Source organism: Carassius gibelio, chromosome B17 (genome assembly GCF_023724105.1).
Source record: "Carassius gibelio isolate Cgi1373 ecotype wild population from Czech Republic chromosome B17, carGib1.2-hapl.c, whole genome shotgun sequence".
Classification (NCBI taxonomy): Eukaryota; Metazoa; Chordata; class Actinopteri; order Cypriniformes; family Cyprinidae; genus Carassius; species Carassius gibelio.
The window spans coordinates 7,067,068-7,139,156 of NC_068412.1; the positions used below are offsets into that span (position 1 = coordinate 7,067,068).

General features: G+C 36.0%; 4 protein-coding genes across 6 annotated transcripts in view; 2 read left to right on the plus strand and 2 right to left on the minus strand.

The window, feature by feature from the left end:
* Positions 1-9,746: 9,746 nt before the first annotated feature.
* LOC127976111 (STAGA complex 65 subunit gamma-like) lies at positions 9,747-17,052 on the minus strand. The gene is made up of 5 exons (XM_052580273.1): positions 16,935-17,052; positions 16,057-16,524; positions 15,091-15,415; positions 14,742-14,979; positions 9,747-10,128 (listed from the first exon to the last, which is right to left on the minus strand). The coding sequence occupies exons 1-5, from the start codon at positions 16,952-16,954 to the stop codon at positions 9,869-9,871; spliced, it is 1,311 nt and encodes a 436-aa protein (XP_052436233.1). The 5' UTR covers positions 16,955-17,052; the 3' UTR covers positions 9,747-9,868.
* A 214-nt stretch (positions 17,053-17,266) lies between these two features.
* LOC127976106 (kanadaptin-like) lies at positions 17,267-25,218 on the plus strand. Of its 2 annotated transcripts, none has more exons than XM_052580261.1 (14): positions 17,267-18,089; positions 18,817-19,012; positions 19,610-19,738; positions 19,813-19,873; positions 20,098-20,237; positions 20,635-20,795; positions 20,866-20,935; positions 21,031-21,223; positions 22,070-22,172; positions 22,273-22,480; positions 22,724-22,822; positions 23,014-23,084; positions 23,594-23,663; positions 24,350-25,218. In XM_052580261.1, the coding sequence occupies exons 1-14, from the start codon at positions 17,280-17,282 to the stop codon at positions 24,397-24,399; spliced, it is 2,361 nt and encodes a 786-aa protein (XP_052436221.1). In that variant the 5' UTR covers positions 17,267-17,279; the 3' UTR covers positions 24,400-25,218. The 2 variants fall into 2 exon arrangements, with proteins under 2 accessions (XP_052436221.1, XP_052436224.1); XM_052580264.1 differs by having other exon boundaries at positions 22,073-22,172.
* Positions 25,219-27,840: 2,622 nt separating this feature from the next.
* On the minus strand, positions 27,841-53,854 carry LOC127976112 (uncharacterized). Of its 2 annotated transcripts, XM_052580275.1 has the most exons (6): positions 53,728-53,854; positions 53,242-53,465; positions 39,999-40,080; positions 37,640-38,115; positions 34,421-34,474; positions 27,841-29,650 (listed from the first exon to the last, which is right to left on the minus strand). In XM_052580275.1, exons 2-6 carry the CDS (start codon positions 53,308-53,310, stop codon positions 29,525-29,527), a joined length of 807 nt encoding a protein of 268 aa, XP_052436235.1. In that variant the 5' UTR covers positions 53,311-53,465; positions 53,728-53,854; the 3' UTR covers positions 27,841-29,524. The 2 variants fall into 2 exon arrangements, with proteins under 2 accessions (XP_052436235.1, XP_052436234.1); XM_052580274.1 differs by having other exon boundaries at positions 53,242-53,828.
* Positions 53,855-68,139: 14,285 nt separating this feature from the next.
* The window catches only part of LOC127976119 (39S ribosomal protein L33, mitochondrial-like), a 4,554-nt gene continuing 604 nt past the window's right edge, over positions 68,140-72,089 (plus strand). The window contains exons 1-4 of the mRNA XM_052580280.1: positions 68,140-68,287; positions 68,577-68,595; positions 69,011-69,117; positions 71,575-72,089. The exon at positions 71,575-72,089 is cut by the window's right edge and continues 604 nt beyond it. Of these exons, the coding sequence (XP_052436240.1) occupies positions 68,266-68,287; positions 68,577-68,595; positions 69,011-69,117; positions 71,575-71,624 (198 nt within the window). The 5' untranslated portion in view covers positions 68,140-68,265 and the 3' untranslated portion in view covers positions 71,625-72,089. The remainder of the gene's footprint in view (positions 68,288-68,576; positions 68,596-69,010; positions 69,118-71,574) is intronic.

Sequence of the window (72,089 nt, forward strand, 5' to 3'; positions counted from 1 at the left end):
ACATCACCTTAGTGTGTCAGTATCTTGGAAAAGACGAAAAAAAGGAGAAACATACACGCAACAAACTATCCCCGCAGCATTTAGGCAGACATTTCCAATGGATTCAAACAGGGCAAAAGACATCACTGCGGCGATTGGTAGGCCTCATTTACGTTATAGCAGCGGATATGAGACCTTACTATTTATCATTCATTCTAGCATCACCATTATAGCTTACAGGGAATCCAAAGTGCACGCAAACACCAGACCTGTTGGTTATTGGAGGATCTTCTTTTTCTGGTCTTTTAAACGCATTAGCCATTTTGCAACGAGCCTTCAGCACATACTGAGTGAGTGAGCGCCTATAGTGGAAAACGCAGGTTTTAAGAACATGCTTAATGTAATTGTGCCCCGTTACAATATTCCTTCACGAGCCCATTTCAGCCAGACCGTAATTCCTGCTTTGTTCCAAAAAACATAAGCCCTATAGAGAACCAATTGAGTAAAAACACACTCAATATAAAGAGTTATAGAGTTCCATATAAAAAGTTACATCTTTGTATTAGTTCATAACTACTACACCAATATAACATTTTATTTTTTTATTTTTTTATAAGGAGCTGTTTTTGTTTTATACAGTATGCTGCTAAGAAAACACCATAGAAGATGGGTAAAGAATAGCTCCATCATTGTTCAATGTAAAAAAAAAAAAAAAAACATACTTTGTTAGTTTTAATAAATAATTTTTTTTTTTTAAATCAAGGAAATTTATCTGCAATTTTTTTCATTTTGCTGTATCTAAAACGTACCGAACCAAACTGTGACACCAGTGTATCGTATCGAACCGAACCGTGAATTTTGTGAACCGTTACACCCCTATATATATATATATATATATATATATATATATATATATATATATATATATATATATATATATATATATATATATATAATATTATTTTTATTATTATTATTATTATTATTATCCATTGCCCTTGCTTTGTGGCACAGAGGTGTTATAAATGTATTTACACCAGAATCATGATTGCAGGATTATTCACAGCTCAAAAGCTGATTCATGTACAATGCCTTGCTCTGATTGTCATGACAACTAGGTTTACAGTGCCTTTGAGAGAAAATATCATGATCTTTGAAGTGAGCCCAAAAATATTCTCTCAGACACCATAGGAATAAAGGCAGATATTTACTAAAGTCTGAGTTACCTTATTAGCTAGTTAGTAGAATAGCATCATAATAAGTTTTACCATCATTCACCTATTGCCATTAATATTATATGGCATTTTTTATTTATTTATTTTTGTATATAAAGAATGGTGCTCCTGTGAAGAGACTGCATATTACAAAAATGTATTAAGTTTGCCTATTATTATGCACATTTTTATATTTTCTGGTGTATTAGCATTTTATGTTTGATACTTCCTGCAGGTTTAGACAGTTTTCACCTAAGTAGATGAAGAATACAGTGAAGCTTCATGTCATCTAAAAATATTGGGTTATTGTGATCTTAAATTATCATGCTTTTTTCCATGTCTTTTTTTATGCAGTCATTTAGCCAATTAACCAATAAACCAATCTATAGCATTATATTGGATATTGGTAAAATTTCTGCAACTTATTTAACAGTTTAAAAGAAAAAAAAACACTTTCCCTGAACAGCTCAAAATACACACCAAGCAATTTTCTTGAAATTTGAAAAATAACATTTATGCAGCAAATCTACTGCCCTTTTCAGTCTTCCAGAGTAGACTCTTACTGAAGAGAACCTTAAACAAGTGGTGGAAAATACCTCAAGGACCATACTGTCAAGCAGAATGTGATGAATCTTCTTTTTTTTTTTTTTTTTCAATGAATGTATCAGAAAAGAAGTCTTCATCTGAAGCCACTATGTGAAAAAATTAAAATACCTCTATGCTACACTAGACTTTAGAAACCAAACAACATAGCCTTTCTGCCAAATCAGCCTTGCATGCTACAAAAAGTGATAACCTTCAGTTGTTGCTTTAAAGAATTTTTTTTTTTTTTTTTTTTTTTTTTTTTGGTAGCACTTTATTTAACAGCCCTGTTTCACATGTACATACTATGTACTATTATTGTGATTTGATTTTGGATGTTTTAGGGATATTAAGTAGCCTAGATATTATACATAAAACCAGTTAATTCTGATGTTACCATTTTTCAGTGCATGGTTTATTGTGCATGGTCTAAATGTTATGAGTGCATATTGCTTTGGCTTTAAAAAAAATATTGCTGAAGCAGTTTAACATAGTTTGCAGTAGTATCAACTTAAAGTTGCCTAAAATTGTAATGATTTTTTACATACATGAGCAGGGCTGTAAAATGAATGTGGATAGCATTCTTTGGAATCTAGACAAATGTGTGCACAGTTTATGACATTGTTGAGATGTAAGATTATAAAGATATCTTTTTCTCAAGAGAAACATCTGAGAAACAGGAAAAACAGACATATGTAAATGTAAATATCTTTGTAATTGGTGAAGTGCTCCAGTCCTTTAACATATTGTGCATTGTTGCCTCTCCATGAATCATAAATCGTCGTCTTGGCAGGCATTTAGAAATTCCAATGAATTAATTTGGATCATATACATCATTATTATATTTCAAAACAGACTTCACTACCTTTCAGTGTAGCAGCAAAAGCAGGTAACCATGGTTACAACTGATCAGACGATGTTTTTTATCCAGCCTACAAAAGCAGGTGGACTGAAAAATGCCGCTGCTCTGCCGAAAAAGAGCAGTGTCCCTAGTCCTGTCAGAATCCACATGACTGTTCATTTGTCATTCATAATAAGCAAGCCATCAAATCTTGAGGCTTTTTTCCACTAGGACTTTCTTAAGTGGATAATGAGTTTCCTGTATCTTTTTAGCTGTTACTTAATTATACAGTGTGTGTCATTAAAACACCCAGTGGAAACTAGGCAATTGAGCTAAAAACCAAAGGGAATCTATAGATTGTGCCATTCTTATTGATTGCTGAAATCCATCATCTGTAACCAATTTTAGCCTCCATATGTTGTCCACAGAACAGTTTCCAAGGGAAACTAAGGTTAATGGCATCACACAGGCGTTCTTTATTTTATTTACCAGTAAATTGTAACTGTTGCATTTACTTCTGTTATATTAAGTTTTGTACCAAACACATTGCCTTGACTTTGGCAAATATTTACTATGGCTCCATCAGTGTTCCCACATTTTCTATGAGCAGTGAACCTGTGTTCAAAAAGTGGCATAGTACTCATTGCTGCACCATAATGGCAACAACAAAGAAGGTCAAAGATGGAGAAATACATTCTTCTTTGCCAATTGATCTCAGAGGAAGGAAAGAAAAAGAAAAAAAAGGGATGTCTTGTGATCATTTGACCCAAAGACACAACAGATATCTGCCATTTACCTCCTACCCCTCTGCTCGTTGTACCTTCTGATAGGCCTATATTGTACACGTCTCTTGCAGTCTATCCTGCTCGATAGTGACAAATGCTTACACTTTGTACAAATATCATAAACCATTTTTAAATCATGCTGACATCCTGCTGACAAAAAATGTTAGATTGAATCTCCACACCAGGAATATTGGAACTCTTACTATTAACTAACTATTAACTATGACTTTTGCCTCAATAAAATCCCAATTTGCTGCTTATTAATATTTAGTATATAGAGTTAGTAAGGTTGCTTTTAAGTTTAGGTATGGGGTTGGAATAATTGATCTAAAATATGGTTATGTGCTTTATGAGTACTAATAAACAGCCAATATGCTAGTAAAAAAAAGGGGGGTTACCACATAAATATAATTTTTGTTTTTATGATCTGCATTAACTTACTGCTCACAAACAAGCCGAGAAAAGGATTCATGTATTATGAGTCTGGACTTTTATTTGAACCAAATAAGATCTGACACACTGAGTATTTCAGTTTTAAGGTCCAAGTGTTATTCGCAAGGTAAAATTGCAAGGCATGCATTTTAATTATTCAATCTTACCACAAAATGCGAACAGCCAGAGAAAATTCAATGCAATGTACACTAGCACTTTCCCGCTCTACTAGTCACATAATAGAAATCCTAAGCCACTCAATTTACCCCAATGATTGAGCCAAGTTCAAAATGTCTGCACTTCATGTCAAGCAGCCTCTGAAAGTGATGAATTATCCATATTGCAAATGTAGTTTCACACAAAAGCCATTATAATTCTGTAGAGGTGGAGACTGACATGGATTTTTAAAGATCTGTGGAGAGGTTCTTGAGGAGCAACTCTAAACTCTTAGTTTTAAATAGAGGTAATATGGATCAGATAAAAAAAAAAACTGCACGTTTCCTCACAGTGGGAGACACAGTAATGTATTCCATTGAGCTGGAGGGAAACTTTTCATGTGAGAGGGCAAATCATATGATTGTTATTCAGTGTTTGGCCATTTAAAGTGTTTCCCAAGGGGTGGGGGATAAGAAATTGTACTAGCAGAGTTTTGAGCAAATACGGAAGCCTTTAATGTAATGGAGTATCAGGTCATCAAGTTCATTGGGAAAATGATGGGGAAAAAAACTATAGAAACGCTAAGCAAATCAAATCAACTCTGCAACTTCATTGAGAAAGAAAACTGCAGTAGCCTTTGGACCCTGGTCATAATGGCCACATAAAATCAACCATTTTAAATGAGAACTCTGGGGCTGCTAAAAGTACTTGTGCATCAGCAACTTACTATTAGTACTTTCCTGCGGTTTTGATCATCTGTCTAGAAATACCAGCTGGGGAGGAACTCAAAGTTACTGTGCACAGTTCAATGAGAAGGCAGAAATACTCAATGCGGTATGACCTTTTGTCAGCACAAACGAAAGTTTCTCTTATAGTCTTTTAAAGGTTAATGGTAGTGATACCGCCCTTCAAATAGGCTACAATGCAGCTCTACAAAAGAAGCCAATGAAAACATAACACAAAGTGAGTTGAAAACGTTTTAGCAATTAAACATCAAAAGTGACACATTTTGTTTGAAATGTACAAAGCCCATTGAGGTTTTGATGCTGAGACTACTCACGGAAAAATCATTCCCCCTATGATTTTGAGTCTAATGCAAAATCAGGCAAACTCCAACTTGCATTTTGAAATGATAAACACAATTTTGTGTCAAACCTGTGTTGATGTATTTCGTATGAATGTATTTTTGAGAAACCTAAAATAGTTATGAATTGAGTGTTTTGACAAAGATGACTGATGAGAGTTGAGTGACTTGCTAATTGCTAATGTGGTCTTAAGGGGGGAACACTTCCATAATAGGGAGAATTTTGCAGCCTCAACTGGGCTTGTCTATGATGCTGTGTCTCTGAACGAAGACCAAGACATAAAGACATTGCACTTTATTACTTATGGATATTACTTATGAATGAGAGAAAGTCCAACATTTCATTGGTGGTTTCAAATATAAAACTTAATTGGTAAACAGCTGAAGAGAATTTGATGTTTCCCTTTCAAAGATAGGAGCTCTACTTCCACGACTGAAATAGATGCCAAAAAGGAATTTCAAAGATGGCCACTAGGTGAAATGTCTTGTCTTAAAGGGACATTAATGAAGATAAGGAGCAAAGACTGCAATGAGTTGTGTTGACAGAGTTTGATAATTCAGAAAAGATGTCTTAAAGAGTTCATTCGTAAAGAACTACACACGTCATTTATGCACATCCAAGCATATGTGCACCTTGTTTAGAGCAGTAATAATGTGATTAAGATGTGTACATGTCTGTTTATTGTGATTAAAAGCACCATACACCACAAGGTTCTACGATTATGAGCTTACATTTATAAATACATTTTTCAAATCCACAACAAAAGCTAGGGGACATGAACTGACCCATAAATGTTAACACAACTTCTTAGGTTGGTCCATTGTCCATGTGCAGTCCTAAGCATGCAACTTAGGACAGTGACTGTTTCTATGACATCCAGAGCTTCTATGAATTAACTTTAAAGTATATAAGTGCCATCCCACTTCTTGAGTGACGTTTGTTCCAGAATAATAAACATCTTTGTTAAAGGGTTATACAAAATGAACCAAGCCAACAGCTCCAAGGAGAATCATAAAATTACAAACTTTTCTTTCCAAAAAGACAAGTCTTAGATTATAAAGAGTAAAAAAAAAAAACAGCCAAAAATCATTGCAAGTGAAAAACACAAAATCATTTATTTAAATATTTATGTTTATTCTATATATAGAATCAATATATTTTAAGTGTATTGCAATACATAAATATTCAAGTAAGTATCAAGTATTTTGACAGCATAGCAAGACTGAGTTGATTACCTCACATTACATCACTGGGCATTCCCTGCAAGCTCTTTTGGCTTGATTTATCGGTACTCTCTGATTGGTGGCATTTTCTGTAAATTTTCATGGGTGATGTAGTTTTTCGTCATGAATTCAGCTGTTAAACACATCTAGTTCAACCTCAGAACTCACAGTAGGTCTGTGGTTAAACACACTCTAGGTTTATGAGTTATCATTAAAGGAAAATGCCACCGTTTTTCCATATTCCACTGTTCTTCCATATTCCACTGTAGTGTGCGGTGCCACTATGTTAGCGTTTAGCTTAGCACTATTCATTATTTAGGATCCAAACAGGGATGAATTTAGAAGCCACCAAACACTTCCATGTTTTCCTTATTTAAAGGTTACACAAGTAAGTATGGTGACACAAAATAAAACATGAAGATTTTCTAAGTGGATAAAAAAAATTATAACTATAATGTATGACAGAAGAGCACCTCACAACAATTCGACCTCGGTGCAGTAATATCATCACTACTAAAAACTCCTCACATTGGTTGTATTGATGGAAGTTAGAGGGAGAGGGAGAGGGGGAATATCATTTTCAAGAGTGATGATATTACTTTGCCGAGGTCAAAGTGCTGCGAAGTGCTCTTCCACCATACATTATAGTCATCATTTTTATCTGCTTAGGAAATCGCCTTGGTTTATTTTGTCACCATACTTACTCGTGTATCTACTCATGTAACCGTCTTTAAATAGGGAAAACGTTGAAGTGTTTGTGTAACACTGTTTGTAGTATGGGAAGGAGGTGGGAGTTTCATATAAAACTTTAATAACAAAATAAACACAAAACAGCATGACAGCCCCTCGCGGACGACTGCCGCATACAAACAGAACCAAAACACAAAATAAAATCCAGACCTGGTCCTCTCTCACCCTTCACTGTCGTTACTCCTCCTTTTATCCTTCCAGAGCTCCTCCGTGGGACTCGAGACCGGTGAGTGGTGAAGGTGTCGCTCATTTTCATTTACTCCACTGGCCCCCGCCCCACTCATCAAAGTTTGGTATCTTCTAAATTCATCCCTGTTTGGATCCTAAGCAATGAATGGTGCTTAGCTAAACACTAGCATAGTGGCACCGCGCACTACACCAATTTAGGAGAGGTGTGTATCAACTCGTTTAAGTTGAGGGAAGAACAGTGGAATATGGAAAAATGGTTTTCCATTAAACATCAATTTCCAAAGTTTTGCTTTCGGTATCTGACTGTTGCACTCTATTGGTGATTGGCTGTTTTAATTAGAAGGTGGGGCTCATCACTATATACAAATTAACCACTTGTGAAAAGGTAAAGGTAGTTGAAACATTTGAACCCCTGAATCATTGGCAAGGCTTAACATTTACACAAACTATGTAAATTCATCTGAACTACAAACTGAACTTTGATTTGCTGACTGCTGGACAGGTAACATCACCCACAACACTGAAATTACTGTTTACACCAGTAAAAGCCAAAGTGACTCTTCACTCACAAGCATATATATTTGTAAGCATCGTCAAGCCTCGTAGGTGTAATTATCTGCTGGAGTTCTGAACATGTTTCCATTTAGTGAAAGGACTTAAAGGAAATCATAACTGCCACTAGAGATGGGTAAAATGGATTACTCTATGTGCTCAAATACAGCTTGTTCACAAAGCAGGAAGCTCAATAAAAGCAGACACAGCCCAGTGGAATATGGAACACTTGGAATGATGGTGAAACTGCAGTGTGGAACTGGATGAAAATGTGATGGTGCGATGCACTACTGCCCCCTGCTGTTTCTTTCTTCAAAACAGTATCCAGCAACAACAACCAATTAAACTGAAGGTAAGGTTGGAATGAAGAAAGGTCTTTGGAGACGAATGAAATGAGCACAAGGACGGGAACATATTACTTTTTTTTGTTGTTGTTGTTGTTGTCTGGAGATTACGGAGAAGATCAGACGAAAAAAAAAAAGTGCATTACAAAAAATTCTCAAACAAACAGGTTCATAAATGGTGTTTTATTCATTACAAAACCACAGCTGTGGAAAGAATCAATTTTAAAATAAGACGTATTCTTATTTGTCATTTTAGAAGGCCACACACTCCAACTAATTTTAGGATGATTCTAAAAAACAAAACAAAAAAACTAACTAAACTAAACCAGATTAAACTATTTTCACAATTTGTAAGATTTTTCATTTACCAAAATTACAGCAATGTCTGTATACATTTAATGTGTTGTATCTAACTTGTTCCAAAAGCACCACTCAAAATGTGTCTGCCAGAGAATTTTAAACTCCATATTAGGGGTGCATGGGTCAAATGATCATTATGTGAAAATGATCATGATATTGCAAGTACTGTAAATAAATGTTGTATGTACAGTACTACAATAATACAATTATAATGAGAAATATCAAGAACACGGAGAATTACAAATAAAATCAAAAGGAAATGGCCAGGGACTTTACAGGGACAACAGTTTGGGGTAAAATGTGATAATTCATCATGAAAACATTGTAAAAATGCAGCTACAAATAGAACTGTTAGCAAATTAAGAGTTTTATTTCTTTGGGGTTTGTGGCGAGTGGGGCGGGGCCGAGAGGCGTGGGAACGAGGAGTGAGGCCAGGTGTAGTGATTGGAGATGAGCTGCACCTGAGCCCCACCGCTGGTATCGAGTCCCACGTAGGAGATGGAAGGATATAAAACTGGAGCGACTATAGTGAAGGACCAGGCCTGGGACATTATTTTATGTTTTGGCTTTTATTTGTGCGCGTCAGTCGCCGTGAGGGGCTGACGCGCTGTTTTGTGTTCATTTTGAATAATTAAAGTTTCATTTTGTTTGTGTGCCGGTTCCCGCCTCCTTCTTCCCGATGTATATGGAGTTTTAGTATTATTACAGGGTTTTTATGAGATATGAACAGATGTGTTAGCTTGTGGTGTGAAGTCACTTTTTCGACTAACTGAAATAAAAAACCCTTTAAAGTGGCCACTGAAAGACCATACCCATTCATTCAAAGACGCTATCCAGTCTCGGTTCCTTTTGATTTGAGTCTAAGAATGCATTGCACTGTTACCTGGTAAGTGTGACGAGCTAAATTTACACTCAACCTGTATGTGTTTAGGAAAACGGTTTTGGTGCAGGTGGCTAGGAGACAATACCTCCACTGTGATGCCTGCGAGTGCACAGGTAATGAAATGGCCTGCTTATTTAACATGCAGATTTATGCATGCTGTAATTAATTTGCCATTACTCCTTGATTGATGTCCCGGTGTGTTTTGAAGCAGACATCAGGCTATAATTATTCCCCATGTTGTGCTCCCTCCATTGTTTCGTTACAATAAACAGATGCTAATTTTACCACAGCAAACAAGTAATTGTCCCGTTCAATAATTGGGTAAAACAGTGACCGTCTGCCATTTGCTTGGGAAGCATTCAAACTCGCACTTTATTTGTCAGGTTCATTTAATTTCATAAAAAACTTCCATTCAAAGGTAAGACATCTAGTCTCAACACAAGGTAATACTATGCATCACAATGACTGTGGAAGTGCTTTAAGGTCTCTTTATTTATACTTTTCTCATCCGCTTCTTTGGCCGCTGAGTGAAAGGGGATGTGCCCATGAGCGAATCTGGTGAATGGGAAGTGTAACTTCCTTCTGAACCTCCAGGAGATGGAGGGATGCCAGCCTCACTCATGGTTGACATGGGGCCCTCTTCAAAGACGTCGCTACCCAGAACCCCATGAGCCGATACCTGGCCCTCCTCACTGTCCTGAGGTTCCATCTTCACCTGGGCTAAATGCCACAAGGGAGAGCCATTCCCTGCTCCTATTGAAGAAAACAAATAATAATATGGATTATAACAAAGTTATGCTTGTTTTTAATTCTGGCCATTATGCAAATCATTGCTTTTTCCCTTAAAAAACAAGCACAACCAACCACTTGAAATACAACAGACTAGCTGTATTAAGCTTTCCTTTCAGCAAAATATCACAGTCAAGATTGTTAAACCTGTTGGTAAACATGTTTGCTGTTGTTTTCAAATGATCAACACTTGAAGCGTGCTTGGCTGACAGATTGGGAAGATTAATTAAAACACCGGGCACAAAATGCATCCATTTAAGTGAAAAGCTGATTGAGGGATTTAAACTCTTGACCTCCAGCAACCTCAAGCTTCAAAGCTTGTGAAGGCTTGTTACCAGTCCAAGATAACGCAAATGTCAGATAAATATGAAATGTTGTTTAAATATCACAGACGATTATGCTTAATTGAATGAAAAGAAGAAATCGTGATCACGATTAAAATACAATTTATCATGTAACCCTAGAAAGGACTGCTTGCAAAATAGAACTGTTATTTATATATATTTGCAAATGCTGAGACATTTTTCATTGTTCATATTTACTAATGCGCTTAACTGCTGTTACCATATAGAATGTCACTGTAAATTGTACCAGTATTTTTAAGATAATGATATTAAAAAGACTGCAAAAACTAATACCAGCCTAACTAATGCACATAAAAAAGATCTTAAGATATTATTTAAGAAATAAACATTTAGAAATTAAAATAAATTCTAATATATGGAGGGGGAAAAAAGATAAGAAAAGCCCTTACAGTTCAAATGTAAAACAATCAAATATCAATTAAACACTACTTGGTCTTCATTGTATTAGTTAAAACGCTGATTCTTTCTCAATCATTTACATTTATTCAGTCATGAGAGCAGGGCAGTTTTTTTTTTTTTTTTTTTTTTTTGCTGTCACTTTAAGACCAAATGCACAGATCTAATATATTAATATTCATGTTTGCATTCACTTTAACACAACCAGCTGTGTTCACATGAACACTTGTAGTGAGTTGAGTTCTCTTTCACGCCCTATTGCACTAATGCATTTATTCATTAGTGTTTACAGTCTTCCAATTAAATGGAATTTCTTCAACAAACCAAAGCTTTAACCAAACAGACCTGAAAACACAGTGGCTGCTCACACAGAGGTGCAAAGCAGACATTTTGCCAAAGGTAAAGATAAAACATCAAATTGTCTGAAGTGAGCAGTGTTCCTGTTATTATGTATAATTCACATGTTGATTTAGGAGCTGTTGTGGACAGATCAAAGGACAACATTTTTCTAAAGTCTGTTGTTGGTGTGCTGCTCACTCCCAAGTGTCTGGCAGAACAGACAGTCGAACAAACAGTAGAAAAAAGGGCTCAACACATGGCTGGATGCCTGCATTAAATAATTCTAGTCTAAAAGTTAAAGGGGGGGTGAAATGCTATTTCATGCATACTGAGTTTTTTACACTGTTAAAGAGTTGGATTCCCATGCTAAACATGGACAAAGTTTCAAAAATTAAATTGTACGTTTGAAGCAGTATTTTTGTTCCAAAAATACTCCTTCCGGTTTGTCACAAGTTTCGGAAAGTTTTTTTTCAAGTATGGCTCTGTGTGACGTTAGATGGAGCGGAATTTCCTTATATCGGTCCTAAGGGCACTTCTCCCGGAAGAGCAGAGCACTGAGAGCACAGACATTCACTGATCAGAGCGAGAGCGTCGCGAAATGTCACAAAAGGAGTGTGTTTTTGGTTGCCAGGGCAAGACAACCCTGCACAAATTACCAAAAAAAAAAAAAAACATTAAGGGACTAGTGGACGGTGTTTATTTTTACAGAGCATCGACGGAGTTGTGCAAGTGTTTTTGTTTGTTCCCTGCATTTCGAAGATGCTTGTTTTACAAACAAGGCCCAGTTTGACGACGGATTTGCGTATCGTTTTTTTCTAAAGGATGATGCAATCCCAACGAAAAAGGGTCACGATCGTGTGTTGGAACCGCAGGCGGTGAGTAAAACTGCTTAAAATATCTCTGCCTCCTTGTTGAGTGCGTCCGCCTCCCATGCCGGAGACCCGGGTTCGAGCCCCGCTCGGAGCGAGTCGTTGCTGCTGCTGCTCTCGTTCAGTTTCAGCCTCGGGATCTGATTCTGGATCATAAATATACGCTGAATCTGACTGTTAGCCATGGTTTGTTTTGGATGATGTTTTTTTTTTTTTTTTTTCATGGTAATGTCCAGTGTTGTGGGTAACGCGTTACAAAGTAACGCGTTAGAGTACTCTAATTACTTTTTTCCTGAAATTTGTAACTTAACGCGTTAGTTTCGTGCGTAAGTAATCAGTAACTTCGTTATTTTTTTTTAAAAAAGTAATCCGTTATTTTAAGGAAAGGAAAATCCCGACTGCAGCCTGGTTTTTGTCAGACAGTAGTCCTAGGTCTACTGTGCCACCTGCGGATGTACAGTATCAGCGGAGCCGAAGCTCTGTGATCGTAAAGTCAATGGCTGTGATGCGTCTGTGCCCTGCGCCTGACCCTGTGTGTGTGTGGGGTTTTTTTTTTTTTCGAACTCCCGGCAAGATAGCAGAGAGGACAGCGTTTGGTTTATGGAAGTACGCACATTATTTTCAATTTGTCAACGAAAAAGAAAAGAACATAACGGTAAAATGCACACTCTGCTTTGGTGAAAAGCTTCTGTCGACCGCCAAAAATTCTACCTCAAATTTAACGCTACGTTTTAATCACTACTTTGAAGAGTAAATGTAAGAGGACTGTGTTAAAGCGAATTTAGGCTTGTGACTGTGAGTGACACTTTAATAATAATTAGTTCGGCTATTAAGCGATTTGTCATTTGCCTATGTGGCAGTGAAGGATTTAATTCGGTTTGTTATCATTTTTGTTTGACAGGCAGCTGTTAATTTCTGTTAGATCATTGGCTGGCTGATTGTTCATCATTTCTAAATGGATTTAAATCTGCAAGCCTGTTTAAGGTTGTGTTTTCAAGTAAGCATACTTGTACTTTGATAACTGCATTATTTAAAGTTAAAGAAAAATCAGGAGTTATCTTGTGGTGCTCATAATATACAGTAGCTACCCAGGCTGGGTAGGTGCGAATTTTGATTAATAATATGTCCTGTGATAATAAATAAATAAAACGCCATGTGGAATAGCCGATTGCTGACTGTCTTTCCTGTTATTGTTATCCTGCAGTGTTAATTTAGTCGGATGACTGACGTTATTCATTGTCGGGAGTCACGACTTCTAGGTGCATTTAAAGGGGCCGGAGGCTGTGTCTGTCATGTGTGAGCCGCTGCGAACTGCTTTTAATTTTTGGTAACGCATGAGTACTCTAACGCGTTACTTTTAAGAATAGGTAACGCTGTATCATAACTGATTACTTTTAATTGATGGTAACGTTGTAACCTAACTAACTACTTTCCAAAGTAACTATACCCAACACTGGTAATGTCACAGCTTCCAAACGCTCTCAACTCAAAAGCCTACTCGCGCTCGTGATTCTTTAGCTCCGCCCACACGTCACGCCTCCAGTGGCTCGTGTTTTTCCAAAAAAAATCGGCACAGACTATTTTTCTCTTATAAATATGATAAAACTAAAGGCTTTTTGGAGATATGAAGGATGCAGTACTACTCTAAAGGTACTCAAGATTAACAGGATATTGAGTGAAAATGAGCATTTCACCCCCCCTTTAAGAATTGCTGAATGCAAAGCAAGAATTGCCCTGTGAGTCCAAACGCTCAGGTTGTATTGAAACTCGTTACTTTGTGATTATATGTTTACTTTGAAAGTGTTACAGTAATTTAAAGCAAGGGTTTTCAAACGGGGTCATCCATCAGAGCCACAAGGCAGTGGCTGTGTGACTACGGGAAATATGGCAGAATAAAATATGGTAACACTTTAGTTTGGTGACCAATTTTCAGTATTGACTAGTTGTTTATTAGCATGTACATTACTAGCATACTGGCTGTTTATTAGTACTTATACAGCACATATTAATGCCTTAATCTGCATCATTATTCTGCATTCTGACCATATTCTACATCCCTTAATGTACCCAGTACCCAAGCATAACAAATACCTTACTGTTATATACTGAGGCAAAAGTCATCATAAACGGTAGGTTAATAGTGAGAACTGGTCCCAAAACTAAAATGAGACCAAAAATATATAAATAAAATACTGTGAAAACTTTAATTAAACAGACATGTATTTATATTCAGGTTTATATATCTAACGTAACAGATAATAGTATATTATCATTTTGACTTTCAACTGTTTAACTTTTATGTTGTGAAAGATACTTATATTATGGCGCTAAATATTTTTTAGGCATTTTTGCCTTTTTTTTTATATTGTTGAGAATTGATCAATTTTGACTTTATTTTGTAACTTTCTGTCGAGTATGTTTGCTAATCATCTCACAAACTTAGAGGTTAGCCAATCATAACAAAGGAGATTTGCATAAGGAAGTCTTAAAGGTACAGTAGCAAAAACAGACTTCTAAAGGTATGATGTTTTAAATAAGTTTTCTTTTGAACAATTCAGTTCGTCTTGACTGAGCCCTAATAAGGGTCCTTCACAAGCGAATGGGTTACCTGATGTGTGAGGGGAATGTCCCTCTTCCAGTCCTCCAGCCAGTCTTTCACTGGATGTGCCCAGAACACCGATGGGAAGGGCTTGGTCACCTGAGGCCAGATCCGCTTCTGGCTCCTCGCTCAAAGGGATAGCGGTGTCACTCCCTGGTTCATCTTTAACCTTCAAGGGTTTGGAATCCTCCAGAGCTTTTTCTGGATTCACAAGTCTCTCATACTCTTCTGAGAGCTCCTTACTGACCTACAGTCCAAGACGACACTAGTCAGTCAATGCCATAGCAATCACAATGTAAAATCAAAGGAACACAGTCCTGTAGATATTGAAGCTGGCATAATATTGGAGATCTCTCACCTGCAGCATGTAGCTGTGGTAGTCTTTAATGCGGGTCTGCCAGAAGCGCTGCAGAGCCAGGACACTGCCAATGCCCACCTCATGGAATACCTGTTCCACCACATCAGGGAAGGGTGTAGAGCCCTGGCAGGCCTCCCTGTCAACAGCCACGCGCAGCAACTTGGTGATCCGCAGGTAATGTTCGTGGACCAGGTCAGTCAAAGTCTCCAGCACACTCTCATTCGCTGACTCAAATCCAACATGAGCGAGCACTGTGGCCACTGACTGGTACAGAAGCTGGCGGCAGGACGGCCAGCTCAACTCAGTGACTGGCTCACCTTTACCTCTAAAATGAGGAAGAAGTGGACAAATTGAAAAAAAAGAGAAAAACAGAAAACAGGAATCACAGGACAAGTGTGGAGTTTTCTTTATAAAATTACATATCAAATGTTTAGGTTTAAATTTATAGGCTGCATCTGAGGATTCTGTATGTAGAGGAAAGGTTCATCGAGACAAATTTAAATGTTGGCTTCACAAATCCTTAAATTTTAATCTTTAATCTTTGAAGTTCAAGGTTAATATAGGCCTTTCAGACAGACAAGGGTCAATATATAAGGATACAGTGAAAAGAATCGAATCTAGCTTAATGAGTTTATAAAAATATAATTACTAATTAAATTGAAAGAATTACATCACATGACATTTTTCATGAATTACATCACATGAAATAGTTTTTTCCCCCAAGAATAAAAATCTGCTTAAAACTGTTTTTTTTTTTTTTATCTTAACTATGATATTAAGACATCTGTACATAATTTTTTTAATTTTAATTTATTCTTCCATAAAATTTCTAAATCAATTTTTAATTCAGAAATTAAAAACATTCTGTTCCTAGAAGAGGTCACTGTATGTATAATTGGAATTTTCATGTATTTTTTAATAAATTAATAGATAGGACAAACAATGCATGATGATCTGTTGACATACTTGTAGAAGTCACTCTCTGGGTCACTATGACGTAGTTGGAATGGCTGTCGAGGAGCTTTACTATCCAGTGGAAGCAGATCATCAGGTACAGTTGGTGTGGCAGGCCGGGGAGGTAGAGCATCCCCATCCTCGGGTTTCATGACTCCCTGGGAATCTAATAATGTGGACAGGGGTTGCTGGCCTTGCTGGGCAGCAGCAATGAGACCCCGGAGACGACGAGCATGCTGGCTCAGCTGCACAGTGTGGATCGTGAGGCTGCAGGGCTCAGAGGGGATATCCAGCATGGTAGTGGGACGTGGGCGCTGTGCAGAAGGTTGGTGCAAGGGAGGGTCCTGCATCTCCACCTGGCGGAACTCACGCTGCAGAAGGTCAAAAGAACTGCGGCCCGGGGGAGCCGAAGCCACTGGGAGTTCGCCCCAATAACGCATCATCTTCACACAGTGCTGTTTCTTTTGACAGTGGTACAATCTAAAAACCATAGAATACACTGTTAAAACTGACATTTCTATGAAAGCTCATATCTCCTGTCACCCGATGCACATGTACAGTAGTACTTATGAATGGTTAACTCAAATATCAGAAGATCATTATTTTTAATTATTTATTTATTTTTGCTATTTTTTGCATTGTGACATTTCAAACTATCCCCCCACACATCACATGACATTTCAGTTCAATACTTAAAGAGTACACTTTATATTTATATACTATAATATGCACATAAAATGTATGTTTTAAGTTTCAGAAACTTTCATGCTTTTGTGTATTTATAGTTAATTTATACATTCACGCTACACAATATAAGACGCCCTGCGATGCCCAATGTTTAATGTGGCACTCATAAAGCATAACCAACATCATAATTATCATAACGTTACCTTTTTGAGTAGATGATCATAAAGACGAATAATACTAAAATAAATCAATATGTATCATTTCGACAAAACGACGTATAATCTACGAGCGGATGTGAGGGACCACCCTGAAATATTTCCGTGGAAACTTTAAATAGTTCCTAGACAGTGGAGATAAGATATAAATACTTTAATATGTTAAAACCACTATATAAAATGCAAACAATTACTATGCATACATATTAAGATATGTTTATACATTTACTGATATAAATTAAACAAGATTTGTCTATATTACAAATTATAGACTACAGGATCGGAATCATTAAAGTGTTACACCAAACACACCATATCGTGAAGAGTGAGCGCATGATGGAGTCTGAATGCAACGAAGAGATTGAAAATAATCACACTGAAATGGACACAGAGAAGAGTTCGGACCCTGGGAACGTGCAAAGTAGTGATACGAAACAGGACATCACCAGCACTAATGAAAACACAGATGATCCTTTTAAGAAACCGGATATTTTTGTGGCTCCATTGCTCACAGTGAAGAAGTCAGGAGGATTAAACTCAAGCAAGAAACTCGCAGAGGAATTAAACAGCAGCAGATCGGAGAATAAAGACACAGATCTTGATACTAAACATAAGCAGCCAACTGAAAAACCCACAGAGACTTTAATTGACCCGTCCAATCAGCCATCATCCAAGAGATCAGAGGCAAAGAAGGTCCAGCCCAAACCAAAAGACATCCGACAAAAGATCCCTGCCAGTGTCAAGCTACCCCCGGCGGGTAAATTTCCTCCGCTCCCATACACCGAGCCCCCGTGGGGATCTGTTCCTGACATCAGCTACTCGTTTGAGCTGCTGAAAAACGGGGCGATCCTAGATGCGGTCCCACTGACCCAGAGTAGTTACTTTGTGGTGGGTCGGTTGCCAGTGTGTGATGTGTCACTGGAGCACCCGTCCATCTCCCGCTACCACGCCGTGGTGCAGTACCGAGGCAGAGCTGGGCAGGACGGGGTCGTAGGAGAGGAGAAGGGCTTTTATGCCTATGATCTGGGGAGCACTCATGGGACTTTTGTAAATAAGAACAAAATACCGCCTAAAACATACATAAGGCTACGAGTGGGACATGTTTTGAAGTTTGGAGGAAGCACAAGACTCTTTATTTTGCAGGTATGTATTTATTAAGTCAAGTCCTAGTGGTTAAAGAGTTTGACTCCTAACCCTTGAGTTGTGAGTTTGAGTCTCGGGCCAGCAATACCACGACTGAGGTGCCCTTGAGCAAGACACCGAACCCCAAACTGCTCCCCGGGTGCCACAGCATAAATGGTTGCCCAATGCTCCGGGTGTGTGTTCACAGTGTGTGTGTTTACTGCCATGATACTAAATGATTACCATGTTCATGCACCATGGTTTTGAAAATGTTCTTGTCCATAAAACATGGTACCTTTTGTGGCTTTAATAGCTGTATTAACAATGGTATTTCACCAGAAACTGTGGTTAACAATTCAAACTTACCAAAACATATGTAACTCAGAAGTTGCTAGTAAATTTCACAATTAATTACAATGAGAAACAGCAAGTAAAATTAAATTAGACATTATTTTTTTTAAGAAATAGTTGTTTTTTCCTCTTATTCTCTTTTGTAAAACATATTCCAGTAGTTTGTTTTATTTACAACTTACAATTTAGAATACATATATTTATATTTTTTTTACGGTGTTGACCAGTAGTTGATGAAATTCAAAATGTGTTATTTTTTTTATTATGTAAGTAACATCTAACCAATATTTTGCCCCATTTATGAGTTAAATCAGACCTCATAAATAGATTTAACTCATCCGCTTCAGTGTTATTGCTTGAACTAGCTTTGATTATACCAGATTCCTTCTTTTCTCAGGGTCCAGAGTTTGATGAAGAAGCAGAATCTGAACTGACGGTGACAGAGCTCAGAGAGCGTGCTAGAAAACAGAGAGAAGAGCTGGAGAAGAGGATGATGGGTGACGGCTCAGATGAGGAGGAAGAGAAAGAGAACAGTGAAGCCAGTGCTACAACGAGAAGCTCCTCAGAAGATACCGGCTGCTCTTGGGGAATGGGTAACAAAGACAACAGATGATCCTTAATCTATTGGGCCTCATTTACGAAACGAGCGTACAACAGAAAATTGGGTTCGTCGTTTGAACTCTGTCAGTCATTTAATGGAAGTGGATGGGAATCATGGCTTTGAGAGTAAAAAAAAAAACATACAATAACAAAACCAAATTAAACCTTGTGGCTCGTGGTGATACATTTATGTGTAAAGACACAAACCGATTGGTCTGTGCAAGAAACTGAACAGTATTTATATTGTTCTTTACCTCGGATTTTGACCGCAATTTTTGAACTGTCCCTTTAACGGGTATTTTTGGAGTAAGATCAATTTCTGTCATGAGATTAATTTTTCTTTTTGGCCAGGTTTCGTTTCTCCATGTCGTAAACTCTAGAGGGAAGGCTTTCTAAACCGGGGTGTTTTAAGGGGCGTGTTATTCAAATGATGATTGTTTTCTGCAGTCAAATTTATCAATTTGTGAAATTATGAAATTTGTGCACACTGCACAGATCTGCGCTTGTTTCTACATTAGCTTGATAAATGAGGCCCATTGTATCTACCTGTTCTCAGAAAACTTACACATTGTTTTGTTTTGTTTTTTTAGATGAAGAGCCAGTGCCAGAAGAGGACGAGAATGAGGAGAATCCATTTGCCACAGAATTTCAAGAGGATCAGGAAGCAGCATACTTAAAAGATCCTAAAAAGGCATTACAGGGATTTTATGACAGAGAAGGTAAAATAATTAGATTCATATGAAGAATCTTGATTTCTTTACCACGTAAACATTATTTTAACTGTTTATTTCAGGAGAAGAACTAGAGTTTGAGTATGAAGAACAAGGCCATGGTACATGGCTCTGCAGAATTAAGTAAGCACTTAATTTCTGTTTGCAACCAAACCACATTTGCGCCTTTCTTTATTTTTAGCAGTTTATCACCAGCTATGACTAGTGGCAAAACTATACTGAAATACACAGACTGGTTGATCTTATGTTGTAAACTTTACTTATGAAAAAGTATACAAGTAATTTTGGTGACATTAACATAGAAGTTGGAATTTGAAAATATTTTGTTGGAAATCTGTGTCTTTTAGGTTGCCAGTGGATGATGCTCTGGGCAGGCAGTTGGTGGCTGAAGTGACCCACACAGGGAAAAAGAAAGAAGCAGCCATCCAATGCTGCTTAGAGGCCTGCCGCATTCTGGAGGCCCGTGGTCTTCTGAGACAGGAGGCAGGTAAGTAAACATCAGACTGTCATTATTGACAGATTTATGACTGGAGCTGTCAAATTTAAACTTTTTTTTTTTTTAATCACCATGATGTTAAAATTAAATATACAAAATCTTTGATGTTGTATTTAGGGTGGAATTTTTGTAACCGTAAGTGATTGGATCTTAGAAGTTAGTTGGTTTTAAATTGCTAGTTTCTTTAATAATAATGTTTTGTTGAAACAGCAAAATAATCCAGTCAGTGTTATTAGTGGTAATTGTCTTTAAGAACCTGTAATAATGCTGACAGGTCAATAAAAATTGGGGAAATTCTTTTATCATTGTTTTTTTATCAGTTTTATTTTTTTGCCTGCATTTACAGTCCTCTTAGAAGCAGTCTCTTACAAGTTTAATCTCTTTACAGTGTCCCGAAAACGCAAGAAGAAGAACTGGGAAGATGAAGATTTTTATGACAGTGATGATGACACATTCCTTGACCGGACAGGAGCGGTGGAGAAGAAGCGGACTGAACGCATGAAGAAGGCTGGAAAGATTCAGGAGCGTCCTGTTACGTATGAATCACTGGTACGGAACCAGCTGCATATTTCCTGTGTGTGCTGTACCTGGTATTGATGGAATATGCATTTTTTCCTAGCTAGCCAAACTGGCTGAGGTTGAAAAAGAGCTGGCTGAGACTGAGAATAGACTCAGTTCTTCTGGGAAAGGTAAATCTCTCTTTTTTATATATATATATATATATATTTCCCTCAGTATTTCATCATGTGTAAGTTTACACTTCATGCTTGTTGTCCTCCTTCAGGAGTCTCCAGTTCTTCGACAGAGGACCCTCTAGATGCTTTCATGAGCGTTGTACGCAGCGAGACGGCTCTGGATGGAGTGGAGAGAAAGAAGCTACATTTACATGTGGCCGAGTTGAAGAAGGAAGGTCAGAGACTGCGCAAGCTAGCAGATCTGGCCAAACCCACACAGCTGCCTTCATTACAGCCCAGCAGGTGAGCTCAGTGTTCCCTCCAGACAAGCTGGTCATTCCAATTAACTAAGGGTTTAGCTGCTAATGTACAAAAGATGTGATTTCTAATTGACTACTGCAGTCTCATGAAGATTTCTGTATCTCTCATCAGTTACGCTGCATGATTTCACAGGCCTGGTTTTGCAGTTTGAATGATTCAGATTTCTTTTTTGGCATAAATCTGTAAAGCAATGGGTTTGTGATCGTGGTATAAATATTGTGAGAATAAATTCAGGAGAATTCTGAGAGTCACTCGCTGTTAAGATTTATTATTTGTGTAGGTTGTTCACAGGGCCCTGCAATTTCTGTGATGGAGTCATGGAATCCAGTCATAAAAATGAATTTATAGAACTTTATCATGTGAAATATCATGGAATTGGGATGAATAAATCAAAAATAGGGCTGTACCACAGAGTGTAAAAAGAATTTAAAAAAAAAACACTGGATGTCATGACACGTCCTCTTTCTTCCGCTGTTGAAATGTAAAGCCAAAATGACCCAAGATGATCTTCCAGTGTGTCATTAACTGTAAATTATTGTTTAAGAAATATCACAATTTAAATTAACTGGATTTCCACCATTTTTTATATTCAATTTAAATAAAACTATGCAGAAAAATATAAATAGACTACACTGAATTTCTGGGAAAAAAGACATTTCAAAGGTCACTAATTTTAATAAATTCAAACATTTGTTAAAGTTTTGTAAAGTCAACTGATTGCCTGAAGTTGATTATTAAAATGTAGTTAAACTAGAAAATATTAAAAAAAGAAGTAAATAAACTTAATAGGGGCCTAATTTTTATTTTATTTTTTAAATACTGATCTAGTAGTCAGTCCACGGACACTGAGAATCCTAAGAAGTTATCCCTGCCAATGTTTGGAGCCATGAAAGGAGGAAGTAAATTCAAACTGAAGACTGGAACAATAGGAGTGAGTCTTTTTAAATTTGTGTAGGAATAATATATATAATTGTAATATATGTCATTAGGCAATGTAATGTGTTCTCTCTCTCTTTCACCTAAATATGCAGACGTTACCCGCAAAGCGAACCAATCTGCCTCCTGAGCTCTTCAACATGAAAGAAATGCCCTCTGTTGGTGAGGAAGAGGAAGAAGAGGAGGAAGAAAAAAGCGAGAAGATGGAGGATGCGGTCACAGATGGTGATATGGAGGTCGTTCAGTCTGCAGAGACCACCAGCTCAGAACACTCCAGTGAAACTCAGACACACCGCCCTAATGGTTAAACATTTACCAAAATAACTAATCACTGCCATAAAAGTGCTGTTGTGGGGGGTGGGGGGGGGGGTTGCAATACAATATTCCCAGAGTAGTGTAATTCTATTTCTGACCACAAGACGTCAGTGTAGTGTGCTACACAGAGTCTAATTTTACTTGGCTTCCACTTTTGACAAAATCTAATCCATAATATTGGCATGTAATCAAAGCTAAGAGATATTTTCGCCAATATTTCTTTGTGTCTAGCTAAAGGAGACCAAGAGGACGAGCCTGCTAAGATAGTTGCATCTCACGAAAAACAGAAGTCTCCCCATCTTCAAGAGAAAAGTGCCTCTCGTCCAAAAGGTAGAATCACATATTCAGTGTGTATGGTTTCTTGCATTCTGTGGCATAATTTCTTTGAAATGTGAAGTGTGACTGTTTTAAAACATGTTTCTTCAATTAGTCCTGCTTCTAGTTTGACCTTTAAGTGGATTAAGGCAGTCTGATGACAAATTGTCTGATGCACTTTTTCTTTGTGATTCATATCCCAACAGAGGAAATTGACAATAGTGTCTCAAATGTTCCAAAGAAAAATACAAAGAAGAAAATGATTGGCCCCAGCAGAGTAAGTATTGAAGCTGTAAATAATTCTGCATATAAACCGCTCTTACTTAAGACATAAGATATGTAACCAATGATGTTAACAAAATACAAGAAATTAACACATTTTTTTCACAAGAATGTTTTTGAAGTAAAACATTTCACAAAATATTAGCTATTAACTTAAAAAAAAACTACTGTTACAAAAAGTATTTTGATATTTCCTGGTTGTCAGACGAGATATGTCCAAAGCAAATATGATTTATAACATGGTAGCTAGGTAGAAAAGAAATGACATATACAAAATACAACATTTGTTCTTTTGTGAAATATTGTATTAATATTTCAAATTATCACTGTTTTTAAAAGGTCATTCTGCTAGGTAGAACACTTTTGTGATCCTTAAGTGTGTAAATACTTTTTGGTATTACTTTATGGATCTGAACATGTAGAATTTCTCTATAACTTACAATAAGATTCTAGAATTATTTTTCTCATGCTTTAATATTTATACATTTCTACCTTTATTTCTAGCCTCCTGTGACCATGTCTAAGCAGTACCCAGAAGATGACCCAGACTACTGCGTTTGGGTTCCTCCATCAGGTAAATAGCTGCCTCTCTTCACCCCGAATGGCTGTGATATAATTAAGTCCAAAACAAACAAAAAAACCTTTGCGCAGTTAGAAATATGCATCAAAAATCAAGCATTCTTGGCACTGAACCCTTTTAATCTCAATTTACAGGCTTTCACTGAAAGTGAAACATTATTTTCAGTGAGTGTTAGCTTTTGATCTTAGGACACTTCAAACACCGTTCTGACATTTCTGAGGATTAGAGAAGTTGCATTATGGGAAAACACATTAATTCCAAGGCATTTATTTTAAAGTCAGGAGGTTATTATAAGATAAGGTTTTCTGTTTTTAAGAACAGAAGAGAGAATGGGATCCAGTTTCTGCCAGAATCCATTTTTGTTGGTATGGTGCTTAAATTGTTATCATGTTAAGCTAACAAATGGCCCTTGTTACTTTACTGTATTAGCCATATGGCTATCTATGACCTTATCAAAAGATAAAGACATAATGTGTTCTTTAATCTGCTTTGAAAGAATTTTTGCTCAATGTAGACTACTGTTCAAAAGCTTGGGGTCACATTTATCTAAGTATCCTAAAAATGCATCACAGTATTCACACAAATATTAACTAAATATTTATTGAGCACCAAATCAGCACATTGGAATGATTTCTAATGGAAAAATTGATTTATTTATCCCGCGTGTCTGTTGTGAACAGGTCAGACTGGTGATGGTCGGACACATCTAAACGATAAGTATGGATACTGAATACAGGAAGGAAAGACCATCCTCTCTGGATCAGGAATGGAATCAGCCCAAACGTTCATCTTAGCCCTTGGAGTGGACAGATGATTCTATTGTTTTCATGGACAAGCTAGTAGATTCTGTTTTGCTGCTTATTCAGTTCGAAATGTATTCCATTTGATGATATATTTTCGTCAAATACATCATGCCACTGTAATGTCAGTCCACTTATGCTTAAGCACTTCTGCTGTTCTGGGATCATTTAAACAGGCTTAAGTGAGCTCATTGACCACTCAATCCGCTGTTCTGGGTCATTCTCGGAACAACGGCGGACTCCCTCCTCAGTTTGGCTGAGTGGCCACGCTCCGTATGGCGAGAGCTCCTGTTGGATGCGGTTCTGTTGACTGCTAACGATGCCTCCTCAGAGAGAGGCGGCTTTACCAGCCATCTGGACACTTGCTTGGCATTCTAGGATTTGGAGCAAGCTGTTAATGAATCAGTCTGTGGGCGTGTGTGTGTGTTTGCAAGAAGGGGAGTTAGAGTGAGCTCCGTGTACATTATTTATGTGCATATTCACTTCTCTTAATATTGATGAAGACGAGTGACTCAGTGTTGGTGATGTGGACTGTATGTGTGTGTGTGTGTGTGTGTGTGTGTGTTGGCATCTCCAAGGATGGATTAGGCTCCCCACATTCGCTACTACGCACTGTTCTCTCTGTTTATTCAACGCTTTTAGTGCTTTTGAATTCTCCATTGTTTGGAGAGAATGATTAATCACATACAAAATGTGTTTTTTGTTACTTATATTTTGTAAAAATAAACATTTATGCTGTGTCTCATCAACTTGGGGTCTTGTGTTGAGTGTTTGGGGTATTTTAAGTCATAACCCTATTAAACCCGCCATATTTGCTAAGCACATTTCTATGGCCTCTAAATGATCAAAAATATCAAATGCTTTCTGAACAACCTGTACACAAAATGCATGCCTTAAAATTTATAGTTTTTTTTTTTAAGTAAAAAGTAATTTAGAGTAATTCTAAAAATCATTTTCCTCTTCAGGTCATTGAACATGATTTTTATTTTTTTTTGTTTTTTGTCAATTTTTTCAGATTTTTATGAATGAATAAATAAATATTGTAAGTAGTATTGTTACAAGCTTGTTAATTTAAGGGGAAAAAGTTTATTTATTAAATTATATCTATATTTAAATATATTTATGAAAAAAAAAGTGTTCAGGCATGTTCAAGGCAACATTTAAGTCATGTTCAGGCATGTCTCTGGATACACTCAGTTTAACCCACTGGCAAAATGAAGGAGCACCAAACCCACCAGTAAACTTGCTTAAATTATCATGTTTTTACATTATCTCTGATCTATTATGAATTAATAATAATAAATGTATATATATATTTATGTGTGTTTATATTCATGTGTGTGTGCAACACTAGCTTGCTGTATTCTTTTTCTATTCTGTTTTATTTTTATTATATAATTTAAAAAGAATTTTTACGTGTACTGGGTTAAGCTAACTGAGACTTGTTATAGCACTTGCAAATCATTGCTATTTTGTTGATTTTGATTGCATCCTCATTTGTAAGTCGCTTTGAAAAAAAGTAAAGCTAAATGTAAATGTTAATGTAAGTATGTGATTAATGCAGTAAGGCAATGACTGCCTTAAGTCTGGATCTCATAGACATCACCAGAGACTGGGTTTCCTACTTTGTGATGCTTTGCCAGGCCCTTACTGCAGTTGACTTCAGTTATTGTTTGTTTGTGGGTCTTTCTGCCTTTGTCTTTAACAAGTGAAATGCATGCTCAAATGGGTTGAGATCAGGACATTGACTTGGCCATTGCAGAATATTCAACTTTTTTACCTTCAAAAACTCCTGGGTTGCTTCTGCAGTATGTTTTGGGTCATTGTCCATATGTACTATGAAGCATTGTCTAATCATCTTAGCTGCAGGTTGAATCTGGGAAGAGAGTATATCCCAGACAGCAAGTAGTTTCGGCCCAGGTCTGGCCCACATCTGGCCCACCACTATGTTGATGTCTGGGATCCCTATACTACAGAATTAATCCGGCTGCTTCTGTCTTCATCATCACTAAATACCACTAAAAACCCAATGGCACTGGAAGCCATGAACGCTCATGCCTCACACTGCTCCACCATGTTTGACAGATGATGTTGTATGCTTTGGATCATGAGCTGTTCAAAACGCTTCTCCATACATTTTTCTTCCTGTCATTCTGGTACAGAGGTTGATCCTAATTTCAGCTGTCCAAAGAATGCTTTTCCAGAAGACTTTTTGGCAAAGTCTAATCTAACCTTATTTGCGTCTTGTGGTAAGCCCTCAGTATTTGTTCTGGTGAAGTCTTCTCTTGATTGTATACATTGACAGTGGCATGCCTACCTCCTGGAGTTTTAAAATGCAAAACATTATATATTGCTATATGGAGAATGTTCTAAGCAATTTTATTAGACTATTCATGGATGTTTTTTTTTTTTTTTCGGAAATTGAGAGACATAAGGGTTGAGTGTGGCAACAGGCCAACTGTTCAGCTGAAAAACATGCTTATATTTAAAACTATGAATTGAATGGGGTTTGCAAATGCTATTTGCAACTGAGCTGCTTTAGATAATTTTGCATATTTTATTTGTAACTATACCCATTCCAATTTCCAAACTTGAGTGTGTACATTCTGCTTATCCTACAGGAAACTGGATTTGGATCTGATTGAACCATAGTACTGTATTTATCGTCTAATCAGGCTACACACACCCATCTTGATGTCTTCATTCCTGGCTTACTTCCTTCAGACCCTCACTGACGTCACTCTCTGGTTCCCTGAACACAAACACACAGCTTATTGCTCTGTTTGGGATCTGGCACAGCTAGGCCTGTGGAATCAGCCCACGCTGGAATGAGAATGCTCCTTTAGGGTGGATATGGAACCTGCAATGTTGGCACGCTCACTTATCGCCCGGCACACGCACATTCACAGTAAAAAAATAACACAACCTTCACACAAATGTCTTATCACATCAAGAAACAGCTCTTTCGAGAGTGGAAAGTGGCTTTTGTGAAGCATGTTTATGTAATAAGGGTAAAATGAGACCCAAACTTTTAGATGCCCCTTACTTATGCATCATTCGCATTAAGGCAAGGTTTCCAAAAATGGGGGTCCACGAGTTGGTGAAAAGGTAATTAATTAATAACAATAAATAAATAAATGGGGCTGCACAACTGTAATAATAATAAAAATAATACAAATCAAGGAATTTTATTAAATATTATACAAGTATAGCATTTCAGAGTTGCACTGTTCATAGTAAATGCAAACTCTATGCACTATGCACATATATTTTTATATACTTGCAAATCATGACCATTAACCAACAGAGAATGTATTTTTTTTTTTTTTTGAGCCATATGAGTATTTCAAGTAAATTAACGAGACACAAACTGGGAAGAAATATTTATTCCCCTCATTTGAGGCATTGAGACAGAAAAAAACAAATTTTCACATGCTGCAAGCATGTACTGCACTATATGCCCCTATAGTTATGTTTCAAAAATATTGTATTGTTTCACATAGATACACATTAACACCTAGGTGAAACTTACTCAACAACTACGGATAATTGTCCTTATTGTTCACCCTCTGGTTGCCCTAGCTTATTGACCCTTACACGGGTTACAACTGCAGTTTACATTCAGTAAAAAGTTTAGAAGTATGCTGCTAAATACATTACATCCACAATCAAAATCCTCAGATGGATTAGTTTTGAAATATACTGCATGGATAGGATTCCTGCTGTCTATATTTAAGATCACATGTCAAGTTCCATACTTAATTTTTTACACATCAGAAGGAAAACACATAGGCTATGTTTAGAATGGTATACTAACATACTCATCTTGTTATTTCTGCTGTATATTGTTTGTATAATGTGAAGAGTATGCACATTTTCTGGAAAATACTATATCTCACAGTACACTGTTCGACTGAACCTTCTATTTCCAGTATGATTAATAAACCAAAATATTTTTTTCCAGAAATGATTTAATGCAAACTAACCTTCTTTTTTCCCCCAATATAATCAACATACTGTTTTCAAGCATTTTTTGTAAATATAATCTGTTCTATCCTGTTTCACATCATATTTTTTAAAAATAGTACACCGTATACAATGTTTATTTTGTAGTATGCAGTACGCTAGTATTCAATTCAGCCACTGTGTGTATGATTTCTTCCCTGGTGTGTTTAAACAGTGTCAAAATATTTAATAAACTAGATATCGATGGGAAAAGTCCCTGTATTTAGGTACATAGTACTGAGAATGCTACATAGTAAGGCGCATGTTTAATATACAATATTGAAAGATTCTAGTTTAGTGTTTTTTTTTGTTTTGTTTTTTTCTTATTCTTCACATAAGATTTAATTATTTTGGAATACACATCAGATGATCAGCTCTGATTACTGATACATTGTTATGGTCAGACTTGCATAACATCTGAAGTTGAACAATGACTTGGAATATCTGGCCTGTGTTGTCATTATATCTGATTGTTACTGTCGCTTTCCACTTTATCCTGTTTATAGTTTGAAAAACTCTAATAGAAAAAAATGAATTAAGGCCCATTCTGGCATTAAACTGATTGTCTCTCATCACATTTTGCTGTCTAAACCCAATGCAACCTAAATGTGGTCTTACATTTTACTCTCAAACCGATGGTCTTGAGATATACTGTAACCATGTGGCCCAATCATGAGATGTTATCTACAAACCACTGACCAATCACTCCTCATTCCTGTTAAACACATCAGTGAGACCAAACCATTTGGTAGTGGTTTAATAGATAGCTCAGTGGTCATGGCCTTGTCATTACATTAAGTTCTAAGTGGGTTTCCTGAGAGAAAGAGAGGATGAGACAGCTAAAGGCAAAAGGTTACCGTCTCCTCATTCCTCTCCTACATTCTGGCCCTGATCACACTTCCTGTTTTGTCAACAGGCCTTATCACAGGGCCTTTGTTCACACTAATATCCTGCAAAATAAAAGCAATGCAAACATACATTGTCTTTATGTTGGGAATTTTTGGTCCACAAATGTGTGATGTTTTGTCTGCAAATTTCCAGTCCTATCCCTCAAGCACATGGAGGTTCCTCGGCAGTGAGCAGGGGGCTGCAGGGCGGAGCGTTGCTCAGAGGGCGGAAAGCAAAGATGGATGGATCGTAGGAGTATCGGGGTGCGTGACGACCACCACTGAGGTTCTGTGAGGGAACCACAAGAAACAAAAAAAAGGTATAAAGGTGACTGGAAGCTATATACTGTACACACACACACACACACATTGTAATTACTTGTGACTGATGCTTATTAGAAATATGACTCTTTTGCTATGGAAGAACATTATACTAGCGATTTCTGCATAAGCAGTCAATCAGTCTGCCCCGCCATCATCACTTTGTGTATGCTAGATGTCTCTGGCATCTGTGTCTTTGCTGTAATCATATCCACACCCATTTAACTGACCCTGTTCTTTTATGCATTACTGCTTACTGCATTTCCAGTACAACGAGAAACACATTTTGCATTTTTACTTATTAACTTATGCATACTTCATTTTATTATTATCTTGTTATTAAATATGTGACATTCTAGATATTTCATACTGATTTTGTTTCAGTATTAAAATGCTAAATTTGGATGTAACAAATAAATAAGAATCATACAAATAAGTAGACAAATAATGCATTAATATTAAACCACTAGTAACTGAAACTGTTTTCTTGCCATTTTTGTATGCTGAACTCCATCCAACTTTAACTTGATTGTACTACAGTAACATGAAGAACTTTGTCTAAAAGTTCCTCTAGTGTATCATCACTGGCTTACATGACCAAAATCATCAAAACCTGAGTAAAACCAAATGAGCGAAAAACGACCTGAAAACCTGAAAACCCCAGAGAAAGGAGGAGTTCCTGTGTTGGGGAATAAAAGAAGTACCGGTAGTTAATATGTTTCACATATGGCCAGCTAAATCTAGCCTGGATCATATTGCACAGCTCACAAAGATATACAGGCATGTACCACAAGGTTAAGCTCTTTTCCTGTCAAATAGCCACTCTTTTTGAGGTTTTCAAATCTATCAAGGGGCCAGATCAACACTTCATCGAAATAAAAAGAGGAGGCCTCTGCATTTCATTGCAGAGCTACATTACTCCATTTACTTTCTATAAGCAGCTGTTTTCAATGAATCTCCCTTCAGACAGCAATGTTCTATGTTTAATCATTTTAAACTGGTTTCATCCATGCATTCCTAACAGCAAATGACAAACTATCAAATACAGATCTTCATTTTTACATTTAAATAGCTCTTCGAGCCTAGGCTGACAAATTAAAAACTGAAAACTATTGTAAACTAATTATAACAAACAGGTCAGGCTTTCCTAGTACATTTTAAGACCGCATAATGCCTTTAAAACATCACATGACACACTATACCCCTTATACATGGGAAAGAATTAACCCCTCAACCCCTAACATCTGTCTTGTCAACAAGTTTGGACCAAAACTCATCCAGGCGATGAGACTGTTTGTCTTCTCTGGCTTCATCCACCAATGACTTTTTTCCCTTTCTCCTGCTTTGGTTCATTGCTTTCTTGTTTCTGAGCCTCTCTGGTCATGTCCCAGACCTCAAACCCCCATGATGATTTTCCCTATCCCCTAACGAGCCCCCAGATAGCCGCGTCCCTCTCCATCTCTAGCGCTCACCTGGAGCGTGGCCAGCAGAGAGACAGGGGCTCTGAGATAAAACAAGGGGCCCCAACCACTACATGTGCCGTTGGGAAAGGACGGAAAGTGAAGAGTGAGTGGAAAAGCATTAGTATTATCAGTGTTGGGCAGTAGCATAGCTATAAGTAGTGACACTTCTAGTTTAACTTCATTCGTCAGTGCCATTGTGGTAGGGTAGCTGTTTTCTGAATCAAATAGCTTTTCAGTAACAAAGCTCTTTTGTTGATCAAGTAGTGTGGTAGCTTCCACAAAAGCTACATTTCCCCAAATATTTCTGAAGCTCTAGATTCATTCGGAAACTGCTAAGGGTCACTGATCCTGTAAGTGATGCCACCACCATACACGGACCTGTGTAGCCAACAGAAGTACTGTGGTATGACGGTGACTTCTCGTTCTTCATGTTTTATGGCAGTTGGTCTAAATTGAGCATACCCATGCAAATACAGGTGCATATGCATTCAGTGTATAGTGAAGCTTCATTTAATGTAGAGTAACTGCTAGCTTAGCTCACTGATTGATATAGGGTTGCTTTTGTATATTAGAATGAAGATATTAAAATAAAATAAAACAAAAAAGTATGACTTAGGTGTTTAGGGCGATAAAAGTCCATTAATATTCAGTAATATTATCAATTTAACCATGATTTATTGATTTATTCTCAATCATTATCGTCTCCTGTAGAGATGCTTATATGTACATTGAAAAAAAATGCAAGAAAAAATTTACTCAGAAGTTGCATTTTCACAGTTAATTAAAACAAGCTGCAAATAACACACTGGATTATATGTCAAATTCTGAAGAAGAAACTTCAAATGTTTTTTTTTTTATTATATTTTTTTATATATATAATTGATGAACTAAATGAATGAACTAAAAAAAACTAATAAAAAAATTAAATGGAAATGAATAATGACACTTTTTTAAGTGACGCTACCCAACAGTGACCTCCAGGCAGTGGTTTCATTTTAAAGTGGAAGTACAGAACAGATGTTATGTGAGAGGAATCCATGTCTACTTAGCACCATGTTTAGTTTGAGACTCTGTGAAAGTGATAAGGTTTTAATTTTCACAAGTCTACAAATTGACTTGAAAAGATCAATGGACAGAAAAATATACGAGGTAATCTGCGAGCAAGCATTTTTTTATTTTGTTTCTTCAATAGCAATTTCTTAGGCACATAGGTGCACCTTTCTTTTTAACTGAGCTGTGAACATCATTTGACGTTTTTTAAAGATTTACTGACTAATGATGAGTTAGTTTATGTGTAAAAGCACATTATTAGACTTTGATGAGACTAATAACTAGGTTAATTTACATCTATTTTTATAATTTATAATCCTGGTAGGGTCTCAGTGCTGGAGCCCATCCCAGCATGTCTTGCAGCAAAAGTATGTACACTAATATAACCATACAAATGTATCATTGTGTTGATTGCTTGTTCCAAGCATAAGGTGCGTCGCATGCTTTCTCATGAGCCTTTAACTCAAAAACATAAACACAAACACAAATGTATACTTGATTAAAACAAGTTAAATCAGAAAGGGGACTTTGCCTCCTCATTTTAGAAGCACACTGAACATCACTGGTGTAAAATCATGTTTTCTTGTGGATAATAAGGCAGATTGCATTGCTGCATTCACATTAGAGATTTTAAATACAAAAGTACAAAATGTTAAATACAAATGCTTTTTTTAAAGATGTGAATAATTGACTCATGTTATTATGTTGACTTCTCAAATCATTCATCTGCCATTGCTAAAAGCTTCCAAATTTATATTGAAATTAACACCAAACTATAATAATCCTCCTGCGAAAGTGGTGGAAAAGGAAAAGAAATAGAGAGCCTGAAAAGGAACACAAGATGTGGCCACCCAAGGAGGAAATAGATACACATAATATGACAATAAAGAGTCAACAATCAAGGACAAAAGGCAAAGGAAAATAGAGTGGGAAAGCAAAGAGAGTGGGAAGAGCAAAAGAAAGTTGAAAACAACAACAAAGCGGAGGAGTGAAGCGATGAACATCTTTCTCTCTATGATTGTAGATCCTGCAACAGCCGGCACTCTATAAATGGAAAATGACTTCATCCTAATACACACACACATACACACTTCCTTCTCCCTCTCCCTTTTCATCCCTAGCTCCTCTCCTCACCTCTTTCCATTAATCTAATAAAAATGGTCATCCAATCTCCTGCAGATGAAATGGAGGTTTCTGGATGTTCAGTGGAGAGAAAGACAATTACGCAACAATTATTTTGCAAATAGAACATTCTGCAGGAAGTAAATCTTTAAGTAAATATTTATTTATTTTTAGCATGGTAACAGTCTGTAAATGTGAGAATGCTGTGGTATTTAAATGTTACTGAAAAGTATCTTAAATAATACAATGGTATTACCACCTTTTTTTGTTTTTGTTTTTTTGTAAGGGGCCCCTAAGTGGTGACACAGATTGTGTTTCTAATTCATTTCTCTGACTCCAGCAGCCTGGTCTGCAGCCAGGGTTGCCCAAGAGTGTTCCAGCTCCTGTGCCATGCATGGCAGGAGGAGGCAAGCAGGAGTCACTGTTCTGCAGTCCAAAAGGTGCCGAGCTCATAATGACGTCACACACTGGGCCTTCTGGAGCAGCGTGATGAGTGCCAAAGAAACACACGGGGTCCACGGCCATGGCTATGAGGGTCAGCGGGTGCACTTTGGCCATGCTCCAGTGCACCGCCGAAACAAGGCATGCTCACATGTCAGTGTTTTATGAAGCAATCTAACCACTCTCATTCAAAGAAATCATGCTTCTTCTGTCTGATCAGATAAAACTGATCCAAGACTAGAAAAACATTTCTAAATAATTTACTATTTGCATAAACGTAACTATTTATAAAAGGCTAACTAAATAAATATTTCTTAGGTTTTCTATAAACAGTGACCCCAAAAAGTATTTAGATACATGAGGATGAATGTCACTGCATTAGAGGAGATCCATCTATCTATCTTATTGTCTGTCTGTCTGTATATTTATCTATCTAACTTTTTATCCATAACATTTTTGCATTTATTACAAAGTTCAAACACTTAAATTGCACATATATTCTTTGTCAGCTTTTTGAAAAGTGTGCTTATGCATTCATTCTTTATAACAGATTAAACTTTATTTAACATTTTGTTATCTAATGCAATGGCATTCATACAGTGTGGTTTAACTGAATACTTTTTAGGGCCCACTTTATCTTTTTTTTCTTTTGACACACTCACCCGAATCTTGATAGTCCTTGTTTTCCCTCCACAGTTCTTTTTTAGAAGCATTTTCTGAAACAAAAAGCAGAAAGGAGAAATTGTGGTTAAAAGGAATGACATAAACCTTCCATAAATCTATACAAAGCCAAACTCCACAATAAGGAACAAGTTTTCCTATTGTAAGTATAAACATTTACTACTTTTTTGCCCTTGAGCTGTTCTGGAAGAGCTGTGGAAGCTCTGGGCCACTAAAAACCAAAACGAATGACTCTTTTATGCAACAGAGCAAAACATCCAGTGGGCCGCCTCCTCGGGACAACCGTGGAAATCTGTTTGCTTTCCTTACCCAGAACTCTGCTGTCAGTGCTAAATTAAAGACTGATGACTCAAGATCAGAGGTTAACTCCATCTCTTTACAGTTCATTTTAAAAACAGTATACTTAGGACTTATGAGACTAAGCAGTTCATTACACTGAAAACAATCAGTGATCCTCATACACAACTTTTATGATAAAAAAAAAATAAAAAACTACATTATTTTCCCTCATTTCAAACTGTGACAATCTTTATTTTGTGGAACAAGAAGGGGATGTTTAGCAGAATGTTCATGCTGCACCAAAGACCAGGACTATCAACAAAAGGACAAAAAGCAGTTTTACAGTTTAAAAAGGCAGTTTAAAAGTAGTCCAAAAGACTCATGTATCAAAATCATTTTTATAGACAGGAACAGAACAAAATTCAGTCACTGATCATCTTGAACTTCAAATCTGAATGGTTTTATTGTGAGAAAAAAAAACACAAAAAGCAGCATGAACATACTGAAAAACATTTTTATTTTCTTTGAAACAATATAAATAACCCTTTTGTGTCTGTAGAGATAATTTTAAAACATCATATTACAAACAGGGTTTTTCATTACAGTAAAAACAACCAAGATTGTTCAAAGCTATCTATGAGGAAATACCTAAAGGAAGATTAATGCACATTTCAAGCAGTATCTTTGGTCTACAAGGGAAAATCCCAGTAAAAAAAAAAAAAAAAAACAACAACCCAGGAATTGTTACATTTGTCCAGATCTGATTGACTGGGAGCCAAGGTTCAAGCCCAAGTGGAGTTTAAAATGAGCTTGGCCTCATTTCAAAGTTCCCAAAAAAGGAGATAATGTTTGTCAAGCTCACTCAACCATGGAGGGCAGCATTTAGACATCTGTCAGACAAACCATTAATTTCACTCAAACAATAGCTGGACCCCTGGATTTGAGATATAAGTAACTGCATATGTGCAGGAATGGATTAGTTGGTAAGGATTATTAATGAAAAACTAACACGACTCTTGGCCAAATGTAGCACAACATATTAACATAACAGCTGTCGTATATAATTAAACGTGATGCATGGAAGAATGAGGCTGGACGTGGATTATTTCATGTTTACAACTTCAGCCAATAATACTGATAAGACTTAGTAAGACTTAATATTTCGAGGTTAAAAACTGATTTGATTTTTGAAAATTACAGCAAAATGATCTTTTAGCAGCTTAAGATGTTATACGAGCAATAGCCATGTGGGTAGCTTTGAATAGTCTCCCATATTGTTTTTCTATCAACACCTCCCATTCCACTTGACCAAGCACACACACACATGCACACACACACGCACACATACAGTGTACTCAGAGAGTCTTATGGTCCCCAGCCATCTTCATTCAGCTCCTCTCTCTTTCTGTTCTCGTCTTTTTGCTCTTTCTGTCTCCACATATCCTTTTTTCCATTCTGCACAATCTGCTCTGTATATTTGAACACCTGAAGACAACACTACTAGGTTTACTTGTCCTACTTTGCTGTTTCATTCACTCTATTGGGCTTTTGTTTAAAGAGAGGGAGGGGGGCTGACATCTGTCATCCTCTCTTTCTCTCTGGAGGTGGCGGGCACAAAGCCCTGGAGCACATGGAGTTGTCTGAGTAAGTATAGTTGTGTGCATTGGTCCTGCATTGTTTTCAAACTCAGCCATTGAGTCAACAAGAACTGTTGGTCTGAAACAGTATTCTCAAGAGATTTTACATCAGAATAGAAGATGGTCTTTGGAGTTAAATTATTTAAGAAGAACTAACTTTTTTCCAAGCATTTTCACAATGACTGGTCCTAAAGTCTCTTCGATGGTTGTATGTAGTCAATTTACCTCAAAATCATACAGGTTTTCCTAGCGTAGTAACCAGAGTTTCCAATACTTTTGCAGAAACCACATAGTTTTGCCTTAACAGAAAAGTATCTATCGTTTTATAATTTAAAATGTAAATATCTGCTAAATGTTCGGTTTAATAAATTATTTGGAAAAAAAAACTTAATTTACTACTGTTTCTAATGCAATAATGTTTACACATTTTTAAGTCTGATTTTGTCTCTAAATAAATACAAATACATATATTTTGAAACCTTTTAAACAATGAACAATTGGCTTCCAGCCAACTTTCCTATGAATTTATGCTTAATGTAAACAATGCTTTATGCGTGTGTTTGCATCACAGAGTGCTAATTTTTATGTTTGTATGAGTATTTTTCTCACACGCACTTATTGCTTCATTTTGCTTCATTCATTTTAATGCATTATCTTTGAGGGTTCCTTCTATTTGTATTACACAGGATTAGACATGGATTGTTTTTCTAAAAATCTTAGAAAGTAAGTCCAAAACATTTAGGTGGAATATCCCTTTAAACTGATCTGCGTTTTTTGTTCATAGTTTGTACAGCCATTTGCTGTAAGTCTTTAAAATTATGTTTTTTGGTAATATTCAAATCTGATTTGCAAACCCTTCACATTGACAGACTGATTTGGTAAAGTGTCCCTATCTTTTATGTCTTTGTCCCCAGTTTATCCATTTGGACACAGAAAGCATGTTGTAGCTCTGTTGAGTGAATCTGATCTCCTTCCAACCCCCATGCTCTATCCTCTTCCCACCTTTTCCATTTTCCACATCCATTTCTTTAGCCTTTTTGCTAAAATATGTTAGTGTCACATGCCTTTATACTATTAGGACAATTTTCAGTGACTAATTCCAGGAATAATTTAATTTGATTTGTTATCAACCTTTGTACTTTTTCTGGACGGTTGAGAACAGGCTTAAGACTTATAGTGTTTTTTAGAATATGATGCTCAATGACCAACAAAAGATGGTTGTGTCATCTCTTGCAAACTCACAAAGTTTCCTGTTGGCTAAATAAGAACTTTAGTGCCTCTTACCTGCTGCATTTTCTCCAGGTCCAAGCTGGGGCGACCTGGTTCTCCTGTGTAAGTGGGCCGGTGCCGCCAGTAAGGCATTGAAGGTTGTTCAAAGTGGCTGAGAATAATGGGACGGACAGGAAGGCGGGCTGGGGTGTGGGAAGGCTTGAGAGCTCGAGGAGGAGAGGAGCTGAAGAGAACAGGGCTGGGAGAAGCGGCGCTCAAGCGAGGTCCAGCTGACGATTCATTTGTCCCACACAGGTCCTTCACCTCCTCATCACTAGAGGCGCTGCTCATGTCTCCATGTCTGTGCCACTTTCGACCCCCCTCAGCCCCCGTGGCTCCTGCGATGCGCTCCAGCTCCTCTTCAGAACTGTGATGGTCCAAGATTGGGTCCAGGAGTAAACGGAGACGTCGTAAGTGGGCAGGAGAGAGAATGCCCTGATTGTGCTGCTGGCTAGTAGCTAGAGGCGTCAAGGCGCAGTTTCGTCGACGCTCTGCAAGGGGTGCAATATAGCCGAAAGGTGTAATTTAGCAAAACATAAACTTACCATCAATACCATGAAGCATATTGTGTTTGCATGTCTTGCTCAAGAGCACAATGATATTTAATGTCTTGTTCCTTAAGGGGTTGTTCACACTGACAAACATTGCTAGAGGTTAGTTGCTAGTCTATATTAATACTGAACTGCAGTATCAAACTGTATAATGAGGTGGATCACCTAAGCTCCACTGTCTTCACTTCTTTGGTAGATGCCATATTGAGTCACTGCTCAGTTGAGTTAGGTTCAAACTAGGGGTTGCACTGAGTAATCGACTGGTCTACTTCAGTGGTCTGCAATGATACTTTAAGCTTGACATTGACTAGTCCCTGGTCCTATAGAGGGCGCAACAGGATAGGAAATCTTTGAAGGACTTCCACATTTACGCTCCGATTCCAAACAGTTAAAATGACAAATAAAGGCATACTCTGAAAGACTCCATAGGACATGTGTGATTATATTACTGGATGCTCGAAATTGAATGGGAGAATGCACATTTTAAACAGCTTATTGTACAGTAAAAGTTAATCGCCGTACTAATGCGCTGCTGCACTGTAACGCACACACGTAGACTACAAATAGTAGCACTTTACATAACTCACAGATCGTGCCCACACAGAATCATTCAGCACGGAAATTTATAAACACTGTTCTGTGATTTATCAACAAAATAGCTTAGAAACTGAAAAGTTCAAGCATATATTGTATGTCTTAATAACTGGATCCCACATCTTCACTAGTAGAGAGATGCTGAAAGGTAGAATTAATTCACACACGCAATCATTTTCACTAATACATTCATATGAATATAATGTTTACTTTGCTATTTTATCTGTATCTGATTTAGAACGAGGAGAAATCTGTGAGAAATATAATGACCCAAAAACAAAAGAACTGATAAAAATGAGCTGTTATACGAGCAACAGCCATGTGGGCAGCGCTGTGTCAAATGCCATAGCTGTGCCATGCACAAGGTGTTTGTCTCAGCCCCAGGCTCTTTTTACTTTCCATTAATGACGTCATCAGCGACTTGTCGACTTCTACTCGACTTCCATCATATAAAAGTTGACTTTAAAAAATTTGAAATCGTTCAACCCCTAGTTCAAACTCTGATACTCAAACCATAATAGATTAGACTAAGCCAATTTCCATTACTCTTAGCCTGCAGAGAGTACAAAGTTTGTTTATATGACAGACTGTCAGGTTCAATTGATAACTTTATTGAAACTCATTTAATTTGTCGATTAAACATCATAATAAGGGTCTACACTAACCATTACTTTTCTTTTAATGCTCATACTTTTTATGTACACTTTTTTTTTAGATACCCCACTATTATATATGTAAAAAAATAACATCAGGTGCATTGCATTAAGGGTTTTAATTTTATTTCATTTAGAAAAGGTTTGATGTTAATGATTGCATTTACCTTCTGTTGCAGTCTATTTGATTTATATGCATATTGACATGATAGTCTGCTCAGAAATGAAAATCCTCTTGTAATTTACTATAAAATTTGTATTCTCACACACACACACACCTATCATTTCCCTTCAGATCAACTGTAAACTGATTGTATGGATAAGTGGAAGTCATAAACATCTGGGACAGGATAAGGGTGAGTAAATAATGAGAGAATTTTCATTTTTGGGTGGAGTACCCATTTAATGACGACAACATTTCAATAACTTACTTTCAGGTTTCAAAAACTTGCTTAGTAACTTATGTAGATGTTTTATTCTATGCATTATCTATGTAATATTATATATTTTATCAATTAGTTGTTGAAGCCCTGTATGCCATAGATACTGTATATCCATGTGGAAACACACACACACCTCTGTCAATCTGTGCCAGCTCTTGGTTTTCCCCTTCTGAATCTTCACTCTCCCCCCCTTCCTCACTGCCATGGTAAGAAATCTGTTTCAAAAGCAAAGCAAAGGTCAAACAATCCTGAATCACAATGATACAAACAAGAATACTGTTACAACTCACACAAGCAAATATAAAGCGATTTTCATGCATCTGTATTCCAGTTTAATAGCATAAAAGTATTGCTTATCATTTTCTATAACAATAAGAACAGTGATTAACACTTGGGCAACTTCTTAGGAAACCTTATAATATTACAAAGGGTGAAAAAAACATATGCAGCAAATGCTGAATGTTTCTAGCAAACAATCCAACCTTAACAAAGGGATTATCAATTTACTTGTGATTTAAAAAAAAATGTGTGTGATGATTTCCCATGAAGAAGATGCCTTCAATATGCAAGTGTGATGTGGGTGGTTGCCAGAGCAATGCTATGTGGTTGCTAAGGTATTGAGTGTCTTTAGCATGTTATGCTTTGGTTGCTAGCATGTTCAGAGTGGCCCAAGTATGTTCGCTTGATATGCCCTTTTTGGGATTTGCCTGCTGAAAACCTGTAGACTGATTGTTTTACCAGTAATACAACACCTTAATAATCTACATGAATCATGCCAAATAATGTGATACATCAAAGTTTAATACCCAATTTTTTTTCAGCAATGCTTGCCTTAGAAATCAGAACTATTCACAGATCCACACCTCAACTGAGATGAAAGTGTGATAAGATTAGAATGTGTGATAAAATGGAAAAGACGTGCTCAGTAAAGTTTGAGTAAAGATTCGAAAGTGTGAAAAGAAGAAACTAGAGGTTAAGAGAAGTAAAAACAAGAGGCACACCCAATACCACAACACCATTTATTTTATGACAGCTTAGCTATGTCCCATTGTAAACTCATTTAGACAAGATTATTTTAAGCGCAAAACTGATTAAAAGTCTATCAGCGAATGAGAGAATGGAACAGAGAGAAAACCCATAAGTATGCACAAGTAAAGAGTTAAGTAACACAGTCCACGGTAATTACCTTGTCCAAGCCCAGCTAACCACTTGCCATCTGTTCTCAAGAACACACACACACACACACACACACACAACACACCCCACTTCTCTTTTCATCTCTTTCGCCTTTCACTAAGCAAACAGCAAGAGAAACTGAATGACTCAAATGTGTCACTCTTTCTCACATGCACTAGGATCTCACGGCAGCTCAGGGCCCCCAGAAGAACCATTTCCACTCAGCAAAATACAGTCTGTTTTGGATCTTAAAGTCACCACAAATTACCATTCCTCACCACCAAAACCCCTTCCTAACACTGTCTTCGGTTATAAGAAGCTATAATCTAGGTTTTCATTAAGTTTTACGTACTTAGAAAACTACAGCCCATTACACACTGTATTCAAGAGCATTGCACAAGTTTTAGTGGTGATAACCATACAAATAAATACAAAGTGAATGCTCCTATTGTTCCATGTGTGTACAGAATACACAAGTCAGTCCCACTACGAGGAAAAAAAAAATAGCTCTTTAGGTTGTTTTTGTTGCAACCAGAACTTTCCTGGAAAGAGTTTGGTTTTATAAATATCATGCCTGAAAATTCAGTTAGTACAGCATCAAATAACAATATTACACACTGAGAGAGGAGAAGGTACAACAATATTCATCTGCATTAGAAAATGTATTTTCAAAATTTATTAATTCGAGTTAAATCGTTTATTTAGAGTTGATTATTTATAGAAACCCATCTATAACTAAGCTGGTTTACTGTAATAACTTCCCAGACATGTTTATTTGTGAAATATGGTTATTAACGCACAGTAACCAGACAGATATTCAATAAATATAAAGGCTAAATAATGTACTGTAGTTGTTGGATTTGTAATTTTTTGGTAGTGGAAACCAAACAAGATATATCCTACTATACTTTCAAGTAAAACCCCAGCAATTTTCGTTGGAAAACTGTAACTGACCACCAATTTTCACAACAAGTATGTGAAAAGGCAACAAATAGGTTAGTCAGTGTACACCAATTATTTCTATTCAACTTAAAAAAAAAAAAAAAAAAAAAAAAAAAAAACTGGTTAGGACACATTGTGAGTCTACAACTTGCGTCACCCGTACAGTTCATGACCCATACAGCATAATAGACTGCAAGGGTTTTCATGTTATGGTAAAAGAGCTAAACCAAGGAATGCTATTCCTTAAAGTGATTTCTTACTTATACAGAGCTGCCTATTGTCAAAACTTGCACTATGTATATGCTTGCTTGATCTACAAAGAAAGCAGAGGCCAAATGATGAATGAGAAACAATTGAGTAAAATCGCAATATATCAAAGTTTTGAACAATAATACATTTAAAAAGAGCAATATTACTGTATGGTGGTGACACTGATATTGATATATTTAATTCCATGTCGTTGCAAATTCTTACTCCTACTGCAAGGTTGTATTGCCACAACAAAAGTGCAACCTCTTGAAAAAAAAAAGAAAATGGAAAAAGCATAAAAAATTAAAACACCACCAGAAAACCTGTTTCTGAATGTAATTATATATAAAAAACTTATTTTGGGAATAAATGCACAGTCAGCCTGTCAATATATTGAAAAACCAACCTTGACAATGTGATCTTGCATCACTCTGAAGGAGTTTACTTTGTGATAATAACCAAATGTTTATTAATGGTTTGGTTATGTAAGCCGTTTTACCATGCCAATAAAGCAAATATTTCTAGGAACTGAAAAGTATAGCTTACGTGTGAGCCTCAACTGTACACACTGGCCTCCTTGTGTCGAAGCTCTCTCAAATAGGCATAGGGTGACACAATACAGCGCTACAAGATGCTGGCAAGTGACCTTGGCTTAATGGTGACAGCCAATCAATAGATCCTGGGAGCGTTGTTATACATCCAGCTTTGCTTCAACTCGTTTCAGTGTCAGGAGAGAAAACACTACTGATACTTAGTCAACTTCTGGTTCTTTGCCTGCACTGAAAAGCTCTGATAGGATCTCATGGGTGCAGATACAAAAAGCTGCTCGAAAAGGAAAAAGCAGTTTCAGCATAAGTGTATAACAGAAAGGCAGGCTCTGTGTATAGTGAAAGCAGAAGGTAATGTCTTTTGAGTTAAATAGTGGTCTGAAATATTATTTTGGCTAGAAATGGACCCCTACATACAAACACACATGCATATCACAGCAGAGTGACTGGACTAAAAACTGCAGCACTACATGAGGCCTGTTTCCCAGGGAACCTCCCCCAGATGGGATGACAACATCTTCACAGGGGATTATGGGATGCATGTGTTTGAGTGAAAATATGTTAACAGAGCTATTATCAAAATCATCAGCATCAGGGCCAAATTACCCATCAAGCAATTCACTATGGTTTTGGACTGAAATGAAAGTACAGTCTGTTTTTTTCTCAAATAATTGTTTAGGCAGTATCAAAATGTAGTTCAAAGGAGGCAAGTGCTCACATGCCACTGGCTTTGAAGATTGAAGATACATGAGATCCAGCATATTGCCTCATACTACTAATGTTTTTAAAAGCTATTCACACTATGAATCTGAATTTTTAAAGAAGTAGGTTTGAATGAACGTCTCTCATCCTTCACATTACTTTCACCAAAGTTCTAACCTAATAGTAGGATAAGCGCAAGCAAACAATTTACCTTTGGTGCATTAATATTGTAGTCCAATGTCCAATTAATATTATAGTCCTGATGTGCAAATATTAATATTGACACATTTGAAAGAGGTTGCGAGTAATACCAGCAGCTGTGTTATTAGCTGAAATAATTAATAATATTTAATGCTATTTTAGACCTGTAACTATCAATTAAGTACTCTAGCTTAAGCACACTAAAAATAAAGTTAAAGGAAATAAAAAATACTCTCATGGTCACTATTTAACTTTGCCTCAATGGCATACATTAAAATTTCAACAGGCAGCACAATCATCCAGTGACTGGTAATTTATCAGAATAACTGACATACAAATTTAGTAGGGCAGGTGAACAACACAGGAATGTGGCCGCGCTTGAACGATTTTCTTTGTAACTTTATATGATAAGAGCACCATAGTGCAGGGCCACATTTTTGTTCGGGGTGATATGAGTTTGGTAAGAACCCATTCGTAGCAGTTCTTTTCAATTTACATTTTGAAACAATCAAACTAACATAGTCAGCACTGTTTATTAACATAAATGCATGCCTTTCTGCAGGGCTGTACTCATGTCGGAGCTGAATCACACGGTTTGTGGTTTCCATCCCAGCCCGTCTTAAGCAGTGGACCTGAACTGATTTGCTTACACATGGATTATGTCTTTCCTTCATCTCTAGGAATACATACATTTTATCAACATGAAGTATAATTTGAAAAAATGCATGAAATTATACTTCATATCAATAATTAAAAGTATGACAGTGCTAACTCATGGTTCTAAATGTTTACCACATTCATGTATATTCATGGAACTGACATAACAGTAAGATAAACTTTTAAGAATAGAATGGTACCATGTCCCGAAAACTGTTTTTAAACATGTTTTATTGATAACAGTCTAATAATAAAGTAATAAAAAAGACAAAAAGGGCTAAAACATTCCAAGAAACATTAACACCTTCAAGGAATGATTTCCTTGGCTTTGAATTTAATAATCCCTCACTGTAGTTAAGTATAGGATTCAAAATAGTTTTTGGTATCCCTGACAGGCAGGTTATCTGGTTTAAAATTGATTTCAGACATTTACAGCAGAAACTAGAACAACCCGTTTGCATTAACGTGCAAAAAAACAGCATTTGCATGAGGGTTTGATGCTGACCACAATGCACTGCTCCTGCAGACAGAGCTGTTTGCATAGTTTATGGTTTACTCTCTGGATCCTCTGGCCCTGTCTGAGCTCATAAATTGTAGGGTTGTCAATGTGTTTGTATATGTAACATAATCAGCTGCCCTGTAGCCTCAGGGTCTACAGTACCATCCTGCAAAGCAGTCTGGGAACGAGAGAGGCAGGGAGGTGCCACTGTTCTAATGGCCTTCTGGATTAGCATTGGCTATTCTCATTTGAATGTGTGGGGAAGATTAGGGTCAGTGATGATGGGCATGGATTACAAGCTTTGGAGAGGGTGTGTGTGAATATGATATAAGCCCAAAAAGCTGTTGGAGCACAAATGAGCTGTTAGTGTTATAATGCTCAAAGATAAATGACATGCCAGTCTTAACGATATTATGAGGGCACCTAGGAATGTCCTAAAACAGCAAAAAAAAAACAATGCACATACTAGTGAAATACAGTAACAATGACGTAAATTCTATCCATTGTGTGTACTGGCACACATCAATAGGTACTGATTTTGCAGTGGCATGCAGGTGCTCCGATTAGTTGACTTTATTACAGCTGCTAAGGTGAAATGTGTAATTTTAATAAAATACTTTCACATCTTAAAATGTAGAGAAGTAAACCATTTGTAGACCAACAAACATACTGTGGCTCTATCAAACCAAACCAGACAACACAATCATCTAATGGCAGTTCTTAACAAAGTTTTGGCGAATTGGTGGCTTAACCCTAAGAATTCTAACAATGTAATTTGTATATTTTCATATGATCTGCATACTCCACAGTCACAGTTATGTTTAGGTTTTAGGTAAGGGTTGGGCATTCAATGTTTTAAAAAAAAAAAGATTACATACAAATTCATATGAAATCGCAACCTTGTAAAATGGTTATGTTTAACCATGAAGATCAGGTTGGATCAGCCCAACACAGCAGTATTGGCTCAAGCTATGGGTTGAATTTGGGGAGGGAATATCTATTTGTATCAGGAAAAGAGAGTGTTGAGTGTTCATCGATACCTTGAAAAGGACACTGGAAGTGATGTGACAAAACTATTAACCTAACACATAACCTGAAATTTCTCCATATCAATTAAATTAACTTTATAGCTCATCTGTCTAGACCAGCGTAACCAGCGTCACATTTCTAAATATAAATCCCCCACGTATTTGCCTGCTGGGCTTCCACTGCTTCTATTACAAGTGCATTGCTGTAAACACTTTTTTTTATCTTCATAAACAAGGTATTTCCTATGGCAAGCAGCAGCAGACCAGAGATGTCTCAGATATTATTATATAGATATTAAATTACATTTCACCAAGAACATGAAAGTGTTACTTTGAATGACATAATAAGTAGTATAATAAGTAGGCAGGGTCCACAACCCATACAGACCAGAACTTTCCCTAAATTGCGGTTGCGGACTACACTGTTGAGTGGTAGTCCACCATGATGTCCGCAACTGTGCATGCATCAAAAAAGAATGCAGTGCAGCATAAAAGATGGTGCTTCTGAATAATCAAATGTCAAATGGGACACCCTACGGCCCCTTCACAAGGTTTGGAACAGGGCCCAATTCTCTCACTATGCACCAAAAATGTTAAAACCATGAAAACCTCTTAATGCTGATAGCTAAATTAATGGTCCTGGCCCATTTTCCTTCACAGTCCTCAAAGAGAGTCCCTCTGAGGGGTTTAATGATGTCTGTGATGTCAAAGCAGTATGCTGTGTAGTGGGCGGTAGATGAAAGTTGCATAATGGGCGTCAACATGCGTGTCACAGCCATGAGTTCTAGCTACGCCATCTGCTAAACAGTTTAGAATGGTGATTGGTCCTGTAATCATGGCCAGTCTGTGTGTTTGTGTGCACATCTTTTATGCGCGTGTAGATCATGTGTGTCACATAGACAGCAAATGACTAAGTGTAACCACCGTAACACACCACCGCACTTCCATACTGTTTAAAAGTTAACATTCATATTAAGGTTGCCCCAGAGTAGTCAACGAATTGATGCTTTGATTCGAGGAGCCTGATTGGACTTCCAATCTAACAGTCGAATATTCGCGGGGTGTTACTGATTATGCCATTTTGACTATATGGGGGAGCTCAAATGTTTGATTTCACATAGAACTACCGATTTTCTCCAAATAAGTTAATATACAGCCTATTATGATAAAGCTGTAAGAATCTGAAAAGAAAGAAGCTTCAAATTAATATTTTAAAGTGCGTGAATAAATCCAACCACCCCTATAGATTTATATTTCACTTTCCATAATCGATGACCGAGAGAGGAGCATCTTGGCGGCAGGGATTTATTGGATATATTATTTAAATGAGTCAAGCGCTTCACTGTAGTACTAGGGTGATATCTCTTCAGCGCACAATACAAGCAGGTCAAACTACAATGCAGAATATTAATAACTATGACTGGGACTGTTATATACATACTATTATAATGAGAAGACCATTATACTAAAATGCTGTGAATTTTTTGAGTTTAGCTGCCGTGTTTCTGCACATTGTTTTGTGAAGAACGCGTCCACAAAAGGAGTTCATATTCAGAGCCCTGCAGATATGTTCATATGCATTTGGGCCCTTTTTGCAAATAGCCTTTAAGTCTTAAAATTAACGTTATGTTGTATAAATAACGAAACGTATTCTATATGAAATTATGAGTTGAATCCCATTGATTAAAAACTTGCTATCAAATGCATCACTCTACTGATCAATCAATCAATCACCTTTATTTATATAGTGCTTTAAACAAAATACATTGCATCAAAGCACTGAACAACATTCATTTGGAAAACATAATGCAATATGATAATGCAAAATTACTGATCATCCTCAGCGTGTGCAGCTCAAAACAGAAATGCAGAACATTTACTGCTAACGTTTTAGGCCAATGTTATAATGAGAACACTATTGAAAATTTTTTTTTAATTGTTATAGTTTCCCAATATAGTTAATATATTATAGTTAAACAATTTCCCTGTGTTTTAACAAAAGTAATTATGTTAGTCGAATGTCTGACTTGACTCGTTAATGAATTTTGCCCCGCCCCCAAACATATGATTCGACTATCAGTCGAATATCGACAAGATTAGAAAATTCCCATTCGACCACAGTCTCAAAAAGCAACACATAATCAGATGCATTGCATTTCAGTACATTAATAAACCTAATTTCCATTTCTCTTAAAAGATTAAAGGGGACCAAAAACTTGAGGTTGTGAGGAATATACTATATGCACGCACCTTTAACAAATTTTCAATGTATTATTCTAATGTTTATTTTGTAAATGCCTCTTTAGCTCAATGCAGGTTTTAGATTTCACATGAAATATGTCTCCATGCCCTCAGTTGATTGACATTTTCATTATATCAGCCACAAAAGTGGATAGTGGAAAAGTGCCCACCTTCATGTCAATCCAAAGCAGAGCTTTCTTTCTTATGCAGAAATATTTTGAAGAATGCTTAGAACCAAACGATATTGGAGCCCAATGATTTTCAGTGTACAGACAAATAGATATTTCTCAATAGTTTTTCTATGTTCCACAGGAAAAGGAAAGCCATAAACTTTAATTTGAATGACATGAGAGTGAGTATATGATGATAGAATTAAAATTTTTGGGTGACCACTTTAACACATCCTTTCACAATGTTTAATTTTCAACCACAACTATCAAAACATTTTATGTATGTATGTGTTTTCTACTATAACACTGGGGGTTTCACAAATCCCAGGATTCCCTGATAATATTTATTACCAACCACAGCTGAATTCTGACCAACTTGCTAACAATGTCCAGCAAAATGTCCTTAATCACTACCAGCCACAACCGTGCATGTATCACATTTTCACTCAGTGCAATAGCAGAATTATCAGTGTTGAAATTAGTTTCACTGCAATTACAAAAAACTAACAGCAGGAATCAATAATGAGGCAATAATACAGCTGCTTGAAGAAATTATCTGATTATGTTTTTATTGTTTTAATTTTTATTTTTATTATTACAATGACATGTATGCTTATAGCAGACATAAGCTGCAAATTATGTCATATTATTTAAGGCCTATAAAATTTACTGCAGCCCAAGAAGCCAAAGTACATTTCTGCCTTTGGCTAACCATACTACATACTGAGTAAGTGGAAATTACTCGAGCAGGAAGCTAAAAATGCTATTACAGCATAAATGTGATACAAATCTATAATGTCATATTTACTTAGCATTGCTAAATCTTTTTTTTTTTAAACCATTACAAGTATCCAACTTTTATTGGCCTGGCTGGCAAGAATTTCTCGTCTTTCCCCTCCTGACTTATAGAAATGCAAACATTTGAAAAACTGTTTGTTGTTTGGTATGATTTAGATGAGCGTGTGAAACCAGAAACAATTGTCCTTACATTTCATGACAAGTTACATTAAGCCCGCACAACTGACATAAAGTCATTGACCTTTTTGGCTTGTGTGTAAACATAACAAATTTATATAGGTCGGCAATCTAATGTGTTGTAGATTGCAAATGAATGATTAAACAAATCTGATAAAGTGTATACTTTCGAACAGAGTATTGCAAGACTCGCAAAGGCACTATTGTAACATGAAGCAGTCTGCTAACCATGGGAGTGTTTAGGCCAAGTCCTCTGTGGTCAATTTAAAATCACACAAGGAAAAAAAAAATAGCCACACTCACAGCTGCTTTTTACATTTTTGCACAAGTGGACAAGAACAAACCAATCAAAAAAAAAGGGGATCAAGTGAAAGGCTATGACACAGGACACACTCAAACACAGGATGACAAACAATAAAAAGTGTTTCAAGACTCAAACAAACACCAGCCCTCGGGGGCCATGACTTCAGCTCTGTGTGTGTGTTTGTTCATGCATGAAGGAGACTTTTGGGCAACTCTAGCTTCTGGGTTAGTACAGATCTGTTTATGTGTCCTCCTTGTACAGTGTTGGTTCATTTGTAATATTCTCTAACTTACGTTTGAATTCTACTTCTGTATTTTTAATTTTATAATTTAAGGCCTCTCCATATGCCACTCCATGTAACAACATTCCCCAATGTGATCAACTCTATGGATCAGAGAAGCATGATAAAGCGTGTTGTGTGTAGGTCAAAAGTTGCAACACAATAGTCAAACTTTAAATACTGAAATCATAACGTTCATTCCTTTGCTTATTATTAATCTTCTGGCTTGTATCCAGGGAACAATGCCATGAAGATCCTCAAATTTCTTCCAAACCTTCTCAGTGGTCTACTAGATCTACTCAAACACTTATACACAAGGCTTCTGTCAGCAACCCAGCAGTGCCAAAGACGTTTCTGGCAGAAGGCCACACTCCAACCACTGTAATTGTATGTATTAGTGTAAGCCACAGGGTCAAGCTGAGATCAGGACATGTGTCCATTGGTACAGGAATAACATTCTTTGGCACTGAATAGTCAAAATGTCTTCCCATCTTCTTTTAACATGTTGAGATCTTGAAAAAAAAAAAAAAAAAAAAACACTGAAGCTAGCTTCTCAACTGAAGCTAGCTTGAAAATCAACCAGGTATTTCAACTCTTGGTCTTGACACTGAGCATAGACAAGCTTTGCAATTCATACTGTCTTTCAGCTACAAATCCCAGTCTATTACAAACAAACTTAAAGGGTTATTTCACCCCAAAATGAGAATTTGTCCATGTTTTACTCACCCTCTAACCATCCTAGGTGTATGTGACTTTCTTCTTAAAGACAAATCCAATCAGAGTTACATAAAAAATTGCCCTTGCTTTTCCAAGCTTTCAATGAGGTAAGCTGGTGTTTGTTGTCAACAGTTCAGAAGATGATAAATAAAGTTTGAAATCTGGATATTTATAGTACAAAAACACATAGATTTGCTACAGGAGGCCTTTATTAACCCCCCAAAGCTGTGGAAATTTTATTACAGATGCGCGCACTTTATTAAACATCTTCTGAACTGTTGACAACAAACACCCCATTACCCCATTGAAAGGCCTGGAAGAGCAAGGATAATTTTTTATATAACTCCGAATTGATTATTCTGAAAGAAGAAAAGTCACATACACCTAGGACGCTCCAAGGGTGAGTAAAACACGGAGGAATTTTCATTTTTGGGTGAACTAACCCTTTAAAATCAACATAAAATGGAATTCACAACCAGTTTTACCTCCATAATATGTCATTTCCAAGTGAAACAAGATATTCAATGAGAAAAGACTTGTTTTATCTATTAGAAACCAATTAGATCATAAAAGGTAAGAATTACATTAATTAAGGAGACCATTACACTTATCTTCTTTTTCCTTTCATATTTTTCTTTAGCTACTTTTTGGCCTTCCATCCACACTGAGATGACATTTTTTTCCTATTTGAAAGGGATCTTGAATATTTAATCATGTGATGCATATTTTCCTAACAGATACATATATTGTTGTGCCTGTGATTTGCGTCTTCATATTACATTCATAAAAATATGACAGAAAATGAACGTGAAGTTGCTATCTTGTATAAAAACTGCGTATTAAACCATACTGTACATGGAACAGTGATTTTGAGTGTGACCTGAATACACCAGTGAGTGGTGGAATATTTTGCTAATAAAACGACAGAGCTAGAAAAATAATGCGAGAATTTAATGTCTGGTCTCTACTACTAATATTTTTAATAAATTAAAGACCCATTCATACCAAGGACGGTAACTATAAAGATAACAATAAAGATATGGTTCTAAAAATCGTTCTCAATATTAAAAAAATAGCAATGTCCACACCACAACTATAACGATAAAGACGAAGAGAAATTATATAGTTGGAATCACTTCCAAAATGATTTTTCTCCAGCTGATGAACGATTTAAAATTGACAGCCAATCAGAATCCATCCTCCTGTAACACACTGGAGAAATTAAAGCGGCTGATGAGTATGCACTTAGAATAAACATACGATATTGTTCACTGGTGTGGACACTTATATCGTTATCTTTATAGTTATCGTTCTTGGTGTGAACGGGGGTTAACTAAACAGCTTTTTCTCAATACCAAGCCCATGTAGCTTTTTTTACATAAGTCAAAAGGAAAGTAATTTCATTTTTCAAAGGCAGTTTATTTACTAGTTATTGTTCTTTATCGCACAAAATATTGTAATATTAATACAATTTTATAATCGCACAAAAAATTTTACTCTGGGAAAACTCTCAAAAAGTAAATCATACAGATTTGTAACAACACGTCTATAACATTAAATATATATTCCCACTTTTACAACTGTCCTAAATGGTCACAACTTTATAGCAGCCTCTCCAATTTCATTCATCATCAGTTTTATAGTAGATTTCCATCCTGCTACTGCCACATTACCCCCATCCCCCTCCCCAATCAAATAATGAAACTGGAACCAGCAGTTGTACAGATCAATCAACTAGAAGTGTCACAGGGAAAATGTGTAAACTACTATGGGGATATCCATGGAATGGACCAAGAAGTGGACTCTTTCTTGATCAAATAAGCTTAAGTACATACAAGCTTTAGGCTACATCTTTGAGAAACATCACACCATGTGCTCAAACAAGAAGTGTACTGACAAATGCCTATACGAAAGGTTAAGATGATGCATTTACGACAGAGAACCAACATTAGCTCCAGTATTTGAAGTATTTATGGATTCTATAAAGGTATTACTTAAAAAAATGAAAAAAAATCAAGATGGCGTAAGCAAGATGCCATCATACTGTCTCCTGCTAAAACTTTTTACTCACAAAGTCATCTGGTTCTTTAGTTTATTCCTTCAAATAAAGATTGTTCATTCACGTATTGTCTCTGAGGACATATTTTCACGTTGTTTGTGCACTTCCAGTTTCAAGTGTATGTGCGTATGATCTCTTGAATAAATATGCACAGAAGGCTAAATGAGTGGGTAGGTTTTAAAACTTTTCCATGTTACAAATCCACCTTGAGCTTAAACAAACACATTGTTGTACAATGAGACATGAACATGGTAAATAGAAGGCTTCTGCAATCCAGTGTAGGAAAATACGGCAGTCAAAAGACAAAGTGCTTTATGGTTACACTTTCACATTACAATAAAGATACTGTAAAATACTGTATGTTGCTATTAATTATGACAAACCTAAGAATAACGTGTGATTTCAATCAGTTCATTATTACTTTTTATTCTTCTTTATGTAACATTAACACTGTATCAAAGTACGACACTCACTTTAATCTACTTTTATTTGAACATCATATAGTTCTGCATATTTAATGCATCTTGGCCTACAACTATTAAGTATTACTATTCGTGCTGTCAAGTTACATAGATTTCCTTTTTTAATAAATGGATGTTTTATGCAATATAGTTATATACTGACTTACCTTTAGTTGAAAAGGATGGATCTCATTTAGAGAGTGTCTTCTGAGTTTTTTAGTAAGGGTCTTCAGCATTCTGTCTTTCCTTGATTGTTCTAAGCTTTCTTAGAGATCACTTCTTCAAATTACAGATTCATATCCGATACACAAGCTCTGGATTGATCAGCTCTTTCTAAGAACAGTCAATGAGTCTATTCAGAAATGTTCAGCTCCATGCAAACAAACTCATGCTGAAACACAAATAAACAACGATCATGAGTTCCCAGTGCCAAAACAACAGAAGGTCCCCGTGCACAAAGAAACAGATCTGTTTAAGGCTAAAATAAGAATAGTCTCATAACTTGATCTAAACATCCATTACCCTGATGAAGGTAATTTAATTAAATATAACTATTTAATTCCTGTATTGTATTGAATTGACCAGCGACAGTGACATTCTTCCTCAAAAAACGTTCTTAAAATCCAGATGGGTAAAATCAATGTTAATCTTACTCCAAACAACAGATGGACGAAGAAGCTGAAGTGTGTATAATAAAAAAAAAAGTCTCCATAGAATCTCAATCGCACTCACACATACGTATGCGCACTACACACCACTCTCACAAGCTCATGCTCGTCGTGGTCTCCCATTGGTTGCTTAAACCAATGATGTCACTGCGTTCTAAAAGGAGGCGGGGTAGTGACATCTTAAAGGGCTATGAACAGTTTGAAGGGGTTGAGGTCAAGTGTGACTACAACATTTTATATTTTATGAATATTTTATTTTAAGTTACATTTTAAATTATTTTTTTATTTTAATAATTGTACATCATACTGTACAAATACAAATAAGTTTATTTATGTGAAGCAGGTCTATTGTGTTGTTAGAAGCCAAATTATCTCTAAAGTTCACACAGATTTAGTATAATTCAATGAGTCAAAACTGAAGTTTTATAAAGCTACATACAGGTTTTATGTCATAGCTGTTGGGGCCTACTATTTTAGCCTATATATATGTGTGTGTGTGTGTGTGTGTAGCCTTATATAATATTTACATAAGCTAATCCTGAGGAAATGTTATTACTTGTTATCACACACACACATACATTGTTTACAATATTGACAGTATAAAACATGCTGAGAAAGTTCATGTTGCTTTACCTTTTATTATTCATTGACAGCTGCTTTAACTCCTCCTACAACACACACAGATATGAATTAGACAAGTAAGAATAAAAATTCACATCTAAATCTAAATTCACCTTTAATGACTGAGTAAGTTACTCTTACAAGGAATTTGCACTGGCATTGGTGAATCGGCATTGAACTTTTGGAGATGTTTTTAAATGTAAATAAAGTAAACAGTAGTAGTAGTAGTAGTAACAATAATAATAATAGTAATAAATAGTAGTTAAATAGTAATAGTAGTACATTGATCACTTATTGTCTCTCTTAGCATTGTGTATTTGCTTTTAGTCTTCGTTACACTTGTTATAGTCTTCTTCTTGCATTTATTACTTTTGTAAATATAATATTTTGCCTGAAGTGTAGGTCTGGTGTTAAAAAACATGTTATACAGTATGACATATCAACAACAACAACAACAAAAAAACACATCAACAAAAATGCATGGAACTACATTCAGAACAGTTAAGACATTTAGTTATTTTTAATAATTTGTTTGATGATTTTTGTACATTTTTATTAGGTTGCTGCAATCCATTCAATCTTTCATGTATGCAACGTTATGAGGCTTCTGTACCCCTGTGTCAGTTCCACATGAAGAAGAATATGTAGGAACACAATATGACCACTAGAGAGTACTGTCTTTCTAAAAATGAATGCGCGGCACGTGGCTTTTTGTCATGTTGTTAGTCAGAAGACAGTTTGAAGCCAGGATATCGTTCTTTCTAAGTTCTAAAAGAGATGCGTGTTAAAATTATTGATTTGAGTTAGAATAACTAATTTGCATGGTGTTAAAATGTCTACAAATTATCTGCCAAACTCTAAAGAACTAAGCACCCTTGCAAAACCATCATTAAAAAAATATAATAATAATAATTTTGATGATCTCAGTTTCACAGTTTGAGCAACCAATGATGAAAAGCTCCAGCAAGAATAACAGAGGGTATATATTTTTATGTGTGTATGTAGCCTACTATATAGTAGCCTATATAGAGTGTCAGTAAATAACATTAGTTGTGTGTATATATTTAAGAACTGTAAAACTGAAAATTGCTTTTTGTTATGAAAGACTACAAATATATAGGCCTACTCTAGAGAAAATGAAAAACTTAATGTTCACACACACACATTCATGTTGTAAGTAATATTTATTTCAAGGAAAAAATATTTATTTTCCCATTTGCTGAGAACATTACATTTAGCCTGTGTATTAGTCATCACACCCAATAAATGGCAACAACATCAAACAAATCTGTTGCATTCCACGTCAGTGTTTTTCTTTGTGCTCCCTTTGTGCTAAACAGAACTAAAAAAAAAAACCTGATGACATGTGGAGCGTTGTGACCTTCACACCCTTGTTGCAGTACACAAACGATCTCAGCCTACTTTTCCTAAACGGCTCTGATTTTCCAGGTGCACACAGCCCACATCGCCCACCGCTCTCTCGACCAGTTCAGCCCATCTCTTCCTCCTCATGGTCTGCCTCCCTCTCTCACCCACTGACCCACTGGCGGAAAGCGTGGGCACTGTGCGTCCAAGAGTCCGCTTTTAGAATGCCAGATAACTATTTTCTTCCTCAAGCACTCTAAAAAAGGACAGACTTACATAAAACTACCACTGCTAAAAATGCTGGTCGAGGAGAGATCTTTAGAGAACAAAGGAAGCACGACTGTATCAAACAATTAGGCTACTTCATAGCTCCTATCTATGTTTATTTTCGAAACAACACATGCAGAGATGAGTCACTTTAAAAAAGATATTGTTCATGATGATGTGTGAATTATTCTTTTTTTTTTTTTAAGCCACGGAGCCACCAACTTTGAACACACTGTCACATGGATCTAATGGCATGTGATTCAAAGACAGCAAAAGATTAGGTAACCTTTTCCATTTTAAAACCAAAGTCAAATGTCAGTGATATTTATAGCACAGATCATGACTTGCACATGCAGATGTTGCCATGATTTGATATACATAGTTATATGACTTTTGTTAAAGTGTGATGACATTGCTGAAGACAGGAAATGAACATATCCTCTTGGAGAATGTGTGGGTGTGCATATCAGCATACTTCTTGTCTCAAGGGTTACAAAATAAAGCGATGTCAGCTTTTGTGGTTAAAAATAATGTGCAGTTGAGATATCTAAGTGCATGCCATAAAACAGAGTTCTGTTTGGCAAAATGGAAACTGTTGGGAAAATGGAAACATTTTTAGATAGCATTAAACTGAACTTCTAATAAAATGATTCAGAGCAAGTTTTTAAAATAATTCAGAGTCAAGTCAAGTCAAGTCAAGTCACCTTTATTTAAAAAAAAGTACATTGCGTCAAAACAACCGAACAACATTCATTAGGAAAACGGTGTGTCAATAATGCAAAATGAAGCAAGCCAGAGGCGACAGTAGCAAGGAACCAAAACTCCATCTGTGACAGAATGGAGCAAAAAAAAAAAAAGTAGAAACCAGGCTCAGTTGGGGGGCCAGTTCTCCTCTGAACTGATTAAACCAGCAGTTAAATTCCAGGCTGCAGCAAATTCAGATTGTGCAGAAGAATCATCTGTTTCCTGTGGTCTTGTCCTGGTGGTCGTCTCAGACAAGGTATTTCCAGGGGAATTGTATCAGGTGCTCTAGTTGTCCTGGTCTCCGTTTTCTTTCGGGGATGTAGAGTTCCTCTCCAGGTGCCGATCCACCATCTGGTCTGGATACGTACTGGATCCGGGTGTCTGCAGTGACTCTCTGATCTGGATACAGACTGGATCTGGTGGCTACGTGACCTCGGAATAAAAGAGAAACAGAATAATATTGGCGTAGATGCCATTCCTCTAATGATGCAGCAAGTACATCGGGTGTTATGGGAAGTGTTACTGGTTCGGGTTCGAGGAGCACCAGGACAAGACCACAGGAAACAGATGATTCTTCTGCACAATCTGACTTTGCTGCAGCCTGGAATTGAACTACTGGTTTCGTCTGGTCAGAGGAGAACTGGCCCCCCAACTGAGCCTGGTTTCTCCCAAGGTTTTTTTCTCCATTCTGTCACCGATGGAGTTTCGGTTCCTTGCCGCTGTCGCCTCTGGCTTGCTTAGTTGGGGTCACTTCATCTACAGCGATATCATTGACTTGATTGCAAATTAAAACAGACACTATTTCAACTGAACAGAGATGACATAACTGAATTCAATGATGAACTGCCTTTAACTATCATTTTGCATTATTGAGACACTGTTTTCCAAATGAATGTTGTTCAGTGCTTTGGCGCAATGTATTTTGTTTAAAGCACTATATAAATAAAGGTGATTGATTGATTGATTGACCTAATTAATGCAGCCTAAAAATCCTTTAACGGATTTGGATATTAGAAGCATATTAGTATGTTATGTGTAAGCCAGGTTAAAGAGATGGGTCTTTAATCTAGATTTAAACTGCAGCGTGTGTCTGCCTCCCGAACAATGTTAGGTAGGTTATTCCAAAGTTTAGGCACCAAATAGGAAAAGGATCTGCCGCCCGCAATTGAGAATGAGTTTTGAGAACGCAGCGGACACAGAGGATTATCATGTAACAGGAGCTTATTCAAATACTGAGGTGCTAAAACATTCAGGGCTTTATAAGTAATAAGTAATATTTTAATATCTAAAGATTGCTATAAAATAGCACACCCAGTTTCCTAACTGATGACGATGAATTGACAGAGCAGCCATCAAGTCTTAGACAGTGTTCTATGTTAATACATGCAGTTTTTATGTCCTATAAATAACACCTCTGTTTTTTTTCTTCAGAATTTAGCAGTAAGAAATTAATCATCATCCAGTTTTTTATATCTATGCATTCCATTTAGTTTTTCAAATTGTTGTGTTTCACCAAGCCACGAAGAAATATAGAGCTGATGATATCTCCCAAGGGTAACATATAAATCGTGAAGAGTATCGGCCCTAGTACTGAACCTTGAGGTACTGCATACTGCACTTGTGATCAATATGATACCTCTTCATTCACTGCTAAGAATTGATGGCGGTCATATAAGTATTATTTAAACCATGCTAATGTACTTCCATTAATGCCAACAAAGTGGTCAAGTCTCTGCAAAAGAATGTTGTGGTCAATAGTGTCAAACGCAGCACTAAGATCCAATAGAACTACTAGAGAGATACACCCACGATCAGATGATAAGAGCAGGTCATTTGTAACTCTAAGGAAAGCAGTCTAACATACATGTTGTTGGTTTAGATTATTTAAAAAGTTTATACAATTCTTCCTCTCCTATAGTAGAGAATGAGTGGAACTGTTCCTCAGGGGGTCTATAGTGCACTGCCTGATGTGATACTGTAGCTGACGGCTGAATGGTTACAATTTTATCTCTAATAGTATCAATTTTAAAAGTGAAGTAGTTCATAAAGTCATTACTGCTGTGATGTTGGGAAATGTCAACACTTGTTGAGGCTTTATTTTTCATTAATTTAGCCACTGTATTGAATAAATACCTGGGGTTATGTTTGTTTTCTTTTAAAACAGATTATAAGTATTCAGATTTAGCAGTTTTTAATGCTTTTCTGTAGGATAGGTTACTTTCCCACCAAGCAATACGAAATACCTCTAGTTTTGTTTTCCTCCAGCTGCACTCCATTTTTCGGGCTGCTCTCTTTGGGGTGCGAGTATGCTCATTATACCATGGTGTCACACTGGTTTCCTTAACCTTCCTTAAGCGTAAAGGAGAAACTGTATTTAAAACTCGGATGTAAAATCAGCAAACTCTTTAATAAAGTCTGTATGGTCACATGGGGATTTATCATTAACATTTGTTTCTCTGGATAATGTTCTATGAAGCACCATTACTTCAAACAAGTTATACTTGAAGCCTCCCCTCTGAGAAATCCTGAAAACATTGTTATAAATTGAAGCAATACCTCCCCCTTTGCCTTTTGGACACGGCTCATGTTTATAACAGTAATCTTGGGGGGTGGACTCATTTAAAATAATGTAATCATCAGGCTTTAGCCAGGTTTCTGTCAAACAGAGCACACCAAGATTATGATCAGTGATCATATTATTTACAAAAAGTATTTTCGTAGAAAGGGATCTGATATTCTATAAGACAAGCTATATCATTTGTTTATCCGTATTGTATCTGTTTTTTTTTTTGTTTGTTTGTTTTTTTTTAACCTTAATTAAATTGTTACTCTTAAATTGGTTTGGAGGTTTTTTGTATTTTCTAGTTCAGGGAACAGACACAGTCTCTATAGAGCAAATGTTTGGATTGTTCCAATGATCTCAGAGCACAAGAGTGATTAAATAGTTCATGGTGTATTATTTTATCAATATTAAGCTATTATCAAGAGTAGATTGTTTATGTTGATAAGTGGTAAGTCAAAAGATCTGATGTGATTTCAACATCATCACTTTTGAGTTTCCATTAACTTGATTTTTTTTTTTTTTTTTTTTTTGAATGTCTTGTTAGAATAGCTGCAAGAGTGTGTTATAACAAACTGGTGAATACCTGATAGCACACGTGCAATGTGATGACATTTAATGTTCCTGACAATCTCTGTAGTCCTATTTAGCCATTTTTTGAAGATAAATAAAAGCTTTAAAATGGGGATTACTTATTATTAGTAGAAAAAAGTAGTATATATATTCTGAGCTTGTATTAACCACAGACCGTATTTCAGGCATTTAATCAAAAACTCACTGACTTCAGGATGATGGAACCAGTGCTAAAAACTAATTTCCAAGTTTTGGCATACAAAGACACATCATCTCTGCAGCATTCTTTTGGATGATTTTGCTAATTTTATCAACCATCTGGTGAAAATCAGAGGTCCAATTGCTTTTACAAGTAGCACAGCACTTTTCAGGAAGCTGCATGATTTCAGATACCTTTTACATCTGTGGCACAAACTTGCAGGTTGAGTTTCATGCCTTTGTAGAATACTTATAATAACTGGTTTGTTCTAGGCCCTGACATTATATGAGTGCTAGCAGCACCACTAACGCACTTGCTTAATAAAATCCCAGTAAATCACTTTTGTGTATAATTCTTAGGAAATAAAAAATGTGCATATTCTTCGTCAGCTTTTATTCACATACTGTATGAAATCAAAGAAGACTATTAAACACTTCAGTGGATTTAATGTAAATTAATCAAATGTCTTTAAGTCTTTCTTCAAAGGAAGTAATGCTTATACAATGTAAGAACTACTAGACATGTTGAGCGGAAGCAATCAGACGTGTTCCCGTGACTAATCTATGGCTGGGTTAATAAAGGCACTGATGTGTTTGTGGTGCTATTTCCTGCATAACCTTTGCATCAGTTGCTAGGTGATGGAGTGGAGACAAAAGGTGTCAAATTTTACCTTGGAACAGGATTTAACAAATGGTTGAAATGGGATAGTGAGCCGGGTTTGGAGGGTGAGTAAATAGTATAGTAATATAGTATTTCTTTCTTCCATTAGAACGTTTCTTTCTTCAATTGAACACAAAAGGAGTTATTTTGAAGAATGTTGGTAATCACCCTGTTGAAAAAAACAATAACATTATATACTGGTCAGGTATGTTTTGAAGAATGGCAGCTGGTTTCAACTGGTCCTTAGTTGGTCCTTTGGTTATTAGCTGGTTCTGAGCAGGAGCTAGTTGCTTAGGACCAGCACCAGCTTATAACCAGCTTAGGACCAGCTTTAACCAGCTAAAAATATACCTGACCAGTAAATGCAGGTTTATTTTTTAACAGGGCAAACAGTTGCTGGTAGCATTTGTCTTCCACTGCATGAAAATAAAATAAAAAAATAAATAATAATAATAAATAAATATATATATATATATATATATATATATATATATATATATATATATATATATATATATATATATATATATATATATATATATATATATATATATATATTATGGAAGTCAATGGCTAGCAGCAACTGTTTGGTTACCAACATTCTTCAAAATATCTTATTTTGTCTTTAGTAGCAGAAAAAAACATATCATACAGGTTTAGAAAAACATGCGGGTGTGTAAATGATGACGACATTTTAATTTGTGGGTAAACTTTTAATAATAGTCTGTATTTGTTGACAATTTACCATAAAGTTACCACAGAGGTTACCATGAGCTAAAAATATATATAATAAATAAATGCAAAAATAAAAAGTAGCATATGCAGAAACTATAATCTGAGGTGACTCATCTCACTTTATTACCAGCAATCGCTGTTTTTCCACCAACATCTCTGATCATTTTCAACAGATCATTAGCATTTGTAATTGTTCAACCATTCAGTGTTTTCTCCATATCTCCAGCAGTATCGTAAGTGTACGAGTGGAATGATTTTATTTTGCCCTCCCTTTTCCTTTCATTCATTCATCTTTTCTCTCTGCGTCCTCTTTCTCCTCATGGCAGATGTCAGCAGCCTACTCTCCCCTCAGTGGGAACAGGAGGCAGCCCACTCACACTCCCGCTTGCGTCACGGAAAGGAGAGAGGCTTCCGAAAGTGGAAGACAGATGGGAGAGGCATTCACTGATGAGAACTAAATCCACACAGACTACGATTGAGGCATTTGCCACTTTTGTACTAATGTATTAAGGAGTGGTAATGTGAGAGTTAAGATGTAGATGAGTAATGTGAGAGGAAGATATATTTATATATTTTATTTATTATTAGTATTTATTTTTGCAGCTGATTAGAGATGCTACATTATTAGCCTATCAGGTCTTATTGAGTCAAACTGTGTTGTTACTTAATAAAATCCATCTTAGTAGCCTGTCTTAAATCTAACATTTAGATTTAACACAATCTAACACATTTCGGTGCATTTTCTTACGTGCAGCCTAAGAAAATATATGTTTTTTTTATCAGGCTTATTCATGGACATCTGACAGCGGAAGGCAGTGCTTTCTTTGTGTTAGTATTCAAAAAATTATTTCATGAAATGCTTTTGTTTTAATTCAGGAACCTGTTACACATGGAGGACTCTATGAGAGTGTACAACATCATCTGGTTCGCTGAATTGTCATCGCCATGGCAACCTGATGCACATCCGTATGACATCACAGCCCACTCAGTCAAGCTACTGTAGCAGGGACAGAATGTGATTTGAGAGCACACTCTGTGTGAGCACCTGCGGTCTACAAGACTCTCTTGGTTGGGAAGGAACAGTTTATTGAAACAAAATATCAGTAAAAATACAGAAAAGGTTTGCTTATTTGTTTTTTGTTGAGTATCATATTTGATGCATATGAGGCCTTTGTGGCTCCTATAGTTTTGATAAAAAGGAAAATGAAGCTCACACTCGAGGGACCACCTTTTTATTCAGAGAAAATATTTTATTCAGAGGTCCAAACTGAGAAATATGCATTTAATGAATTAATTCTAATATATAATATATATATATATATGCTTCCACACAATAATTGTTCATATTAAAACAATAACAATAAAAACAACATAAAGTAACAACTAGAGCTAACAATGCTATAACTAACAATATAAAAGTGTTTCTTTATGAAAACCATTAAAAATCTTACAGCAAAATAAATATATGCACCACCACCTGAAGGAGGATGTTTTTTGAATTGTTAATTTTGCTTGATAAAAAGTATAAACTATAGACAATAAAGATTGTGTAAAACATGTTTTTCACCAAAGTTTTGATTATATTGATAATTTAGAGGCCTTATTATACAGTAAGAATTTATTGGGTTAATTATAAACCATTTATTTGAATTTAACTCGAAACTAGTTTTGAATTTTCTGTTTCAGAAAAAGAGCCTATGCATTTAGGAAAAACAACATGTCTTTGTCTATTTCATAATTTCGGAATATTCAGCATTTCAAAAGAATCTGTAGGCAGATGTGATCTGGCACCTTCTCTCTTGCACATGTGTCTATTGCAGCATGCTGTGATGACATGTTTCTTGGGTCAATGTCAGTAAGCAGGGTGGTTCCATCAACAAAATCTGGGAAGGCATGAGCTAATTTAGCAGGCTGAATGAAATGTTTCTTCTGCCACTGTAAGGTCTCTCTCCACAGAACCATCAACTAGTGACGCAGGCAATTTCACACACATCCTGCCAGCTGGTAGCAGTGTGGCCCATCCAGCAATTAATTTCCTGAACAATGTGATAGTCTTCCTTTTGGCAGTATCACTTCCCCTATACCGGTCATCTTTCTTTCTAGAGAAGCTGCCTCCCACATTAGTAAATCTTGAATACGAGCTGCTGCATGGTCAGCAAAGTAGATCACACAGTTAAGGTCACGTACTGTTGTGGGACTGACAACCACATTTAAACACAAGACCGAATGCTATAAATTATCATTCCAAGTGTGTACAGAACAGGCATGTCATTCAAATTCAAAATCTTTATAAGTTGGCCCCTTTTCCACAGGGCCTGGAATAGCTCTGACTCTAATATAGACAGTTACTCCAAATAATATTAATATATTTCGTTTTATAAGCCAGTTGGCAGACTTCAAAAGGCAATTTTGCCAATTTGCAACCATCTTTGTCTTGTTACAATGTACTGTAGTGTACTCTTTTTATATTTGACAGTTTTTTTTGTTTTTGTTTTTTGTCATTTTTATTAGTTATACTTTTACAACTATATAGTTTTCTTAGTTTTTCCTAGTCAAATAGCACCAATTAAAAAAATAATAAAAATAAATAAATGCCTTGGCAGCATAGAATAAACTCAGTGAAGGCCAGAAATAGACATATGGGTATTTTTGCCTGCTCATTTATGAGAATTGTGAATTCACTCATACTTCTTTTGTTAGATAGGCCTACTGTTTTTGGCATACTCTATGACTTTATAAAAGAATTTACGCAGCACATAATTTCTATATAATCGATATATATTTCTATATACAATCTATATATGTCTACCCAGCAGTATGAGCGCCATCAGATTGTTCGCTGACAGTATATTACTGCTCAGGAATTTTAGATTTCTTTTAACTCCTAAGTGAACTTCACTGTAAGTACAATGGGCCTTTAGCATCCACACCAATCAATGATAATGTTGTGTTTATTATGAGCATGCTGCAGTTATTTTGTCTGCAACTTTAAATGCTGGAGCTCTTTAAAGACTGTCAGCCATTGTCCTCTGTGCTTTTATTGTTAAAATCCTCTTCCTTTACAGTGCATAGAACATCTGAATGTCAGCAGAGACCATGTTAACTAAATGAAGCACAGAGACAGATCCCCTCCGAAGACCTCAGGACCAGACGAGTTCTCTGCACAATCTGACTTTGTTGCAACCTAGAATTAAACTGCTTGTCTCGTCTGGCCAGAGTAGAACGGTACACTATTTCGATACACTATTTCCTTGTTTAATACTGTAAAGCTGCTTTGACACTATCTGCATTGTAAAAAGTGCTATATAAATAATGCAGACTTGACTTGACATAACATAGAAGGTATACATTTGTGCTCTCTGCAAATGGAACATATGACTATGATGATGTCATAGTCTATATGAGTTACAGGAATGTTTTAAATCGCATTTATATGATTTGTTGGTAATCATTTAAAATAGAGCTTCTGCACAATAGGAAAATACCTAAAGTATAATACCTAATGATGTACTGCAATTCTGCACTGAAAATTTGACACGAAAAAAAAAAAAAAAGATATGGGAAGCTGCACCCCAAATTTATTTTGAAGGAAGATTCATTTTACAATCCAAACTGTAGCCTATAGTTAGTTAAATTTTAATATTTGGATTCACTTTTGTTTTTCTTCCCCATATAAAAACAGCAGGCCATCTATGGTCATCATGACCCTACAGTTGAGAACCACTTATTAAAAAAAAAAAAAAAAAAAAAAAATTATAAAAACTTATAAAGCTTTATTATATATAATAAATTACAGACTTCAAAGGTATTTAACCACTACATTTTCATTTTTGTTTTCTATATAAGTAATAGACTGATCAATATTTTGCCTATAGACACTTAATTCGTTGTTTTTGTGTGTGTGTGTGTATATATATATATATATATATATATATATATATATATATATATATATATATATATATATATATATATATATATATATATATATATATTAGTGCTGTCAATCGATTAAAAAAAAATAACTAATTAATCGCACAATTTTTTTAAATTAATCGCGATTAATCGCGATTAATCGCAATTAATCGCAATTAAAAGACTGAAACTTTTTGGATATGTAAATATGTAAAATGTAAATAATTAATGTAAACTCAAGACAAAGAAACTATTTAAATTCAAAATATGATTGTTTATTGGAATTAGGGAAATCCTTATATGCTGATGATGCTGCAATATGGAAAAGAGGTAGGAATGTTAAGTTTGTACAGGAAAAGGTTCAAAATAATGTCAACTTGATAGAAAACTGGGCTAATAAATGGGGCTTTAGGATATCTATGGCAAAAACACAAGTAATTTGTTTTTCAAAAAAGAGGAATCCTATTATAAATATTAAAATGTATAGAGAAACATTGGAGCAGACACTAGTTGTAAGGTTTTTAGGAGTATGGATGGACTCAAAATTAAATTTCAGAGTACATATACAGAAAATAATAGATAAATGTAAAAAAGTGATAAATATAATGAGATGTCTAGCTGGAGCTGAATGGGGAGCATATCGGAAATCGCTCAAAAATATTTATGTGGCACTAATTGGAGCAACTATAGATTATGGTAGCATGGTGTATAGTTCTGCCTCAAAAACCCAACTTGATAAGATTGAGACAATTCAAAATCAAGCGTTAAGGATATGTTGTGGAGCAATGAGATCATCACCAGTTTCATCACTTAATGTTGAGACGGGAGTAATGCCACTAGGAATGAGAAGGATTAAGTTAAGAATGAGATACTGGGCAAACATAAAAGGTCAATCGGAAAATCATCCAGTTAAGAATGTTTTAAGTGACTGTTGGGAATATAACTATAAAAAATTAACAAGTTTTGGGTGGTTTATTAATGAGGAGGCAAGAGAAATGATTAAGGATGTTAATATTGCCAGCTGTGTGGTTCTGCCAGCAATTCCTCCTTGGTTTTTTCCAATGCCTTTTATTGATATCCAGTTACATAAAGACAAACATAATAAGGAGAATGTCCTGGATAGCGTAAAAATACAAGATTATATAGATCATATGTATTTTGGTGCCATCCAGATATACGGATGGCTCAAAAGATCCGGATTCTGGTATAACTTCTGCAGCAGTATTTATACCTCAATTTAAAGTTAACATTTTGAAAAGAACATCAGATCACATTTCAGTATTTACATCAGAATTAATAGCAATTATATTAGCATTACAGTGGGTCGAAGAAGTTCAACCAATCAGTTCAGTTATATGCACAGATTCTCTATCTGCAATTGAAAGTCTAGCAAGTGGTATATCTACAGCTAGACAGGACTTAATTTATGAAATATTGCAAAGTCTTTTTAGAACCAGACAATTGGGAATCATTATTAATTTTCTTTGGATACCGGCTCATATGGGGGTGGCAGGTAATGAGGAGGTGGATAGATTAGTCAAACAGGCCATAAAATTTCAAGAAGTTGATATCAAGATTGCGCTGAGTAAGACTGAGATTAAAAGTATAATAGCTAAGGAAGTTAGAAAGAAATGGCAGAATGAGTGGGACAGTGGAAATAAGGGTCGACATTTATACAACATACAAGGAACAGTTGGTTTTGAAAGAAGAAACATTGGAAATAGGAGGATGGATGTTATAATTTCAAGAATGCGCATAGGCCATTGTCTACTAAATCAAAGTTTGGTCAGGATTGGGAAACACCAGACTGGGTATTGTGAAAAATGTAGTTCGGAAAATATGGAGACAGTAGAACATGTATTATTAAAATGTGAGGCTTATGCAAGAGAAAGATTTAAATTATTTCAAGCATTAAGAGAAATGGAAATGGAAGATTTTTCTATCAAAGCATTATTAGGTAATGGCCCAAAGCAACTTAAAATATACGAAGAAGTATTTAATTTCTTAAAAGACACTCATTTAAGTAACAGGATTTAGGTCACTACTACCATAACGTTATCCACACTCCAATCCAGTAGGTGGCGGGAATGCACCATTTAAGTTTGGTTTGCCAACCGCCATTAAACTTGAAAAAAGAAGAAGAAGAAAGTTTATTGGAATTTTTGTTTAACTTGTAACACAGATTTTCTCATGTAAACAACATACCTGCAATAAACCATCAATATCCTCCAAATGATGCACGCGCGCAGGAGTGATTGACAGTTCGCGGCACTGTGTACAAAAAATACTCTGCTACACAATTATTTCGTTATTTTCGTTTAATCTTATTAACGTTAGCGTTACAGAAAGGTCTGATTTACGCACTGTTACAGTCATCCGGCAGAGTTTTATACGGAAACTTTCCGTCTAAAAGTCCTTCCTTGGTCTTATCCATATTTCTTTGCACGTTGAACACACATAGGCCACAACCAGAAATAAAAAAAACTGCAACCGCGTTAATTGCGTTATTTTTTTTTAACGCGTTAAATATTTCTAATTAATCGAATGCGTTAACGCGCTAATTTTGACAGCACTATATATATATATATATATATATATATATATATATATATATATATATATATATATATATATATATATATATATATAGTAAGTTTCTTATGTTCTTAACCTTACATATCCACATGTTAAAGACATACTGTACATAAAATGCGTAGAACCAAGCTAACCCATAAGCGAAATTACTTTAGTTCCATTAATGTCCCGATGACGCACATGACACCGGAAGCATTGGCGCTTTAGCCGGAAACTTTCAGAGGTCAGAGGAGCTGGAGCTCAAAATGTGACATTTTCGAGCGGTTACTTATGTTATAGAAGAATAAGAATGTTTCTCACTTCCGTAAACTGTGAGTACACCTATAATGATAATATCTGCGATATGAAACTAAAGATATACAGAAAACGTCAGTATAAATGCGGGCAAAACGACTGCAGAACAGATGCATTGAGTGGCGTCTAATAACTAACGTTAGCCAGTAGTTTCATGTATAAATGTATATTTGCATATTGATAATATGGCACAATTAAAATTGGATATGAGGAGATTGTTATTTATTATCACATCATATTATTCATTACACTGAGATGCCAGTGCTAATTACCTTTTTGTTTTGCTTCCTTTTTAACTCTATCTAGTTGCCAAGAGCAAATCTAAGTGAGTATTCACACATCTTTACGTTGTACTTGTTTACATACTAAAACTGTGCTGCACTAATATGCAAGACTGTTGCTGTTTGAGGAGATTACCCACTTCTATGTAAAGCGCTTTGAGTGTCCAGAAAAACGCCATACAGTATAAATGTAAGGAAATATTAAGACACACTGCTGCCATGTTGAACTCTTATGTATGATACATTTTTTAAATTACACTTCACGGTCTAATATTGCTTTTTGTTCTGTTGCTGAACATTATACAATTGTTAGAATAAACTAACAACTTAACGGTTTATTCTGGTAGGTCTGTTTAAACACTTGATTTAAAAATAGTTCCTGTTCCTTGGTTAGGTTGTTTTATGACAGACACGTTGAAGTTAGTGCTTTGTATTTACCTGTGGCTTCTTCTGTTTCAGGACTTTGCTGGTTCAGATGGTGAGTGCAGCTGGCACAGGTTTCTCTTTTAACACGAAGAGGGGCCGATTGAGGGACAAACTGGTTTTGCGAAAGCATGACCCCATAGGTGAGGTGAACATTGTCTGTCACTGTAAGAATAATTGAAAACTCTGAATTGATTTCCAAAAAGAAAAAAACTCTTTATACTGTATTTTAAATTTTTATTTTTATATACATTTTAATTTGATTAAAAAATATCATAATCATAATAATAATAATTTTACATCATATTCTATTTAAAAACATTCACTTTGTATTGCATCGATAGAACCCAGAAACCTTTATATTAAAATAAATCTGAACCCTTTGAATTAATATTTGAAATACATGTAATTCTACAGTTGTTTTATAGAAAATATTGTTTTAAAACTCTACTGAGCATGTCTGTCACAACAAACTTTTAAATAAATATTGGTAACTCTTTACATTAACGTTTCATTTGTTACATTAGTTAGCTACAGTTAACCTAAAATAAACAGTTCATATAGTTTATTTATTCATCTCATTTAGCTAATTTCAGTATTATCAATACATTTAAAATCAAATGTTGTTTCTGTTATCATTAGTGCACTGTCTAAAATGAAGAGTTGGAAAGATTTGCATTTGTTGACATTAGTGAATGCATTGGCTAATTAACAATGAGCAATAAATATTTTAAAGGATTGTTTTATTTTTGGTTAAGTTTGTAAAAAATATATTGTAACAATAAAACCTTCGTAATCATCGGGAAGGAGGAGGCGGGAATCGGCGGACAATCAACTGAAACTTCAATAATCAAAATAAACACAAAACAGCGCACAAGCCTCTCGCGGACGACTGTTGCGCACAAATAAAAAGCAAACACAAAATAAAGTCCAGGCCTGGTCCTCTCTCGTCCGTCACTGTCGTCGCTCCGGTTTTATATCCCTCCATCTCCTCCATGGGACTCGAGATCGGTGGGTCGAGCAGGTGTCGCTCATTTCCCAATCACTCCACCGGCCTCGCTCCAATTCCCACGTCTCTAGGCCCGCCCCACTCGTCACATATATAATTCTTCCTTGTTCATATTCACATTAATTAATGTTTTAATTAATGTTAAAAACAAATACACCTTTTGTTTTAAACATTTTAACTTTTAAAATTAACATTGACTGAAGTGAATAAATGCTGTAGAAGTAGCTTATTGATCATTGCTAGTTCATGTTAGCTAATGTATTAACTAATGTTAACAAATGAAACCTGTGAGATCTATTGTAAATATTTTTTCCATACACTTTTTTTTTTTTCTAGGACTGTCAATAGACTAAATAATTGTGAACTCATAATATGCTTTTAGAAAGCAGAAAGACAAGGTAATAATATTTGGTAAAAATGTATTGAAGTCCAAGTGAACCTGAAGTTGCTACTGACTGTAGTTCTGTATAGTGACTTATTTCCAAACAAAACCAAATATTGAAGAGGGCGGGTTTCTTTTTTTCTTTTTTACAAAATGATATTGAACACAAATTATAAATTAAATTTCCTTTTATTATTGCTTGGACAAAATCCTGCACATTTCTTTGTGAAATTGAAATAGAATACTATACCAATATACTAATATAGCACTTGCACATTATTGCTCTTTTGTTGGGTTTGATTGCTTCTATTGTCCTCAAGTTGCTTTGGATACAAGCGTCTGCTAAATGACTAAATTTAAATATAATGTAAATGTTAACAACAAAACTAAATTGTTATGTTAAAACAAGCACCAAATCAAATAAATCTCTTTAAAAAAATAAGACTTTGTCTGTGCTCTTTCCATTTAAGATTAGAGGCAGGTGGCGCTTAAAGCCTTTCCTTGGTTTCCGCTGTAAACAAAGCAGCACTGCACTTTATGAACTTTAATATGCGTTATACAGAGGCAAGATGAAAAGAAAAAAATACTATGTAAACTTGGGAACCATCTAAACTTTTCTAAAGTAAGTTCCCCTCAGTCATACATTCATATAAACTCCTACCCATAACTGAATCACATTTTGTTTAGCATCTCAAACGATTTGAATCGTCACATTTGAATCAATTTTCAACTGGCTCACAGTTAATCGTTACATCCTAAGATTTTGATGAAAGGTTACCAAGACAAACAATTATTATTTGTTTTCTTCAGTGGATTAATTTGCTCGGATTAATTTGTTCACTTTAAGACTAACAATGTGCACTAACAGACTAAATATAGTACATTTTAATTTCACGAAGACTTGAAATATTGTCTTACATTTCATAAATATATTAAAGATGCAAAGTACATTTTATAAAGTCTTTTTCTTTCAAGTGTTCTATGGATGCAAACTTGAAAACCACTGAGGTTGTGTACTCCTGTAATGATGATGACAAAATATACATTCGATATGTTGTGCTCTGACTTAAAAAATTTTTTTTTTATAATATAAATTTTATACATTTTGTTGGGTTTTTAAAATAGATTGCTATAATGTTTTGTTTGTTTGTTTTTCTCTTCATATTTTAATTAATGTTTTAATGTTTTCCTCTTCATTGCTCTCCACAGTGAACAAACATGTTCTGTTCATTGAGAAGAGGAAAATACGATCTCTTTAAAAATGGAGGAATCTCTTTTGACACAGACACTGAGAAAACTTTTTGACACGGACCCTTTTTTCAAGCATTATTGGCGTAAAACAACTGCCACAGTGTGATGATCAACATCCAGCATATGCAAGTGTCACTAAACAACTATGAAGGAAGAAGATTTACATCAAAGTAAAGACCCTGCATCGCTGCAGCTGTGGATGACTGGTCTAATTGAGACCAGAAATGAGCTGTACATCCTGTCAGGATAATGTGCTGTTAAGGCCATTACAATAAGTGTATTATTTTGGATTTGTTTGGTTCTTTTGTTTTCTTTTTTGTACCATGTCAGAATTTTGACCTACTGCAAACAATGAACCACCTACTCAATGACAGATTGCTTTGGGCTGAAGTGGATTTGTTGGAATAATTAGCCTACAAAATGTTTAGCAGAAAACAATGTTCATAATTGTTTGACAAAAACAATGTTTGTAC

What these genes read in the sequence shown, in the direction of transcription:
- LOC127976112 (XM_052580275.1), bottom strand. Translation starts at nt 53,310, where the DNA reads ATGCTGAAGACCCTTACTAAAAAACTCAGAAGACACTCTCTAAATGAG. An exon ending in ACCTGGAGAAAATGCAGCAG is followed by an intron (nt 34,475 to 37,639) that starts GTAAGAGGCACT and finishes TTTTTGTTTCAG; the next exon opens with AAAATGCTTCTAAAAAAGAA. An exon ending in CAAGGACTATCAAGATTCGG is followed by an intron (nt 29,651 to 34,420) that starts GTGAGTGTGTCA and finishes GTTCCCTCACAG; the next exon opens with AACCTCAGTGGTGGTCGTCA.
- LOC127976111 (XM_052580273.1), bottom strand. Translation starts at nt 16,954, where the DNA reads ATGATCATCTACTCAAAAAG. An exon ending in ATGATCATCTACTCAAAAAG is followed by an intron (nt 16,525 to 16,934) that starts GTAACGTTATGA and finishes TATGGTTTTTAG; the next exon opens with ATTGTACCACTGTCAAAAGA. An exon ending in CCAGAGAGTGACTTCTACAA is followed by an intron (nt 15,416 to 16,056) that starts GTATGTCAACAG and finishes TCCTCATTTTAG; the next exon opens with AGGTAAAGGTGAGCCAGTCA.
- LOC127976106 (XM_052580261.1), top strand. Translation starts at nt 17,280, where the DNA reads ATGATGGAGTCTGAATGCAACGAAGAGATTGAAAATAATCACACTGAA. An exon ending in CAAGACTCTTTATTTTGCAG is followed by an intron (nt 18,090 to 18,816) that starts GTATGTATTTAT and finishes TTCTTTTCTCAG; the next exon opens with GGTCCAGAGTTTGATGAAGA. An exon ending in ACATGGCTCTGCAGAATTAA is followed by an intron (nt 19,874 to 20,097) that starts GTAAGCACTTAA and finishes TGTGTCTTTTAG; the next exon opens with GTTGCCAGTGGATGATGCTC.